This window comes from Copadichromis virginalis, linkage group LG11, assembly GCF_057382275.1.
Source record: "Copadichromis virginalis isolate Kocher_CV1m ecotype Utaka linkage group LG11, C_Virginalis_male_GT1.1, whole genome shotgun sequence".
Classification (NCBI taxonomy): Eukaryota; Metazoa; Chordata; class Actinopteri; order Cichliformes; family Cichlidae; genus Copadichromis; species Copadichromis virginalis.
In genome coordinates this window covers 38,625,166-38,696,153 of record NC_140628.1, presented here as the reverse complement: position 1 = coordinate 38,696,153, position 70,988 = coordinate 38,625,166, and the positions used below count along the sequence as shown (strand labels likewise).

At 42.7% G+C, this 70,988-nt stretch overlaps 4 protein-coding genes and 1 long non-coding RNA gene across 6 annotated transcripts in view; 1 reads left to right on the top strand and 4 right to left on the bottom strand.

Moving 5' to 3' along the window:
- The window catches only part of LOC146699457 (C-type mannose receptor 2-like), a 14,346-nt gene extending 8,447 nt beyond the window's left edge, over positions 1 to 5,899 (bottom strand). Inside the window, exons 1-3 of the mRNA XM_085472614.1 lie at positions 5,769 to 5,899; positions 4,448 to 4,804; positions 3,873 to 4,362 (exon numbers count right to left, since the gene is read on the bottom strand). Of these exons, the coding sequence (XP_085328740.1) occupies positions 3,873 to 4,362; positions 4,448 to 4,804; positions 5,769 to 5,877 (956 nt within the window). The 5' untranslated portion in view covers positions 5,878 to 5,899. The remainder of the gene's footprint in view (positions 1 to 3,872; positions 4,363 to 4,447; positions 4,805 to 5,768) is intronic.
- Positions 5,900 to 28,890: 22,991 nt separating this feature from the next.
- LOC146699456 (C-type mannose receptor 2-like) lies at positions 28,891 to 43,042 on the bottom strand. Its single transcript, XM_085472613.1, has 9 exons — positions 42,912 to 43,042; positions 41,591 to 41,947; positions 40,980 to 41,505; positions 34,894 to 34,918; positions 34,563 to 34,737; positions 33,242 to 33,598; positions 32,797 to 33,156; positions 29,978 to 30,075; positions 28,891 to 29,587 (listed from the first exon to the last, which is right to left on the bottom strand). The coding sequence occupies exons 1-9, from the start codon at positions 43,018 to 43,020 to the stop codon at positions 29,447 to 29,449; spliced, it is 2,148 nt and encodes a 715-aa protein (XP_085328739.1). The 5' UTR covers positions 43,021 to 43,042; the 3' UTR covers positions 28,891 to 29,446.
- LOC146699455 (uncharacterized) lies at positions 42,982 to 46,956 on the bottom strand. Of its 2 annotated transcripts, none has more exons than XM_085472394.1 (3): positions 46,440 to 46,956; positions 45,561 to 45,763; positions 42,982 to 43,267 (listed from the first exon to the last, which is right to left on the bottom strand). In XM_085472394.1, the coding sequence occupies exons 1-3, from the start codon at positions 46,564 to 46,566 to the stop codon at positions 43,241 to 43,243; spliced, it is 357 nt and encodes a 118-aa protein (XP_085328520.1). In that variant the 5' UTR covers positions 46,567 to 46,956; the 3' UTR covers positions 42,982 to 43,240. The 2 variants fall into 2 exon arrangements, with proteins under 2 accessions (XP_085328520.1, XP_085328519.1); XM_085472393.1 differs by having other exon boundaries at positions 42,982 to 43,291; positions 46,440 to 46,940.
- A 4,665-nt stretch (positions 46,957 to 51,621) lies between these two features.
- Positions 51,622 to 52,238, bottom strand: LOC146699454 (uncharacterized). The gene is made up of 2 exons (XR_014922832.1): positions 51,833 to 52,238; positions 51,622 to 51,701 (listed from the first exon to the last, which is right to left on the bottom strand). It is a non-coding gene; the product is annotated as an uncharacterized LOC146699454 (long non-coding RNA).
- Positions 52,239 to 53,002: 764 nt separating this feature from the next.
- scn1ba (sodium channel, voltage-gated, type I, beta a) lies at positions 53,003 to 70,697 on the top strand. The gene is made up of 6 exons (XM_085472391.1): positions 53,003 to 54,357; positions 65,276 to 65,442; positions 67,305 to 67,542; positions 68,509 to 68,650; positions 68,851 to 68,922; positions 70,012 to 70,697. The coding sequence occupies exons 1-5, from the start codon at positions 54,300 to 54,302 to the stop codon at positions 68,915 to 68,917; spliced, it is 672 nt and encodes a 223-aa protein (XP_085328517.1). The 5' UTR covers positions 53,003 to 54,299; the 3' UTR covers positions 68,918 to 68,922; positions 70,012 to 70,697.
- The last annotated feature ends 291 nt before the right edge of the window (positions 70,698 to 70,988 follow it).

Sequence of the window (70,988 nt, the reverse complement as noted above, 5' to 3'; positions counted from 1 at the left end):
TGGGGTGAGAGAAGGAAGACAGGATAAAGACATGCTGTGGAAGAGAGACAGAGGTTAATAACAGATATGATTCAATGCAGAGAGGTCTGTTAACACATAGTGAGTGAGAAAGGTGACTGGAAAGGAAAAACTCAATGCATCATGGGAATCCCCGGCAGCCTACGTCTATTGCAGCATAACTAAGGGAGGATTCAGGGTCACCTGGTCCAGCCCTAACTATATGCTTTAGCAAAAAGGAAAGTTTGAAGCCTAATCTTGAAAGTAGAGATAGTGTCTGTCTCCTGAATCCAAACTGGAAGCTGGTTCCACAGAAGAGGGGCCTGAAAACTGAAGGCTCTCCCTCCCATTCTACTTTTAAATACTCTAGGAACAACAAGTAGGCCTGCAGAGGTACGAGAATTCATGAACACATAACTCCAATTTTAGCCAAATTACATTGGCTCCCTGTTAAATATCGTATAGATTTTAAAATTCTTTTGTTCACTTTTAATATTTTGAATAATTTAGCGCCCAGTTATCTTTCTGATTTACTCCATTCATACAATCCCAACAGGGCACTTAGATCATCCAACCATAGGCTCCTAGCACAACCTAGGACTCGAATGAAGTCGAGAGGCGACCGGGCCTTTGCATCCGTGGCACCCAGACTCTGGAATAACCTCCCCGTTCATATTCGCACTGCCGAGTCTATCCAGTCTTTTAAATTACGTCTTAAAACTTATTTTTTTACTTTGGCTTTTGATTCTGTCTAGTTGGCTGTTTTAGCTTGTTGCGTTGTTACCTATTGTTTGTTGTCCTCTTCTATTGTTTGTTTTAACTGTCTCGTGTTTTTATTGACTGTGAAGCACTATGGTCAACACTGTTGTTTTTAATATGTGCTATATAAATAAATTTTGATTTGATTTGATTTGATTTGCAGAGCGAGAGCGAAGTGCTCTAATAGGGTGATATGGTACTACAAGGTCATTAAGATAAGATGGGGCCTGATTATTTAAGACCTTGTATGTGAGGAGCAGGATTTTGAATTCTGGATTTAACAGGAAGCCAAAACAGGAGAAATCTGCTCTCTTTCTAGTCCCTGTCAGGACTCTTGCTGCAGCATTTTGGATCAGCTGAAGGCTTTTCAGGGAGTTTTTTGGACTTCCTTGAACCATGCCACCCTCTTCCCAGGAGGAAGGGCAACAAACTGGCTATTATATTAAGATTTGTAAATTGAAAGCACAAGAACACGCTGCTGAAACAAGGAAGAAAATTAAAAGGATCTAATGTCTTTATCAATGAACATCTAACCAAACACAATGCTGAAATAGCCACAAAAGCACGACACCTTAAGAAGCTGGGAACATTTCAAAGCACTTGGACGACAAACTGTAAAATATTCATTAAACTAAACGGATCACCAGAGGAAGCCAAAGTTCTGACCATTAAAAACATGGCGGAGGAGGAGTTGGCCGTCCGACTGCGGTCTGGAGTGTGGGGCCTCCCTGCTGCTGCGGAGTCGGGGCGGTCTGCCTCTCCCCACCGCAGGAAAAAGGGTAACACCACCTGGGTCTGGGTGCAGTTCCCCCCTCCAGGGGCAAGGGTACCTAGACCCGGTTCGTAGAGTACGCTTGGGGAGTGTGATCGTGTGTACAGCGTCTCTTTATGTCTGTCTCCACGTTGGTTGAGTGTGGAGTAAGTGCATATGAGAGCATGAGGGTGGGAATGGATGTTTGTGTCTGTGTGTGCCTGTATGTCTGTGTCTATATGTCAGGTTGGGTGTCAGGCGCCACCTCTCTGGGGACATCTCAGGCCCTCCAAGGTTTGGAGGCCTATCTCCCCCTACCACCACTTCCCCTGCCAGTGGCGGACTCCCTCAGACATCGGTGCGTTGGTGGTTCTTTGTGTCCGGGGGTGGGCGTCCGGGTACACACCGGCTCACTCCTTGGCGGCCGCTTATCGGGGCCTGGAGCCTGGGGCTCGCTCGGGCCACTTTGGAGGTGGGGTGCCCCCGGCCTCTCGGCCTGGGGCTCGGTCACTCAGGCGCAGCTGCCCCTCTGTTGGTCTTCCTTGGTCTCTTGTGTTCTGGGGGCCTCTGGATGTCTGGAGTTTTGATCTCCTCCATACCTGCTTCACACCCTGGAGGACGGGGCTGTGGCCCCCCCACACCCTCTAGCAGATCATTACATGAAGGAACCTTTTAAAAAAAACAAGCGCGTCCATGCTCACAGGTGTACACACGGGTGATCACACCCACAAACTACACCCTTTTTGGCTCCTACCTCAAAGCACACTGTGTTCTGTTGATCTTATGTGCTGCACAATAATGTTTAACATTTAGTATTTACTGTCATATTCCCATATATCATTGTGATGTTGTTTATTCTATTACTCTTGTTCTCTTCTGCTTGCTTTCTTTTTTCTTTCTCAACAGGTGAAATTAAAAAAGTATCTACTGTTATCTACTGTTAGCTACTTTATTGTGATGGTGTTGTTTTTATTATGTTGCTCTTTGTTGTTTGTTTTCTCTTCTGGTTTTTTTCTCCATACAGGTGATCCAGGTGTTTTGTTTGCTTTTCTGTTTTTTTCTTCCCCCCTTCTCACCGTCTCTTCTCCCCTCCTCTGTTTTTCTTTCTCTCCCTCTCTTTCTTTCATTCTTTCTCCCTGTCCTATCCCCCAGTCATGTCTGTCCCGTTTGTAGCAACTGAAAATAAAATAAATTCATAATTATAATAAAGGTCAATCAAATGGACCAATATGGCAAGTGTGGATACTGTATTGTTCTTTCTTTGTAATTGTTTATGTTTAAGTTGTTTGTTTCTGGTTTTAGTTTGTTTTTTGTCTGTTTGGGAGCTGACACAGTCTCTATGGAGATGGGTTTTTGGGGGGGTAGCAGGAGGAGAGAAGCTGCAGAGAGGCGTGTAAGACTGCAACTCTGCTTCCTGGTCCCAACTCTGGATAGTCATATTTTGGGGGGTTTAATAAATTTGTCCATATTTCTAGAAATGAGAGCTGCTCCATCCAAAGTGGGATGGATGCCGTCTCTCCTAACAAGACCAGGTTTCCTCCAGAAGGTTTGCCAATTATCTATGAAGCCCACATCGTTTCTGGGACACCACTCAGACAGCCAGCAATTTAAGGAGAACATGCGGCTAAACATGTCACTCCTGGTCTGATTGGGGAGGGGACAAGAGAAAACTACAGAGTCCCACATTGTTTTGGCAAAGTTGCACACCGATTCAATATTGATTTTAGTGACCTCCGATTGGCGTAACCGGGTGTCATTACTGCCGACGTGAATTATGATCTTACTGAATTTACGTTTACCCTTAGCCAGCAGTTTTAAATTTCCTTCAATGTCGCCTGCTCTGGCCCCTGCCGGTGTCTCTAGCTTCACATGTCTGAGAACAGAATCACCAATTACCAGAGTTTGACCCCCGGCGGGTGTGTCGCCGAGTGGGGAAAAACGGTTAGACACATGAACGGGTTGGTGGTGTACCTGGGGCTTCTGTTTAGGACTATGCTTCCTCCTCACCGTGACCCAGCCGCCCTCTTTCCCCAGCTGCTTGGGGTCTGCCGGGGAACAGCTAGCGGGGCCTACGGTATCTTCGGCTGCACCAGCTACAGGGGCCTGGCTAGCTATGGGTGAATGAAGGGTGCGAAGCCGAGTCTCCAATTCAGTAATCCTGGCCTCCAGAGCTGCAAATATGCTACATTTGTTACAGATATCATTACTGCTAAAGGAGTAACTAAACATCTGACACAATGAGCAAGAAAGTGCAGGAGGGACAGGTGAAGTAGCCATGGTGCACGTGAAGATTATACTATGAAAACAGAAGTTATCTAAAGGTTTTTAATTAAATTGCTACGCAGATAAGCTACTCAACTACTACTTCCTGTTCCTGTGTTGAAACAGGAACAGGAAGTGATACTCTACCGCAGACAGAGCAAACACTAAATGACAGCGCCACCCAAAGCATCGGCAGTGCTGTGCCAAGAGTGTCCGGATGAGCCCAGGAGGACCAGACTGTGCAGAAACACAGAGGACAGACTCACCTCTGGAGCAGAGGAAGGGGCGTTGGTCATCACAGTTATGACTGTTGAAGGAGCCTGTTGATCCGACTATTGTGGCACAGTTTACGCTGTCATCAGGCTGCCCGGGCCCCCACGGCAGGTTGGAGGCTGTGCTCGAGTTTGACCACGTCCAGTATTTTCTGTACAGTCCAATCCAGGCTTGATAATAAGATGGCATGATAGAAGCGACCTGGCTGTTGTCCTGCGTGTTGGTGATGGTGCTCAGGTCTGTGTACGTCTGTCTGCAGTAAGACTGAGCATCAGACCAGGTCATTGAGTTCTCCACCAGGATGTGTTTGTTAGTCGCAGCTGAAACAAAAGATCAGACGGATTCAAACCTGCAGCTAAAATGTTCAGTTTGTCAAACCCTGGTACCAAAGTCTGAAACACTCACCGTCATAGCAGACAAAGTAATAAGTAGCTGAGCACGGTCTTGTGGACCATGATCCAGATCCAGTTATTATCACACACTCATCAGTCCCTGGCTGTCCCGGTGACCACATGTTAAACCAGGATGACTGAACTGGACCAGTTTGAGACCATTTCCAGTCTTTGGAGAGTCCAATCCACGCCTCGGTGCTCCCCGCCCTTTTCTGGGCTTCCTGGATGAGAGCTGAGCTGTTAACGATGGCGAGGTCAATGTACTCATCTCTGCAGTATTGCTGAGCATCGTTCCAGGACTTCTGCAGGTCAACCAGGTGGAGCTGTCTGACTAACTGATCAGACTGAAGATGGCAGACCATCACGTAACCTGAGAGGACACGAGTCAGTCAGCGCGGTCACAGACTCACCTCAGCTCGACTATTTTAGTCATCAGGAGAATAAATTCTTTACATGCTACCACAACGCAAACTTTTTGTTGACATCTTTAAAGACGTGAATATATGTTAATATATGTGTCCTTCAAAGGATGTGTAACTCGTGTACTGGTTAAAAGCTGTTTTACGGTGCCTGTGGACACCTACACACTGGTTTCCTGCTCCAGGGCGAAACTCTCACATCAGGTTAAAAAGCTGCTTTAACAGTGCTAAGTTTGTTTTTCACTCTGGCCTTATTGCACATGTATTTGGACGATTTTTCCTCTTCAGTGTGCACAATGAAGGAAAACGACGTGTTAGTGGTCGAGGCTCAAAGCTGAACAACACGTGCACTAGGGCTGGGCCATATTATACCGTTCACGGTAATACCGGTACAATGTTAGGCAACAATAAGAAAATGAAATATCATGATAAATATTTTTGGCCATATCGCCCTGCTCTAACGTGCACACGGACGTGGTAAAAGCAGTCAGGATCTTTTTCAGCGAGCTGACGGGTTTGCAGCGTTTCAGGCTTTCAGTCAGATTTCTACACAGAAAATAAAATCAAGACGTGTTTTTCTCAGCAGTGCACACAAACAGCCACGTTCATGCACTGACTCTTCCCTCCTTTCTTTCTTTACTCTTTTACTTCACTTTATACAAACTCTTACAAACTACCGACCATTAAACTGTCAATCAAACTTCTAACTGGACCCAAAGAAACCTTTAGAAGTTTAGTTGACATGACAAAGGTCTTTGGAGATTGTACGAGTGTTCCTGTGACTGCTTGAAGCTCGTTTACAGACACCTTTAAAATAATCCCTATGGAGCAGTTCACTTTGTGCTTTCTTTGATTTTCTGACATCAAAAGTTTTATTCAAACTGTAAATGAGGCGACTGAGATGAGTTCACAGACCTGAGAGCAGCAGCAGGATCAGTCCACACCTCTTCATGACTGAGAGCTGAAAAACTGTGAAGACGTCCTCATGAATCTCATCTGCAGCTGCTCGTTCATTATTAATCATAACACTTAAAGCAGCATCATGCTCAGAACTTCATGCTCTTAACATTTAATCAAATCAGAATCAGGTTACGTTCATTGTCGAGTGTCTTCATTCGCCTTACAGACAGGTCTGAACACAGCAAACATGAGAACCACATTTTTTGAGGTTTATTGTGTTTGTTGTTTCTTTGACATCACCTGAAAGGCTTTTCTTTGATGAGATACACTGATGAAGCTTCCCCTTATTCAGACGGAGGTTCTTGGTCAGCCTGAGAGCGAGAATGACGGTAACCCTGAGTAAGAAGCACGAGACTTATCAACACTAAAACAAGCAGAAATTATTTAGTTAAATTATTATTTAGAAACAACAAAAACAGGACAGTTAAAAGTTTTAACTCCAGTAAATCGATGTTTCAGCACATCATTTTTTCTCTCCTTATGGTTTTGGATTTGGTCGTCTCTGCGTCAACACGACGTCTCTGTGGTGCATTTCAGAGGAGCTAACAGTGAAACTCAAACCTGTGAGTTCCTCCTCACCCAGGCTGCACGACATGTTTCAGTTACAATGAACTTATTGAAAAATCAAAGGAAGTGAAACACTGACCACAGAGACATTAAACCCACCACCTCAGTGTGTCAGCCAGTGTCTTCATCAGCACTGCTGACCACACGTTTAAAGAAGTCATTCAGTCGGCTCATTAAAACGTAAGGATGGCAGTTTGGGACAAAAACAGTCTGTGAGGGCTCCTGTTCCTGCTGGCAGGTAAGACTGACTGTGGTGATGATGATGATCATTTGATTTGCTTCTCAAACTTTGGTTTGGAATAATTTTGGCCAAAAAGCTTCTGTTTTCCCATCAAACTGTTATTAATGAACAGATTTGATTGAGTTAAATGAGTTTTTTAATCTCTTGAATGTTTCAGATGGATCAAAAATTCTCTCTCAAGAAAATCTGAACAGTAAAGAAGTTTGAATGGTTGTGTCTGATGTTGATCTGATGACATTACCTTTGCATTCTGCATCAAAAAGTCAGAACTTTTCAAAGATCTTGTTGTTTGAACTGAAACTTTGTTTTAGTGCTTCACACCGCAGTCTGTATTTACTGACGATCCCTGGCTGCCCCAGTCTGCATGGCAAATATCCTTCGGCAAGATACTAACCCTAAGTTGCCTCTGATGCAGCCATCGGTGTATGAAAGCACTGACAAGCATAGAAAGCAGTGTTTGTGTGAATGGGTGAATGTGGCATGTTGTATAAAGCGCTATAGAAGAGTCAGTCCCTTTACCGTCCATCACTAAACTGAGTCACTGCGTTCTAATCGCTGTTTGCTCGTCTTTAGGTGCTGTGGGTCAAACTGTGATCTATCCTCTCTGGTCTACTTGTGCTGTCAGAGGATCCACTGCCACGCTCCCCTGCACCTTCACACTGACTTTCAATGAGAGTGAAGTTTCACGAGAGGCCATCAGAGTCCGCTGGTATCAGAGCCGGTGGTATCAACTCTGTCAGCTCACCAAACCATTTGGGTACGACAGTGATTCAAAAAACAACACACAACATAATTTTGCTAAATGCCCAAAGTAGCCAAGGGCATCTGGTGAGCTTTTTGCAGCATCAGCTACTACCAGATTTAAAGTGTGGGCACCACATGGGACCAAAAAAGCTCTTGAGTTTAGCTGAAGCAACCTTGCCTGAACACCTTTATTTTTTCCCTTCATGTTGGCCCCATTGTCATAGGACTGTCCTCTGCAGTCTTCAAAAGGAATGTTAAGCTCCTCTATCCGTTTTAGGATGAGAGTTGATTCCTCTGCAACTATGACAGAGAGCTGTTCCTTATGACTCAGATCAGGTGTGCAATCTAAAATGATGGAGAAATACTTTGATATCTTCCACAATGCATTTTATTATTCTTGAACTGATGGTGTCAATCAGTTCATTTTGGATTGTTTTTCCCAGATAACGTATGTGACTGCCAGCTCCACTTTCTACTCTACTGACATGCTGCTTCATCACTGGATCAAATTTGGCCATAAGCTCCACTTCTTTCAGAAAATTGCCATTGTCTGGTTTATTTAATGTGTCTGTGGACCCCCTGAAAGCCATGTTTCTTTCAGCTAAGGACTGAATTATTGCCACCAAACGATGTAGAACTTCACGCCACCTTTTTCTCTCAGCCTCAGCAAGTGCCATCTCTTGTTTATCTATTGTGAGTCCTTTCGCAAAACGGACCTCCAAGTCCTTCCATGTTGCCATGTGAGCATTATGCTCCTGGCTATCCTCATGGACCTTGAGCAAGTGGCTTGCATTTTTCCAGTCCTTCAGACCTTCCCTACTCAGTTTGTAATCTCTCTTGGAAAACATTTTGCAGCAGAAGCAGTGCAAGCTATCCTCTTTTTTCGAATACATAAGCCAGGTTCTTCTCACCTTTTCCCCATTGATTAAGAGTCTGTTAAAATAATCATGCTGACACCTTCGCCCGTCTTTCTGTTTCGGGAATGTGAAGTCACTATCAATTACAAATGGACCTCTGTGAACTAACTCTGTTCGTACCTTTTCAGTTAAAGCAGAAGGCCAGTCAGCAGGGTCTATTGGTGCAGCAGGAAGACCGCTTGATGCTGCTGCATCATGGCTGGGTTGTGCTGCTGGTGCTGCTGATGCTGCATCACTGGTGGGTTGTGCTGCTGAAGTGGAGGCAGCAGCGGTAGATGTGGTAGATGGCCCAGGGGTGGGATTTAGAAACTTCAACAGTGCATCTGAAGAGAGGAGTATGTGACACCACTGAGTATTAAAGTCTAATAATAAAAACATATGATTCCAGGAATAAAATGAAATGATATAATATAAATGAAAAACCAAAGAGATATATGTATGATGTTAACTGATATGCAAATTAGATTAGATTCAATTTATTGTCATCATTACAGTGAAATGCTGAATAGCAGAATGCAAAGTAACAGTATAATATCATATGAGAATGTTATGTTATGATTATCTTTGACCGAATCACAGCAGTGCTCATATTAAAAAACAGCATTCCCTCTCATGTGATATTGCTTAATTAACATTAATGATGTGCGCTTTAACAACTAGGCTTACAACTATAATATATACAGGGGTGGAAAAGTGACTATTACCTGCAGGGTAAACGTTAGCTAACCAGAAGGCAATAACAATGTAAACAAAAAACACCTGCTTAAAAGATGAATACAAATGAGGAATGGTGGGAAAGGTGGGAGTACTGTAATTACCTAACGTTACATTATTATTTTCCATAACAATTTAGCCCCCTCCACAATATTAACTGACGTTAAAACAGTTAACTAGCTATTTATTGATTAGCAATTAGCGAATCATGTAACATTAGCTTAATGCTAAAAATTTAGGTTACTATCACATTCAAATAATTTCATGTAGGCTAACGTTACCTACCTCTGTCTTTTTCTCGTTTCTCCTCCTCTTCTTCTCTCTTTTTTCTTCCCTGGCCACCTGACAGTTTTGGCCGTTTTGACATCTTGTGTCCAAAAGGAACCATGATACGGGAAGGGAGGGGGCGCATTGTACGGGGAGGGGGGGCGTAATGTTGTAACAAATAATGTTTCTATTAACTAAGCTTTACTTTGCATTTTAATTAACGTGGGATTATTTTTTGTATTTAGAAATAATAGTACCAACTTTTTTTTTTTTTCAACATTTATGGCACTGGCGTGGCGCCCCCTGATGGACGGCGCCCTTAGCATTTGCCTATACGGCCTATGCCACGGGCCGGCCCTGCATTGAGGAGCCCTGTACAACACGTCTTCACATGGCTACCAGACACGCCCCCCGTCATTTTGTTATTATTCAATTCAGAACTGCCCAGACCAGACACAGTGACGTTTCACCAGAATCCCTTTGATCTCTGGTCTTCTTTATGACATCAGCACACGAAAACCTATAAATAGGGGAGAGGTTCTCACTCTTGGCAGTCTTTCAAAGAGAGTGGAAGAATTCACTAGGCAGGAAACTACTGGAAACTTGCGTTTCTGACACAGTTGACGGTATTTTTAAAAAATCTTTTAGTTGGTACAGAGATTTAGCATCAACTTCAATTTGAAATATGAGTCTGTCAAATCCTGTTGTATGCAACATGAGAGCCGAGAACGAAAAACTTAAACAGCAAATCAAAGAGCTGAAAAATGAGAATAAAACTCTCAAACAACAAAACTCTACCATACGTGACCTTAAAGTCGAGAACGCCGACCTTAAGGAGCAAAAAAGAGAGCTCATAAATGAGAACAAGATTCTCCAAAAAAACATTGAAGTTCTCTTCAAACGAAGTGGGTTCTCTAAAAACAAGAGGAAAAGAGACCTGCAACTAGAGAATGAAACAATTCACATCAGAATTCAAGAGCTGGAATATTTGAATACAGTTCTACAAGATTCACAAAGCTCCAATAGCAAAGAAATTCAGCAACACAAAGAGGTGATGCAGGAAATGCAGGATGAAATCAGAGAGCTGCAAAGCAAAAAGGCAGGCTATGTTATAAAAGTGAAAGGCATGGAAAAGGACAACCAGTCTTTAAGAGAGGAAAATGATGTGATGATAAAACGCATGTGTGAGCTGAAAAGGGACTTTGAAAAGGAAAAAGATGACATGCAACAGGAAATACAGGCTGTTAAAACTGAGCTCCATCAGGCAAACACAGCCTTTAAAGAGTTACAAGAGAGTGAAGAAAGAAAAAGGATCATGAATGAGGAAAACAAAACAACGGACAGTGAACAGCTCAGACAGACCCTGGAACGCCAATGCTTTGCACATGAAATTGACATATTGAGGCGGCATAACGAACTTCTTGAACAGGACCTCCAGGAGCTTTCCAAAAGGAGTGGTGATTCTCAAAAAGAACTGAAACCACACGATGAGGGTGCGAAAGGAGAATCACGGATCTCCAAAGCCACTGAGAAAGACTCCCAACATGATGTTAACGTGACCAACAGAGAAAAGGAGTTGTTGTGCCATGAATTTGAGGAAATGAAAAGAGAGCTTGAAGAGGTCAAGAAAAATCTGTATGATTCACAGGAAGAACATAACAATCTGATAAACAACTACGATGTCCAAGTTGACATACTCAAACAACAAAATAAGGCCTTAGAAAATAAGGTTAGTGACCTTACCAAAAAGATGTGGAATGGACGGGAAGCGATGAGACAAATGGAAAAGAACTTTCAAGAACAAAGGAAGCTACTCGAAAATCTCCGAGGAGAATTCGAGGAAATTTAGCACAACTACGACTTTGGCCCTCCCTATTAAAGCTGGTTAACGCAGGTTCAATAGGGCTATAACTTAGACAATGGAAGTTCATTTGATTTAATTGGCCCAAAATGAGTGACTGCACCCAGACACTCAGTAGCAAAAAAATTACAGAGATTCAAGAGAGAAAACTGTTTCTGCATAGACTCCTATAGTACTGCAAGTCGTGTCATCGCTTGGTGTCCTGCATAGAGTGCAGGTTTAAGGTATCTACGTATCTTTCAGAATTAGAAGCTATGCTGCGTCAGGGGTTATAACAGCTGTGCCCCCCCCCAACCGGTCGAGGCAGATGGCCGCCCCTCACTGAGCCTGGTTCTGCCGAAAGTTTCTTCCTGTTAAAAGGGAGTTTTTCTTTCCCACCGTCACCAAGTCTAAGGAGCTTGGAGAAAAGCGCCTGGACTTCTTTAACTTAAAGAAGTCCAGGCGCTTTTCTTTCCAAGCTCCTTAGACTACTATGGCCTTGATGACTGATAACCTTCACAGACACTGTCATCAAGGGTTTGCTCACAGGGGATCATCTGATTGTTGGGGGGTTTTCTCTCTTATATTGTATGGTCTTTACCTTACAATATAAACAGCCGAGAAGCGGCTATTTTTGCCATCCGGTGCTTTAGAAATACATCTTAGCTGAACTGAACTCCATAACATCTGGACCGAAATGCCTACACACAACGGTAGGCATTTCAATCAAGAGCTCTGTCCAAAACGTTCAATGACAAGCATCAGCACCAGGATTGTTTTTTAGCTCACCAACAGTTTTTTATTGTAACTGCAACTTTGTAAGACTGGGTTGGGAGATGTTCTTGTGGTGAGCTTTTATTTACATAATTGGTTTCTTTAATAGTGAAATAAAATAAATTTGTATAACTGGAAACAGCGTTCTCATGTGTGATTATCACATTGTATTCTTTAAACCATGTAACAGAATATATAATATATATAATTTACTCATAGTCATATTAATGTCTAATGTGATTGAGTTTCCTCATCTCTACTTATGTGCTGATGTGTTCACTGAGGCCATTGTATGGTCCATTTTGGCTGCATTTCCATGTTTTAAACATGAAATTTGCTTATTTAAAGGGTGTCTCATGTATCTCTTATGCAGAAATATGTGTTGCCTAGCTGGACAAATGTAGCACAGGTCTACTATTATTGGCCTAATGTATTTTAACAATCATTTCAGCATCCAGATAATCTCTTTCATACTCCCTTAGATGAATTTAGCCTGGTTGTCATGAAATAGGCATTTGAAACAATAACTACCAGTATCTTAGAATGTGTGTGATTGCACTAATCCTACACATTCTTTGCAAGACAACTGGGTGCTTTTATATAAAGAATGATCTGAGAACACTGAGGCTAATGAAGTAACAAGAGAAACATAGTAAGTAGTCTTTCAGTTTGCATGATCAATTTTGATTATTGTTCATTTTCATTTACCATGTCAACATGTTTTAGAGCAACGTTTTCTGATTTTGAGCTCTTTTAGGTGTAAGTCATCGTCAGTGATTACCCTAAGCCCAAAGCAACACCAAACATGGGCAACCAAAATGCATCATTTTGTTAGCATGTAATTGTTCTCCCAATTCTTAGAAATCAGGAAACAACAAAAATAACAATTTTAACTTACAGACATGAAACACTCCCCCACCCTGGAAAAAAGTCCATTTTGCCTTTTACAAAAATATAAGGTTAGTGTAATGTTAGATTTTGCATTACTACCTATGACTGAGACCTCAAAGGTAATTCCTCGACTGCTTCAGTAACAGCCTGGTTGATTTTAACAAGTTAAGTAAATTTGCGGTCAATTTAGACTCAATTCAAAATCTCCTACTTGGGACGAACACTAAATGTAAATAGCTGACTTTCTAAATAAACCTATCCATCTTTGCAAGGTCAATTTTTGCTTTCATTAAATTCCAAATGTTTAGCCATAATTAGCTTAGCTGTCCTACTCTTGTTACTGCTCTTTCCTACTGCTGTTACAATCAAATGAACATCTCTGCAAAGATAAATTAGCTGAGACCTTAGGTTGATGGTAGTTACTAGCAAACACAGAAACTTACATACACTATATAGTACAGTTCTATGATACATCACCAAATAGAACAATTTGTGGCAATGCAGACAAGCAGAGAAACAGTTTAATTCGTTGAATTTGTTCACTTGATCGGAGGTGTGTTTCCTGCAGATATACAACATCGGATCTCAATGATTTTAAATGAGTAAAAACCCTTGTGCGTTTAACCGGATTATTTATACCTTTAACATTCCAGCTTATAAAACGAAGAGCAGATGACTTTGCGAGCTTGCCATTCAGGTACCAAAATGCAGGTGCAGAAAAAATATGTCCCAACCTCTGGAACCCCCCCGCCCCAAAAGAAAGAGGGGGAGAGGAAAAAAAAAAGGGGAAAAAAAAATAAATAAAACGAGCCTCAAAACCCCATGCTGATCTACTATTATCCCTGAGATCGCAACCCTCCAGGCTAGGATAGCACAGTGACTAAACGTACTGTTAACCGGTGATAGATGGACAAGCAGACTAACAATTCTAAGGAACAGTAGAAGTGGTTCTCTACAAGAACCGCTCAGTGTTTGTTTTGACTCTCCCTCTCAGGTCAATCTTTCAGAACAAACTTCAGTTATTACTTCCTTCGTTGTTCTCTTGCACCCATTCCTACTTCCTAATGTTGTAGAGTTTTAACCCTCAAAGTGTCTTGAGCTGACTGTTGCTGTGATCTGATGCTATAAAAATAAAGTGGAAAATAAAATGGACTTTTCACTGATAAATCATGGCCGAACACACTTGTAAAATATACTTTCAAACATTTCAACAATATTTTTTATTTTTTATTGAAAATTAAACTGTTCTTCTTGTTTCTGCTCAGGAAATCTTGTTAGCAGGTCAGCAGCAGAGAGCTGAAGATGTCTGGCAGCTCAGGTGAGTCACAGTATTGCGCAGGTATAAAACACTCAGTGCAGTGCTTCTTCTTTTACATTTGTTTGCTAACTTATTTAACTAAAACTCTGATTTATAAACTCCTTTGTTGGAAATCCAGAGCTGCAGTGTTTCTCCCTGCAGGCTGGAGCTGTGTCTCCCCCTTCTGGCAGTGAGAGTAATTACACAAACACTGTCGGTGCTGAGGATGAGAAAAAGCCTCAGCAACGGTCACAGATGGCTTTCTCTGTCAGACCGTCATGCTTCCTCTGAACACCGAGTCTCTTTTTATCTGAATCATCACAAAGTTTTCTCTGTTTGCATCACTTGTCATGATTTGGAGTTTGAGCCTGTTTATCAGCACCGACCTGTCTGCTGCTGTCTTCTTCTTCTGTTGCAGCCTCCAGACGTCACTGAGGACCAACGAAGAAGAATGAGGCCAACGCCACTATCACCTGTAATATACCTGCTGCTGTCTCTTTTTATCGTAATCATCACAAACTGTTTTTCTTCACGTTTGCTCTGTTCTCCTTGTTCTTTCAAAATAAATGAACACTCCTGCCACCATCAAAATAATAAAACTTAATTTAAAGGTTCTCCCCACAACCTTGTGTGTTCTGTAACTCCTCAGTAAGTCCGGTGAAAATGAGCCCTGTCTGCTCCTTTCTGATTCAAAACTCTCACTGTGCCTCTTTAGTAAATCCCAACTGTAGCTTTTTAACACTAAAAGTTGACTTTGCACCTGCTGCAAAGCGTTAGGAAATCTGGCCATATTCCAACTCGCATGAAGAAGTGAAATTTTCCATCCATCTGCAGTCTAAGCAGCAGGGAGAGCAGGGTGATCAGCCAAGCAAAGAGCCAGATCTCTCCAGCGTGTCCTGGCTCTGCCCTGGAGCCTCCTCCCTGTAGGACATCCCTAGAAGACGTCAGTTAAGCGACCAGGATGCCAGTGATAGAGACAAATGACAGAGCTCCTCCTGTCTCTAAGACAAAGACCAGCGACGCTCCAACCACAGCTCATTTCATCTCACCCCGTGGAGATTTGCTCCGTCACTGTCACAACTACTACAATGACCTCACCTGCAGTGATGGGTGAGTCCTTCTCCTCTTCCCCGGATTCGATTCGATGTTCTCTGTGGAAGGCGTGGCAGTGGGAGTGGCCACTACCTCCTCTCAAATCAAGTTACAGTTTGCTAGAATCATTTCAGGGCCAGCTAAAAGTCTTGCTTCATGTCCTGTCCAAACTCCTACTGAATTTTCCTCTCAGCCGCTGCCTGGGCCACACTGGTCCATGTTGAGGCTGCAGCTCATGCTTCCACCATGTGGAAGAGGCCTCTGCAAGACCCTCCCGGGACATATATGTTTAGAAACGCCAGGTCTGTCGGGTACCAAGCACCTGATTCAAGTCACCACCAAGTGCTGATCAGCTGAGCTTCTCTCTCTTCACCCGTGTGTCCAAGAAACTGCAGATCTGATGGTATGATGACAAAATCAACCACTGACCTGTAACTGAGAGTCCCGTTCAACACCATCACTCACTGAATCACACACGCTCTCTTTCTAAGGAGTGCTGGAACATCACATTTTCTCTCTGCACTCATGTTAAAGTCAACTTTAACACTTAACACCTGTTAATGTCGGTGTAAACCTGCCTCCACTGGTTTACACCGACCTCAGCAGGCATTTCCTGCTTCTAATCTCTGCTCTAAATCAGATTCCATAACAAAGTGGTTGAGTCGCAGTGTTGTGATTAAGTCTGCACTGTGTACCGTTTCAGCTGTCGTCACATGCAAAGTGCCCACTCAGAGAGAAGGTTATAACCTACATGTGGCTGACGCTTCCTGTTGGTGACCCATATTTGTCAGTAAACAGCTAACCACAGGAAGCTGCAGGCTGAATATTGCTCCATTACTTTATTACCTGCTGTCACAGAGCAGATATATTGACTGGACCCTTGATTAGCGATGCCCTGCTAGTATTGGCTTGGACCCTTTTTGCATTCAGAGCTCTCTTAGTCCTGAGATTCAGTAAGATGCTGGAAACGTTCCTCAGAGACGTTAGTCCATAAGGACAGATGGTGTCATGAAATCAATATCCTTAGTATCCTTATTTTCCTATTATATTGTTTTATGTACTGAAGGCTTGTAGAGCAAGGCCACTTTTGACTTTTGCTCAGGTATCAGACACCTGATCAGGTGACTGATCAGACACCAAAGTCTGGGAGCATTTCCCCACAAAAACGCTCTGCCAGTGTTTCAGGCTCACCCAAGGATTCCTCTGACATGTCAGAGATGAGGTCTGTATCAGCGTCATCTTCTGATGCTGAGAAAATTTCCAGTGACCTCGCCGTTCTCCTCATGATGAGAGTCATCAGAAAATCCAAACCTGAAACTCAGCACTTTTTTGCCAGGGCAGCATGTACTACAAAAGAACCTGACGCGATCCTCAAGCGTCTGAGAGATCTGATGCAGCCTGAACTCAGCAGCACAGAGTCCGTCACAAGTCTGATGAAGGACAAGAAAAAGTTCATCAAGAAAATGACCAAATGCCTCATCAAGGAGTTTGGCTCCCCAGACACTGTGTTAAAGGCTGCGATGGCAAAGGATGCGTCTTTTGATGAGGTTCTGACAAAGCATCTAAAAATGCGCCTCGGAGTCATCCCCGGTCCTCCCAAAAAGTCCAAAATTTCCAGGTTTTTTTCAGCGTTGGGAAAAACTCTGCGAAAACCCTTCAGGTGGTTCACTAAAGCCAGAGATGATTGAAATGACCATCCTGGCTTTTCCCCGCCGCCCTGCTTCTTTTAACATCTTGAAGCAGAATTTTAGCACCAAATCCAAATTCTAACAACTGTAGTTCACGCCATCTCGTCTCCTTTTTGATTTCCATCCCCCCCAACCGGTCGCAGCGGATGGCCGTCCCTTCTGAGCCCGGTTCCGTTGGAAGTTTCTTCCTGTTAAAAGGGAGTTTTTCTTCCCCACAGTCGCCTCGTGCTTGCTCAGAGGGGGATCGTTTGATTGTTGGGGTTCTCTGTAGTACTGTAGGGTTTTGACCTTACAGTACAAACAGGGAGGAGACTTTGTGATTTGGTGCTTGATTATGCAAAATATCTAATTTGGCATAAAATAAAAATTTAAAATAATTAAAAATACATTCCAACTTTGTTTGTGTTCTTCTTCTGTTGTCAAATATGTAGAAAGTGTTGCACGTGTGATTTTAGTCATTTAGCATCAACATGTAGCCAACATGTGTCTGTTTGTGATCCTGCTGCATCTGTTTTTGTCTGATTTGTATTGATAATAATAATAATGATAATAATAATAATAATAATAATAATAATAATAATAATAATAATAATAATAATAATAATAATGATAATACTTTTTATTTATAGGCGCCTTTCAGACCCTCAAGGTCACCTCACAGTAGCACGTAAACAATACCATGAAAAACATAAGAAAAATGTATATATAGCAAACATGGTAGATAAAATTTAGACATAAACAGTCATAAAAGTAAATATAAAAACTGAGCAGGTAAAAACGGCCTAAGACAGATCAGGTGTATGCAATTCTAAACAGATGGGTTTTGAGTAGTGATTTAAAAGTATTGAGACAGTGTGTGGAAGTATGCCCTAAGAGTGGGGCTTTCCCACACTGCGTTGGCGTTATTCATTTTCAAGCTGATATCATTTGTACAGTTAGTTTTATGTCTACTGTTTTTCTGCACACAGTATACAGCAGTTCCTGCAAAATAAAATGGATGGAAGGAAATCCATTACAAGCTGTAAATCCGCCTGAATGAAGCTGTAGTTGGTGCATTTGGCCTCTGGGAGGCAGTGTTGCATTCAGCTTCTACTTTGGACCAAACGCTGATGCAGATTTGAGCTCAGGTTAAACTGACTGAGAATGCAAAAATACAGGTGGAGCCGACAGCAGACCCTTTAAGTGCTCGTCTGCTTCAGCTACACCCACCATGCACAAGCAGCTCACATGAACTGGGTGAAGGAGGCTGGACAATCGCATGAAGTGGGTTTTCAGAGGATCTCTGGACTGAGCTGAAGCAGTTTGGACCCTCTGAGTAAAAACACATAAAAGCTGGTTGACACGTTCTGAGTCTCGGCTCGTGTTCAGTCATCTTTTCTCTTTAATTCGCCTGTTAAAGCAGGAGAAATAGTTTTTCTGGTTTGGGATCAGGCAGACTTCTGCATCGGGGTCAGGAAACACAGGACAGACATGAGAGGCTTCTTTATTATTACAAAGATGGTTTCAGACTGCAGTTTGGTTGTTGTTACATTCAATAAAGTGTAAAAGTGTTCATGTTTGACATGAGATGGTCAAACTTGTGTAGACGCAGGGAGTTTCCAATAAGAAAGAAGCTCTAAAATAACAAGACAGGAAGAGTGTTAACACACACACGGCAATACAAAAAGAGAAGTAAGTGGATTATTCTGGACTGAGGTCAGATTGTCTTTGAGGAAGTTTAAAGTTAAAGAAAATGTGGAGATCATCAAACATCGTTTCCAAGCTAATGTCCATGACCCACATCAACTCATGGACTGAACATACACACACACACACAACCACTAGCACTTTATACAGCCTCTGTAGAAATTAGCCACATATCTCACTGATCTAAACTGCGCTACTGTAAACGCCGTGTAGACAATCATACTGTACAATACAATAATTATAATTCTATAAACGGTTTATAGAAGATCAACCATCTTCTATAAACCACATGCAAGTTATAACCAGCTGTTTATAACTTGCATAGTTCATATTGATATCCTGTTCATAGCCTGTATACTCACTACAGCCTGCACATACTTAGAACTTATTCATGACATACCTTCATACCATGAACATTGTAACAGACCCATTTCTGTAGTACATCTATATTGTGGCTAAAGCACTTTCTGGATGGATGCAAACTGCGTTTCATTGCCTTGTACTTGTGACGTGTGCAATGACAATAAAGTTGAATTCTATTCTATTCTCGTGGTGCAATGTGAAGGTTTGGCCAGCAGATGGCGCCATGGTCTTAAACTCCTTAGAGTGTTACTGTGGAGGTGAAGGGCTGGACTTTTAAATGGTCAGTCACACATTTTCAGGAAGAACGATGAAGTCCTGAAGGAAAACTCGATCATTACCACTCAGACCTTTTCTACTGTTAGCATCTCTGAATAACAAAAATGTTATTGTCCAACAAAACGAGCATTTTTCTAAAGATAAAAAAGAGTCAAATCAACCTGTGAACATCAGCCATTAAAAATCAGCTGATCAGTCACTTCCTGGTGGGCAGACTAAACCGACCCAGAGTCACAGCTCCCAACTTTGGAACAGCTTTCCTCAGCCCATCATTTACTTTATCTCATTCTCACGAAAGCCCCTCCCACGGTAAAAGAGAAAATAACAAACAATACAATTATTCAAAACACATGATCATCATGAAAAGGAAAAATAAAGACATGCATCTGTAAACACATCAGCCACGTCCATGTCAGGGCAGCGACTGCTGACAACTCATTTTATAGATGAGCTTTAATCTGTTTCCTGTTGTTTTTGGCTTTTGTTCCTCTAATGTGCATAGTGTGTGTGTGTGTGCGCGCGCGCGCGCGCGCTTCTGTGTTTTTGTGTGCGCGTGCGCGTGCGTGTGCGTGCGCGTGTGCGTGCGTGCGTGTGTGTGCGTGTGTGTGTGTGTGTGTGCAGCAGGGGTGGACGTAACGAATTACAAATACTCACGTTACTGTAATTAAGTAGATTTTTTGGGTACTTGTACTTTTATGAGTAATTTTTCAAGTGTGTAATTTTACTCATACTTGAGTACAACTTACACCATGTAATCTGCTTGGCTACTTATAAAATCAAAAGTCGCTACTGAGTACACCCACAATTTGAATTAATATTCAAACCTTTCATCTGCATTTTTGCAGCCAATAACGCTGTGCAATAGCGACCGCGCCAATTTAAGACGTAAGCAAAGAATAAACTCCGCTGCAGCAGCAGGCACAGGTGTCTAGAGGTGCTAAATGGTGGAGTATAAACTACTTTATGGACGGAAGATTTGGAGACAAAGAAGCCAAAATGAAGACAGAGGACCCTGCTCTTGCTCTTGACGAAGGCGGTCGCACTTTTCTCCTCTCCTCCTCCTCCTCTCCCTTATCTTCCCTGCTTAGCTTCTTATGTCCTTGTCTTGTGTTTTTTTTTTTTTGTTTGTTTGTTTTCCCCACCATCCCCCCACCCCTTTACCCCTGTATGGCTCTCAACTTCATCACATTCGTGTATCCAAACAGCCCATATTTACACCCGTCTATACACAAGAATCAGCACAACATTCAAGAACTCTGATCAGAAGGGCCTAACCAAGGATAAATTCAGGGTAAACCCAGAGGAATTTACGTCATCTCTATATTCTGTCAAGTCCAAAGACGGTAATACTGAAAGAAATGGTCCCCAAATTTTTTTAAAGGTTCCGTATTTCCCTTTTACACTGTGCGATATCTTCTCAGGTGTACAGTAGGATGCTAACTCATTAATCCAATATCTCAGTGTTGGAGAATTTTCAGATTTCCAATGTGTCAGAATACATTTTTTAACTGCAGTACTTGCAAGTAAAATAAAATATTTCTTGTGGTAATCCACGTTTATAGAATCTATGTCACCTAAAATCCATAGTTTTGGGTCCATTTCGACTTGGATCCCAATCACCCTTGAAATTATTTCAGTAGTCCGTCTCCAGAACTCCTCTATTACTGGGCAATTCCACAGCATATGAAGGAGATCACCATCTATCACCTTACATCTCAAACATTTGGGAGAGTAATTAATATCAATTTTATGTAATCTGTAAGGTGTATAATATGTCCTGTGGAATATATTAAATTGCATTTGTCTATGATTTGTGGAAATTAACATGGTCTGTGCCTGTTCCATTAGATGGTACCATTCTACCTCTTCATAAACATAGCCCAGATCTGCCTCCCATTTTCTTTTCAGAGCCGTTTTGTTGTAGTCAGGTAATTTTTCATTAATAATAGTGTATATTGAAGATGCTATTCCTTTTATTGACTTCCATGGTTTGGTGCAAAGATGCGTTTCAAAAGGACTTTCTTTGGGAATCTCAGGGAAAGTTCCTTTGGTTTTTTCTTTGATCCAGTCTCTTATTTGTAGAAATTTAAAAAAATTTTGGTCTGGAAGTTTAAATTTTTCCTTTAGTTGTTGGAAGTCAATAAATGTGTCATTATTGTATAGATCGTGTTTTTACTTACTTTTCCCTGGAACATTCTCTCACAGTCTGTTCTCTAAAACCTAAAAGAGGAATTATGGATTGGATCAACTGGTCACTAAATGCAATCGACACCCCTTTCTCAACGAGAAGTTTGAGCTTGGGTGAGCCTGAGTGCTGAATAGGGATGGGTACCGGTGTCCGGTGCCATGATGGCACCGGTTCTGACATAAACGGTAGTAACCAGACCGAAAAGCAGCGCACATTTCGGTGCTTTATTTCGGTGCTTTTTTTTCCTGAGCTGTGATACACTTCTAGCCAATCATTTTACGTTTCCGAGGATAGTAGGCGGGGCCAGGTACGTACGTTCTGTTAGAGCAGAGCTACAGATTAAAAATGTCCAAGGCGAAGCGGTCAAAAGTCTGCCTGTACTTCACAGCAAAATATGCAAACTCAGCAGCAACAAGTGCTTTAAGCTGATACTGTGATACTGTCAAAGGAGGTAACACCAAGAATCCGATTAAACAGCTGGCGACGCATAGCGTTTTTTTTAAAAGCCGAGAAATGCACCGTATTTGATAGCTTGCTGCGAGACCTCACACCGTGCACGTCGGGTGGGTTGCCTGTTATCGGACCCGGAGCAACATCCCCCAAAAACCCGAAGAATAGAGTCCTGGCCCCTAGCCCTGCCAGTGTAGCAGGAATGATGACGGATGATGATGCAGCAGCAGCCGTTCTTCTCTGCGTGAGGAGCTTCATGTTGTTCGTGTGTAATTTACGTTGAGTAGGCTAACCACGTTATTACATTAATGCATGTAAGGTGAACTAGCAAACATCATCATAGCTACATGCGGCTGTCCTCTTGTTTGATGGCAGATGCTCCCTTCACCCTGGCCAAAAAGGCTAAAATGACCAAAGAAAAAGTGGAAAACAGTTAAACATGAGAGGTTTTTGGACAAAGTTTGTGTTTTTTCCATTGTTTAAGCACTGCTTCCAGCCAAGAGTGATGCCATATATGCCACATAGCTGCAGAAAAGGCTAACATTGTTGTCTTTTTACAAAAAAACCCAGCTGAACATGAGAGGTTTTTGGACAAAGTTTGTGTTCTCCATTCTTTAAGCACCGGTTCGAGCACCGTTTAAGCACCGGCACCGTTTCAAAAGTACAGATTTGGCACCGGTATCGGATAAAACCTCAACGATACCCATCCCTAGTGCTGAAGATATCTACCTATTCGGAACCATGGTAACAGGGTTCTGGCTGATCGGAGCTGGCTTGGCCCTGACTTATCGAAGAATTAAGAAAGCGGAACCGGCTGTTCAAACCCCCACAAGGCTGCCCGCTGGGATTGGAACGATGGGAGAGGTGTGAGTTTCTCAAAATGGGCTCATTGATAAGATCTTGGAGAGGCTACGGCTGCTGAATAAGATCTCTGACTGCAGACTGGATACATCTCAGAAGGGCTAGCCCGAAATATCATCTCTGGGCGCAAATTGGATGACATCTCGGGGAGGCACACTGCCGTGAGTTCTCAGAAATCGTCTCCTTGAGCACAAGAAATGACAACATCACAGAACGCAAGTATGGCGAAGCTTGCGGGAGATTGAAAGACCAGTGTTGGACTGTAGAACTGCTTTGAAATTCATATGAGCTGTTCGCACTAAAGTAAAAATCACTATCACTTATGCGGATACCCCCTTTGGCGCCGGTTGCGGTCTCAAGGCTGGAGCTGAACAATAACACCCTGATAACGACTGTGTTTAGTCTGTTCCTTCCCATTCCATGCTGGCCACCTGGGTTGGCTGGAAGACTGTTTACTTAGCCTAGCAGGGCGAAGGACACTGTCTCAGCTGAACTCTGGACACGCACATATACACTGATATGCACACACTCATCCCCCCTCGCTTTCCAAACGCCTTCGACACTTATTCTCTTCCGATGCTGACGGGGATCAAGGAGACCAGCGCATGCAGGCCCGGATGTACTGTCTAATTCGGCTGTCTTTCACCCTTTACCCACCCCTGTCGCTTGTCATGTGTTTCTTTGGTGTATTAAGAGTTTTTTTCATGTGCAGAGGTGTTTTTTTCTGTTCTCAAACTGATCTCCCTGTTGGAGCTCAGTCTAGGGGGAGTTATTTTTTTCTCCTTATCTTTCCTCATGTGGTGCATTTTCCATTGTTATACCTCTCTGACCTGTCTTCCCCATGTGATGTTTTGTGTAATGTATGTATGGTCGGAGGGTAAGATGGCGTCGCCATTGCGTGCAATAGGTCGGCAGCCTTATGAAATTTCCCCTTGTGGGACTAATAAAGGTATATCAAATTTAAATTTATCAAATCAAAACACTGTCAACCATGAAAACGACGTAGAAAAGACGGAGGACGAGTGCCCCCCATGGCTGTACCTGGAGGAATTTTTCATGTACAGAGGGAGAAAAGGGGACAGCGTCCAGATGCAATGCAAACTTTGTTTGACCTCATTCGTAGGAATGTTTTAGCTTATTATTTGGACAACCACCATCATTACAATAAATTTAATTTGTAGTCATTTAAAACTTGAGGTAAGAGGTTTCACAACTATACGTGTACAATATTGCTTTCTTATTTTTCATGTGTGTTAAGGTTATTAGTTTGGCTAAGATATTGTCACCACCATTGGTTAGCCTGATATTAAAATAAGATGGAGCTAGCTAACGTGCTATGGAACGCCAGGACTGCCATAATGAATTAATTAAATACACCATTAAATAATTAATTAAATGTGTCAATAATTAATTAAAATTGGAATTAATTAATTAAATAAATAGTTATGATATATGTAATTAATTAATTATTGACACATTTAATTAATTATTTATGTATTTCACGTTTTAATTAATTATTGACACATTTAATTAATTAATTATTGACATATTTAATTAATTATTTATGTATTTCACATTGTAATTAATTATTGACACATTTAATTAATTATTGACACATTTAATTAATTATTTAATGATATATTTATTTATTTCATTTTGGCAGTCTTGGCGCCTGGCTCTCATCATGAAATAATTTTATCTGTCAGCCTCACCCATCAAACTCAGGGGGCGGGGTTAACGCTGATCGAGTCAAAACCATTGCTTTGGCCTGGTGGCCATTGTTTCTAGCACACAACAACCGGCATGTGGAAGCTAACAGAACTGAGCTTTGAAAAACCCTGTTTGTGTGTTACCAAATACCGTTTTAATATTTTTTTAGCCGAGAATGTAGTGGTTTAATCTTCATGTGTCTGGTCGGTTTGTCAAGATACAGCCTCTTTGCAAAAGTGTTTCGATGATTTCGGAGATGTCTGCCCAGTCTCACGGCAAAGCGTGGGATAGACCCGCTCGCCTCGCAAGCAATCCCACCGACAAAGCGCAGGCCCCGGTACACAGCTGTAGTAACCCCCGCTGACTTCTTTTACTGAGGTTATATTTATCGGTGTTTTATTTCCTGATGTTCTTATGTGTCCTACGTGTTTCAGTCGCCAATTCTGAATTATAACTAACATTAAAAACATGTTTAAGGAGGAGAGAGAGCAAATAAATCTGTTTAACATCTGATCTTTGGGTTTTTGTTCAGTAATCAGCGTGACCTGTGTATAAACGCATAAAAGAGATAACGTTGGTGTTTCCGTCATGTAGTAACTGCTGGCTTTAACTGTACAAAGGTTGTTCGACACTATGAAACACATACAGACTTCATGATGTTCGGCTAATATTTTTATTGTGAATATTAATCATGCTGACCTCGCTCTGTACACCACGCAGCGAGGTCAGCATATCCACGATATCCTCAGCTCCATGAGTTAACACAAAGTTTCCCAGCTGACTATCTAACTGCCAACTATTCCAGAGACGTGAAAATATACAGCATAAAGAAAAGTGTAAGAGACCCAGCAGCAGATTAGAATAACAGTTATACATTTAATAAATCACCAAATGAATCCAAGAAACGAGCAAACCTGTTCCGACAATTTGAATTTGTATTCCCTCAGCTGCAGACTCGCTGCTGTTTAAATGTTTGAAAAGGAAGATTAGATATAAACAAACGTCAAACATAGACTCAGTCTGCCTTCACATTTGATATGAGGCCAGCACGTATAGTGGCCTCAGCAGGCTATTACTGAAATACACATGCTATATCATAAACTATGATATAAATAGGGAGGTCCTATTAACATGTTTAGTTTTAAAGGACACCTTCCTGCCTTTAGTCTCATTCATGAGCAGTATTAGTTTTCTTCTAACATCCAGAAGTCTGCACGATGTGTTTCATAGTTTGTAACAAGCCTTTGACAGGTAAACATAACATGACCGAAAAAGCAAAAAGAGAGAGAGAGAGAGAGAGAGAGAGAGTGTTGACATAAGAAGAGAAAATGCTCTCAATTATGGAGACAGGCAAATGGTTCATTTATGTTTGATGTGTGTTTATTCCTCCCTAAATATCGTCGGTGAAGTTCGCCATGCACGTCAGATTTTCCTGCGCATTTTTATACCTCTGCCAACAGAGAGAGAAAAAAAATCACATTCTAACAGACAGCTGGTGCTTAGAATACAGTTGAATAACTATTAAAAAACAGATGATATTTAGATGATAGTTCAGTCTAACACATGTGAACCATTAAACGTCTGTGAAACTATGCAGTTATGAAACGTAACTTTAACCTCAGCCAAACCGATTTGCTCAGTTGTAAATAAAACAGCGAAGTAAACGTGACCCGACAGACAGAACCTGAGTGAATGAAGTCCAGCGTTTAACCACTGAGAGCTAAAACTCAGCTGAGGTTTGAAAGCTGTGTGCCGGTGATTGGACATCAGCCGCTGATGAAGCTGTTCGCCTATAAAGTGCTCTGTAAGGAAACAAGCTCCAGCAGCTCTGCGCTCGGGGAAAATACTATATTTACTTATCTTGTGCAGTTAAACTGTGACTATCACCAGGTAACGTAGGCGTGTTTCTTGAATTAGCAGCAGGTGTTAAACAGCTGACAGATGAGGAGGAGGATGCATGCAGGTAAACTGAGGGTCTGTTGAGCTGATCGCTGGTTTCGTGAGAAAAATGTCAGCTCGTTCTTTATGTTACAGAAGCACAGAGACACAAGACCAGGCGGAAAGAGACAATCGTTCGGTGAAAATGAGAATCTGCGAATGCAACATGTGGAACACGGAGAGTGGAATATGTAAACAAACCGGTTAACGTAACCCCCTCGGTGCACTCTGCATGCTAACTGTTAGCAGAGCTAGTGAAATCTCTGAAAACATCTGAGCACTTTTGCAAACATGTTCTATGTTGACAACCTGACCAGACATATGGCGCGACATTCGCGGCTAAAACACTGTTAAAAGTGTAGCTGGTGACAGAAAAACGAGGTATTTTAAAACTACACCACCACCATTGCTGCCTGTGATTTGATCTGCATTCTGGGATAACTGGCTGCCCCAAGTCTACACAAGCAATCGATTATCTAGGATCGACCTGTTTTGACTTACTTTGCACGGCAACCAATCAAATGTTAGAGAAGCTGCATGGGCAGCGTTAACCCCGCCCCCTGAGTTTGATGGGTGAGGCTGACAGATAAAATTATTTCATGACGAGAGCCAGGCGCCAAGACTGCCAAAATGAAATAAATAAATATATCATTAAATAATTAATTAAATGTGTCAATAATTAATTAAATGTGTCAATAATTAATTAAAATGTGAAATACATAAATAATTAATTAAATGTGTCAATAAATAATTAATTAAATGTGTCAATAATTAATTAATTACATGTGTCATAACTATTTATTTAATTAATTAATTCCAATTTTAATTAATTATTGACACATTTAATTAATTATTTAATGGTGTATTTAATTAATTCATTATGGCAGTCCTGGCGTTCCATAACGTGCGTGTGTGTGCACATGCATATGAGCTACAATTTGTAGGAATGTTTTAGCTTATTATTTGGACAACCACCGTCATTACAATAAATTAAATTTGTAGTCATTTAAAACTCACAGGCCTACAATCAGCTGGCCTATATTTAAAAAAAACAAAACAAAAAAAACTGGAACATAGTGCTGAGCTGCATCTCAAATTAATCTTCCAGCTCTCAGCTGACATGTACCAGAGCCAGATTGATGGATCAGTTGATCAGTATCATTGGCCTGATATAGGCCTATCATAGTGACATGGCTCTTGATCAGTAGGGTTATATGTTTCCCAATATGATATAGTTTTTTAAAGAACATAATGTAGATTGTTTTTATTTGTTAGCTGTATGGGCAGCATTTTTGTGTATGTGATCCCTTTTCTTAAATTAGATTTGCTAAATACACATATTTTGCTCTCTAAGTATTATCTACTTGCAATTACAGCCTTAACATACATCAAACAACATCTTGAAACGATAGAGCATGGGAGTGAGGATCAGCAAAGAGAGTCATCTGATGAAGATGAATTCTTCTCCAGACCGATCTCCAGAAGGCTGCAAAGTACAGTTGAGCTTGATGGTTACCTTGCTTGTGCCACAGACACCATGGAGCTGCTGCACTCCTTCTCAGCAATCAAAAACCTCTCTCTTAAACTGAACACAGCTCTGCCTGCTTCTGCTGCGTGTGAACGATTTTTTAGCTGTGCTGGTTTACTCTTCACAGCCAAACGAAGTCGGATAGCCTCTGTTAATTTAGAAAACCAGCTCTTGCTGAAACTGAACAAAAGGTTCAGAAAGTAAAGTGTGACAGAAATGCTAAGACTTTAAGACACTTACCTGCCTGTTGTTCAGTGTATGGGGAAAAGTTTAAATGGTTCGACGCATGTTCAGAAACATTTTTGTCATTCTTTTAACAAACAAAATTCCTTCTTTTATATCTACATTTATTTACAAAACAAGTTACCTTTCTATACCTTGTTCATCTGAGAAATGTGCTTTGAACATTATACTGGTGAATCGAGTTGAATGCCTGCTATTGACGACAGAATAAAACATCAGTCTGTTAACAAGTAATTAATACTCTGAGTAGTTTTTGAGAAGAGTACTTTGCACTTTTACTCAAGTATTTTTAACACCAGTACTTTTACTTGTAATTGAGTACAATTTAACCACTGTAACAGTACTTGTACTTGAGTACAAATTTTGAGTACTCTTTCCACCTCTGGTGTGCAGCAGTGAATGCACCGCTGTGTGGACAGGTACTCTGGTCTTGATGTGGAGTTTTATCAGACTGTGAAACACTTTGTGTTTTAAAACAGAAAATATTTGATCTGAATTTATTTTGAAAATCACCGTCACACAGCCGTCTCGTCGCTTTCACAGATTTTTCTGTGAACAGATGAGCAGCAGAAGTTTTCAGCATTTTACATTCAGATGTTTCACAAACTGTTGGATTGTCTGTCTGGGATTTCATAGCCAGTCATGTGACTGCTGTCCCGCCAATCAGCTTCACTGTATGTGAGACTCTTATTGTTTAGCATTAAACTTCATGTTGTCTCAGCCTTTATGATGTGTGTTACTGGCATCAAATTCAAAATAAGAGCATAAAAATGAAGCAACTGAAAGTTCTGACAGGACAATAAAATATCAATAGACTTTATTGAATAGAGTTTACAATGAAGATGGATGCAGAGCCATGACTGTAGTTTACAGAATCAAACAGCAGCAGAGACATTTCTGAGACAGAAAAATGTATATTTAATATGATAATAGAGAGCATAAATGCGCGATTCACTGACATATATGGCATATCTACTGTTATATTGCTGGGTGCTCATTTGAACTATAAAGTATGAAGTCAAAAAGCTCAGACATCAGGCTGCTCTGAACACTCAGTTTCACCTTTTTCTCCTCTTGAACTTTCATATGTAGAGACAGGATATCATGAACATTTATATCTGAGACACAGAAGGTCCGCCCACCCGCTCACCTGCAAACTTTAGCTTCACCAATCAGAAGAAACAAAGAGGCATAAAACAGCTCATCAGACACTCTGATCTGAGCTTAGGATAAAGAAGGATGATTTCCAACTGTCAGTCATGCAAAGCTACGCTGTTACAGTCCAGCAGTCAGAGTACAGAGATGGAAATAAGTTGAATTACACAGCAGATCATCTGAGGAACATCAGCCAATAACGTTCAGACTAAACCGCCACAGTCTTCCTTCTCACAGTAAGTGGCTGTCTCCTCCTCTCTGTGGAAAACCTTCCCATCAGGCTGCGTCCTCCACCTCAGCTTCACCTCCTCAGTGACTCCTTGCTCCACCAGCTTCTCCCTCACCTGAAACACAGTTTTCACACATTAACAGAAGCTCCTCATTAATCAGCCGTTGTTTCTGTAGTGAGCAGAAAACGTTGTTGGTGCTGTTTCTGGGGGAAATGAACTAAATGAACTGGCTGGGGATGAAACTGAAGTCTGGAATTAGGCCTCATTGCCTGTCATTGGTTCACGTCGTCTCCTCACAGTAATCTGAAATTAAGTGACTTCTTCAAGTTACCAGTTAAAAAGGTTAAATAATACAAATGGATGGGATTGCATTAAACGAGCCCCGTATCTCTGCAGCTGTGTGCTGTCACGTGTCCCTGAACCTGCACAGACTCACTGCTCTCTATCATTTCACAGTAGTTATAGCGGTCTGTTCCTTGTATCGGGGCCCGTGTGACCTCTGACCTGCTGCAGGATGGATTCTTGCACTGTGGGGTCGTTCAGGTCTGCAGATCCCGCCCTCAGCTGAACCTTCACTGACCTCAAGGCTGAAGGTTTGACATCTGCAGAGAAAGAAAAGGGCCATTCAATTCAATTTTATTTATACATCACTAAATCACAACAACAGTCGCCTCAAGGCGCTTTATACTGTGCGGTAGACCCTATAGTAATACATATAGAGAAAAAACCAAGCAATCAAATGACCCCCTATGAATAAGCACTTTGGCGACAGTCAGAAGGAAAAACTTTTTCCCTTTTAACAGGAAGAAACCTCCAGCAGAACTCAGAGCTCAGGGAGGGGCGCAAATGGAAGAACGCAGTCTTACATATTTGTTTAATATGTGCATTGAAGGACATGTCCTGGTCAAAAATGACTCCAAGGTTCCTCACAGTGTTACTGGAGGCCAAGGTAATGCCATCCAGAGTAAGAATCTGCTTAGATACCATATTTCTAAGCTTTTCAGGGCCGAGTACAATAACCTCAGTTTGATCTGAATTAAGAAGCAGAAAGTTAGCGGCCATCCAGGTCTTTATGTCTTTAAGACATTCCTGCAGTGTAACTCATTGGTGTGTGTTATCTGGCTTCATGCACAGATAGAGCTGGGTGTCATCTGCATAGCAGTGTAAATGTATGCTATGTCTTCTAATGATGCTGCCTAAGGGAAGCATGTATAATGTAAAAGTGCTATATAAATAAAATTGATTTGATACTTTACTTAGGCAATCAAATTAAGATAGATTTTATGTTGTTGGTTTTAAAGAACTGGATGGATATTTTAATGTATTTTTTATTTCTATTTTTCAAGAGTTGGAGAAGTGCCCTTTTTTCATAACTTGGCCTACCCTTTTTAGTTTTGTTAATATTGGCAATAGTGAGAAGTACTATGGTTGGATTCAAATGTATTTAACATAGGGCATCTAATTAAGGTAAATGTCATGTTTTTAGTTGGTAGAATCTGATGAGCAATATTTTATTTTATTATTTTTTATTTTGTTTTTCAGTTTTCCTCCTGAGTGATTGCCACCTTAAGGTGGTCAGGGGGTTTGTGTGCCTCAGTGACACTAAGATCTAGACCTGCAGAAGCTGAGCCTTCAGGGGGGACACCCAAGTTGGTCAGGTTTTAGGGTAGAGGTTTGACAAAGTGCAATCCAATTACATGACAAAAACAGTTATTCAGAGCACCCCACATTCGCCTCAGCTGCCACCATGTGCCCCCTTTACATTTCTGTCTGCCCCCTCATATATGCCTGTCTAGAACCAGCCCAGCACACCACCCCCTCGGCCTGTGCTTCGAGATTTCTGGTAGTTAGAATGACTCGGGGGTGTTGATTCATTTAAACTAACATAATCATCCTGCTGCAACCAGGTTTCTGTAAGGCAGAGTAAATCGATTTGTTGATCAATTATTAAGTCATGTACTAACAGAGACTTGGAGGAGAGAGACCTAATCTTTAATAATCCACATTTCACTGTTTTACTCTTTGGTTCAGATGTGGATACTGTATTGTTCTTTCTTTGTGATTGTTTATGTTTAAGTTGTTTGTTTCTGGTTTTAGTTTGTTTTTTGTCTGTTTGGAAGCTGACACAGTCTCTATGGAGATGGGTTTTTGGGGGGGTAGCAGGAGGAGAGAAGCTGCAGAGAGGCGTGTAAGACTGCAACTCTGCTTCCTGGTCCCAACTCTGGATAGTCATATTTTGGGGGGTTTAATAAATTTGTCCATATTTCTAGAAATGAGAGCTGCTCCATCCAAAGTGGGATGGATGCCGTCTCTCCTAACAAGACCAGGTTTCCTCCAGAAGGTTTGCCAATTATCTATGAAGCCCACATCGTTTCTGGGACACCACTCAGACAGCCAGCAATTTAAGGAGAACATGCGGCTAAACATGTCACTCCTGGTCTGATTGGGGAGGGGACCAGAGAAAACTACAGAGTCCCACATTGTTTTGGCAAAGTTGCACACCGATTCAATATTGATTTTAGTGACCTCTGATTGGCGTAACCGGGTGTCATTACTGCCGACGTGAATTATGATCTTACTGAATTTACGTTTACCCTTAGCCAGCAGTTTTTAATTTCCTTCAATGTCGCCTGCTCTGGCCCCTGCCGGTGTCTCTAGCTTCACATGTCTGAGAACAGAATCACCAATTACCAGAGTTTGACCCCCGGCGGGTGTGTCGCCGAGTGGGGAAAAACGGTTAGACACATGAACGGGTTGGTGGTGTACCTGGGGCTTCTGTTTAGGACTATGCTTCCTCCTCACCGTGACCCAGCCGCCCTCTTTCCCCAGCTGCTTGGGGTCTGCCGGGGAACAGCTAGCGGGGCCTACGCTATCTTCGGCTGCACCAGCTACAGGGGCCTGGCTAGCTATGGGTGAATGAAGGGTGCGAAGCCGAGTCTCCAATTCAGTAATCCTGGCCTCCAGAGCTGCAAATATGCTACATTTGTTACAGATATCATTACTGCTAAAGGAGTAACTAAACATCTGACACAATGAGCAAGAAAGTGCAGGAGGGACAGGTGAAGTAGCCATGGTGCACGTGAAGATTATACTATGAAAACAGAAGTTATCTAAAGGTTTTTAATTAAATTGCTACGCAGATAAGCTACTCAACTACTACTTCCTGTTCCTGTGTTGAAACAGGAACAGGAAGTGATACTCTACCGCAGACAGAGCAAACACTAAATGACAGCGCCACCCAAAGCATCGGCAGTGCTGTGCCAAGAGTGTCCGGATGAGCCCAGGAGGACCAGACTGTGCAGAAACACAGAGGACAGACTCACCTCTGGAGCAGAGGAAGGGGCGTTGGTCATCACAGTTATGACTGTTGAAGGAGCCTGTTGATCCGACTATTGTGGCACAGTTTACGCTGTCATCAGGCTGCCCGGGCCCCCACGGCAGGTTGGAGGCTGTGCTCGAGTTTGACCACGTCCAGTATTTTCTGTACAGTCCAATCCAGGCTTGATAATAAGATGGCATGATAGAAGCGACCTGGCTGTTGTCCTGCGTGTTGGTGATGGTGCTCAGGTCTGTGTACGTCTGTCTGCAGTAAGACTGAGCATCAGACCAGGTCATTGAGTTCTCCACCAGGATATAAGACCAGGTCATTGAGTTCTCCACCAGGATGTGTTTGTTAGTCGCAGCTGAAACAAAAGATCAGACGGATTCAAACCTGCAGCTAAAATGTTCAGTTTGTCAAACCCTGGTACCAAAGTCTGAAACACTCACCGTCATAGCAGACAAAGTAATAAGTAGCTGAGCACGGTCTTGTGGACCATGATCCAGATCCAGTTATTATCACACACTCATCAGTCCCTGGCTGTCCCGGTGACCACATGTTAAACCAGGATGACTGAACTGGACCGAGGCGAGACCATTTCCAGCCTTTGGAGAGTCCAATCCACGCCTCGGTGCTCCCCGCCCTTTTCTGGGCTTCCTGGATGAGAGCTGAGCTGTTAACGATGGCGAGGTCAATGTACTCATCTCTGCAGTATTGCTGAGCATCGTTCCAGGACTTCTGCAGGTCAACCAGGTGGAGCTGTCTGACTAACTGATCAGACTGAAGATGGCAGACCATCACGTAACCTGAGAGGACACGAGTCAGTCAGCGCGGTCACAGACTCACCTCAGCTCGACTATTTTAGTCATCAGGAGAATAAATTCTTTACATGCTACCACAACGCAAACTTTTTGTTGACATCTTTAAAGACGTGAATATATGTTAATATATGTGTCCTTCAAAGGATGTGTAACTCGTGTACTGGTTAAAAGGTGTTTTACGGTGCCTGTGGACACCTACACACTGGTTTCCTGCTCCAGGGCGAAACTCTCACATCAGCTTAAAAAGCTGCTTTAACAGTGCTAAGTTTGTTTTTCACTCTGGCCTTATTGCACATGTATTTGGACGATTTTTCCTCTTCAGTGTGCACAATGAAGGAAAACGACGTGTTAGTGGTCGAGGCTCAAAGCTGAACAACACGTGCACTAGGGCTGGGCCATATTATACCGTTCACGGTAATACCGGTACAATGTTAGGCAACAATAAGAAAATGAAATATCATGATAAATATTTTTGGCCATATCGCCCTGCTCTAACGTGCACACGGACGTGGTAAAAGCAGTCAGGATCTTTTTCAGCGAGCTGACGGGTTTGCAGCGTTTCAGGCTTTCAGTCAGATTTCTACACAGAAAATAAAATCAAGACGTGTTTTTCTCAGCAGTGCACACAAACAGCCACGTTCATGCACTGACTCTTCCCTCCTTTCTTTCTTTACTCTTTTACTTCACTTTATACAAACTCTTACAAACTACCGACCATTAAACTGTCAATCAAACTTCTAACTGGACCCAAAGAAACCTTTAGAAGTTTAGTTGACATGACAAAGGTCTTTGGAGATTGTACGAGTGTTCCTGTGACTGCTTGAAGCTCGTTTACAGACACCTTTAAAATAATCCCTATGGAGCAGTTCACTTTGTGCTTTCTTTGATTTTCTGACATCAAAAGTTTTATTCAAACTGTAAATGAGGCGACTGAGATGAGTTCACAGACCTGAGAGCAGCAGCAGGATCAGTCCACACCTCTTCATGACTGAGAGCTGAAAAACTGTGAAGACGTCCTCATGAATCTCATCTGCAGCTGCTCGTTCATTATTAATCATAACACTTAAAGCAGCATCAACAAAGAGGCAGCTGTCTCTGTCATTCACTCCATTTCTATCTATAATCTAATCATTCAAACAAAACTATCAAACATATTCAACATTTGAAACGTTCAACTTTAAAAATGTTGTCTTCCTTCAATTATCATCATTTTGTTTATTAGAATACCAGACAATGAATGTGTGAGATTATCAAATAAACCAAACATATGCAGAACATACCCGACACGATGAGACGTCTGTGCAGCTGTGACACAGTCAGAACTCTTCATCTGATATAAATGTCATCCTCGCTCCTCCTCCCACGTCCATCAGAGACTTTGTAAAAGTGGTTTTTTAGAAAGCAGCCCAGTGTTCATTACAGTGCATTTGTTTAAAGATGCTCAGAGTCGTTTAACTGAAGATGACTTATTCAAAGTTATTACAGATGCAAACAGACTGACGTCTGCCCGACCACTTCAGTCTTATTTGAATAATGTTGTCATTATTAGAATTGGGAGAAAAGAGCGTTCAAGCTCGACTCCTCCAAACAAATCAGTGATGATGACGACACAACCCGACACATTTCACATGTCAGTTCCAATCATAGAGAACAAACAGTTTTTATTTTGTTCTTTGTTTGTTTGGCTTCAGCGTCTTTTTAATGATGTTACAGTTTTAGTGCATCTCCTCTAAAAGTGCAAAACGTGCTTTGAGAGTCTCACACAGCACCACTCCCAAAGATGGAGGCTCAGTCACAGACAAATAAAATGCACTGATTTTAAAGTCACCACTAAATTTCACTGAAAGAAGAAGCCAGACCTGCCCTGGATCATGAAAAAGGTGCAGTTTGAGCACTGTGGGTCCTTTTAGTCATCAGCTACAGGCTAAGCTGCTGGTTTGCTGACGCTGAACAAAGATCTGGTTTCCAGGAATTACTGAGTTCGATCCTTTATTTCTACTGGTCACGCTCAGTCAGGTTAAATGAGCGCAGCTAATGAGCTGCAGAGGTAGCAGAATCAAAATGCTTTATTAATACCAGAGGAAATAATGTGGTCACAGTTCCTCCAATACAATCAATAAATAAAATATAATATGCTACAAAGTTACAAAATATAATAAAGTAGCTCCGATATATAGCTTTATTCTAAATATCCCAGTTTGTTACACAAAATTTAATATAGATAGTTAAATTAAGGCGCCCCTCAACAGATTTGGCATGAAAAGAAGGGAAGTAACATGGGGAGTCCACCTTAACTTTATTCACTGTAGTGTCTCAGTGCTCGTGATGCAGGGGCAGTGTAAACGGAGGATGGATGGAGGGGGGTGGGTGCTCCACCTTGGATATGACGATGATGATTACACTCCTGCTCACTCAGTGGAATTTTTCTGCTGCTGGGCCCAAACTCATCCTTTCCTTTTACTGAGCTCACAGGTGAAACAGGCTCTTCCTCGCTCCACGCTTCTGTGTAAATGCATGTAGCCCCGCCCCTTCCAAGGTCACATGATGTTGCTCACTTCCTGAGTGAAAATACAAGATTTTTTACACTTGGCAAGTAATTTGGAGGCAGAATAAGGAAGCCGTATAAGTATTTAATCTTGTCTGTAGACTGTATACTACAAAGTTCAACACAGCCAGACTTTCTTTGAGTCAGCTGCCTCAACAAAGTCTTAAAGAGATAATAAAGACAGCGGTTATCAACTTTCTCTGTTGAGATGGGCTTTTTAACCCTGTGAGGTCATCATCACTGATGACCCTGAACCTAACTGTCCCAAACCCTGTGTTGTGGTTAGTGTCAGACGCAGAGTCAGTATAATAAAGATAGCCATGGACGACTTTCAGGACATGCTTACTAATCTACAGCCTAATAAATCAAATGAATATTTCCAGAAACTGATCACAGGTGACCCCTCACATCCTGCCCACCAATTCTTTGACCCGCTGCCCTCTGGTCAGCACCCCAGCTCAATCAGGTCCCACACACCTCCCCCCACACCCCACCCTGACCACCCACCCACAAATCAGAGCCATGGTCTGGGTAACCCTCATCACTCAGGACGCTCACACACAGACTCAGTTTGCACTACTTCAAAGCACTTTGCAACCTGTTCTTCCAAATTGTTTATTTCTGCACAGTTGTTGTCGAGCACCCACAATTTCGTTGTACATGTTCAGCGACAATAAAAAGCTATTTTGTTTAATTCTATTTAATGTGAGGAGCAGGATTTTTCAATTCAGTTCAGTTCAATTCAATTCAATTTTATTTATATAGCGCCAAATCACAACAAAAGTCGCCTCAAGGCGCTTCATAGATACAGAGAAAAACCCAACAATCATATGACCCCCTATGAGCAGCACTTTGGTGACAGTGGGAAGGAAAAACTCCCTTTTAACAGGAAGAAACCTCCGGCAGAACCAGGCTCAGGGAGGGGCGGGGCCATCTGCTGTGATTGGTTGGGGTGAGAGAAGGAAGACAGGATAAAGACATGCTGTGGAAGAGAGACAGAGGTTAATAACAGATATGATTCAGTGCAGAGAGGTCTGTTAACACATAGTGAGTGAGAAAGGTGACTGGAAAGGAAAAACTCAATGCATCATGGGAATCCCCGGCAGCCTACGTCTATTGCAGCATAACTAAGGGAGGATTCAGGGTCACCTGGTCCAGCCCTAACTATATGCTTTAGCAAAAAGGAAAGTTTGAAGCCTAATCTTGAAAGTAGAGATAGTGTCTGTCTCCTGAATCCAAACTGGAAGCTGGTTCCACAGAAGAGGGGCCTGAAAACTGAAGGCTCTCCCTCCCATTCTACTTTTAAATACTCTAGGAACAACAAGTAGGCCTGCAGAGGTACGAGAATTCATGAACACATAACTCCAATTTTAGCCAAATTACATTGGCTCCCTGTTAAATATCGTATAGATTTTAAAATTCTTTTGTTCACTTTTAATATTTTGAATAATTTAGCGCCCAGTTATCTTTCTGATTTACTCCATTCATACAATCCCAACAGGGCAGTTAGATCATCCAACCATAGGCTCCTAGCACAACCTAGGACTCGAATAAGTCGAGAGGCGACCGGGCCTTTGCATCCGTGGCACCCAGACTCTGGAATAACCTCCCCGTTCATATTCGCACTGCCGAGTCTATCCAGTCTTTTAAATTACGTCTTAAAACTTATTTTTTTACTTTGGCTTTTGATTCTGTCTAGTTGGCTGTTTTAGCTTGTTGCGTTGTTACCTATTGTTTGTTGTCCTCTTCTATTGTTTGTTTTAACTGTCTCGTGTTTTTATTGACTGTGAAGCACTATGGTCAACACTGTTGTTTTTAATATGTGCTATATAAATAAATTTTGATTTGATTTGATTTGATTTGATTTGCAGAGCGAGAGCGAAGTGCTCTAATAGGGTGATATGGTACTACAAGGTCATTAAGATAAGATGGGGCCTGATTATTTAAGACCTTGTATGTGAGGAGCAGGATTTTGAATTCTGGATTTAACAGGAAGCCAAAACAGGAGAAATCTGCTCTCTTTCTAGTCCCTGTCAGGACTCTTGCTGCAGCATTTTGGATCAGCTGAAGGCTTTTCAGGGAGTTTTTTGGACTTCCTTGAACCATGCCACCCTCTTCCCAGGAGGAAGGGCAACAAACTGGCTATTATATTAAGATTTGTAAATTGAAAGCACAAGAACACGCTGCTGAAACAAGGAAGAAAATTAAAAGGATCTAATGTCTTTATCAATGAACATCTAACCAAACACAATGCTGAAATAGCCACAAAAGCACGACACCTTAAGAAGCTGGGAACATTTCAAAGCACTTGGACGACAAACTGTAAAATATTCATTAAACTAAACGGATCACCAGAGGAAGCCAAAGTTCTGACCATTAAAAACATGGCGGAGGAGGAGTTGGCCGTCCGACTGCGGTCTGGAGTGTGGGGCCTCCCTGCTGCTGCGGAGTCGGGGCGGTCTGCCTCTCCCCACCGCAGGAAAAAGGGTAACACCACCTGGGTCTGGGTGCAGTTCCCCCCTCCAGGGGCAAGGGTACCTAGACCCGGTTCGTAGAGTACGCTTGGGGAGTGTGATCGTGTGTACAGCGTCTCTTTATGTCTGTCTCCACGTTGGTTGAGTGTGGAGTGAGTGCATATGAGAGCATGAGGGTGGGAATGGATGTTTGTATCTGTGTGTGCCTGTATGTCTGTGTCTATATGTCAGGTTGGGTATCAGGCGCCACCTCTCTGGGGACATCTCAGGCCCTCCAAGGTATGGAGGCCTATCTCCCCCTACCACCACTTCCCCTGCCAGTGGCGGACTCCCTCAGACATCGGTGCGTTGGTGGTTCTTTGTGTCCGGGGGTGGGCGTCCGGGTACACACCGGCTCACTCCTTGGCGGCCGCTTATCGGGGCCTGGAGCCTGGGGCTCGCTCGGGCCACTTTGGAGGTGGGGTGCCCCCGGCCTCTCGGCCTGGGGCTCGGTCACTCAGGCGCAGCTGCCCCTCTGTTGGTCTTCCTTGGTCTCTTGTGTTCTGGGGGCCTCTGGATGTCTGGAGTTTTGATCTCCTCCATACCTGCTTCACACCCTGGAGGACGGGGCTGTGGCCCCCCCACACCCTCTAGCAGATCATTACATGAAGGAACCTTTTAAAAAAAACAAGCGCGTCCATGCTCACAGGTGTACACACGGGTGATCACACCCACAAACTACACCCTTTTTGGCTCCTACCTCAAAGCACACTGTGTTCTGTTGATCTTATGTGCTGCACAATAATGTTTAACATTTAGTATTTACTGTCATATTCCCATATATCATTGTGATGTTGTTTATTCTATTACTCTTGTTCTCTTCTGCTTGTTTTCTTTTTTCTTTCTCAACAGGTGAAATTAAAAAAGTATCTACTGTTATCTACTGTTAGCTACTTTATTGTGATGGTGTTGTTTTTATTATGTTGCTCTTTGTTGTTTGTTTTCTCTTCTGGTTTTTTTCTCCATACAGGTGATCCAGGTGTTTTGTTTGCTTTTCTGTTTTTTTCTTCCCCCCTTCTCACCGTCTCTTCTCCCCTCCTCTGTTTTTCTTTCTCTCCCTCTCTTTCTTTCATTCTTTCTCCCTGTCCTATCCCCCAGTCATGTCTGTCCCGTTTGTAGCAACTGAAAATAAAATAAATTCATAATTATAATAAAGGTCAATCAAATGGACCAATATGGCAAGTGTGGATACTGTATTGTTCTTTCTTTGTAATTGTTTATGTTTAAGTTGTTTGTTTCTGGTTTTTAGTTTGTTTTTGTCTGTTTGGGAGCTGACACAGTCTCTATGGAGATGGGTTTTTGGGGGGGTAGCAGGAGGAGAGAAGCTGCAGAGAGGCGTGTAAGACTGCAACTCTGCTTCCTGGTCCCAACTCTGGATAGTCATATTTTGGGGGGTTTAATAAATTTGTCCATATTTCTAGAAATGAGAGCTGCTCCATCCAAAGTGGGATGGATGCCGTCTCTCCTAACAAGACCAGGTTTCCTCCAGAAGGTTTGCCAATTATCTATGAAGCCCACATCGTTTCTGGGACACCACTCAGACAGCCAGCAATTTAAGGAGAACATGCGGCTAAACATGTCACTCCTGGTCTGATTGGGGAGGGGACCAGAGAAAACTACAGAGTCCCACATTGTTTTGGCAAAGTTGCACACCGATTCAATATTGATTTTAGTGACCTCTGATTGGCGTAACCGGGTGTCATTACTGCCGACGTGAATTCTGATCTTACTGAATTTACGTTTACCCTTAGCCAGCAGTTTTAAATTTCCTTCAATGTCGCCTGCTCTGGCCCCTGCCGGTGTCTCTAGCTTCACATGTCTGAGAACAGAATCACCAATTACCAGAGTTTGACCCCCGGCGGGTGTGTCGCCGAGTGGGGAAAAACGGTTAGACACATGAACGGGTTGGTGGTGTACCTGGGGCTTCTGTTTAGGACTATGCTTCCTCCTCACCGTGACCCAGCCGCCCTCTTTCCCCAGCTGCTTGGGGTCTGCCGGGGAACAGCTAGCGGGGCCTACGCTATCTTCGGCTGCACCAGCTACAGGGGCCTGGCTAGCTATGGGTGAATGAAGGGTGCGAAGCCGAGTCTCCAATTCAGTAATCCTGGCCTCCAGAGCTGCAAATATGCTACATTTGTTACAGATATCATTACTGCTAAAGGAGTAACTAAACATCTGACACAATGAGCAAGAAAGTGCAGGAGGGACAGGTGAAGTAGCCATGGTGCACGTGAAGATTATACTATGAAAACAGAAGTTATCTAAAGGTTTTTAATTAAATTGCTACGCAGATAAGCTACTCAACTACTACTTCCTGTTCCTGTGTTGAAACAGGAACAGGAAGTGATACTCTACCGCAGACAGAGCAAACACTAAATGACAGCGCCACCCAAAGCATCGGCAGTGCTGTGCCAAGAGTGTCCGGATGAGCCCAGGAGGACCAGACTGTGCAGAAACACAGAGGACAGACTCACCTCTGGAGCAGAGGAAGGGGCGTTGGTCATCACAGTTATGACTGTTGAAGGAGCCTGTTGATCCGACTATTGTGGCACAGTTTACGCTGTCATCAGGCTGCCCGGGCCCCCACGGCAGGTTGGAGGCTGTGCTCGAGTTTGACCACGTCCAGTATTTTCTGTACAGTCCAATCCAGGCTTGATAATAAGATGGCATGATAGAAGCGACCTGGCTGTTGTCCTGCGTGTTGGTGATGGTGCTCAGGTCTGTGTACGTCTGTCTGCAGTAAGACTGAGCATCAGACCAGGTCATTGAGTTCTCCACCAGGATATAAGACCAGGTCATTGAGTTCTTCACCTGGATGCGTTTGTTAGTCGCAGCTGAAACAAAAGATCAGACGGATTCAAACCTGCAGCTAAAATGTTCAGTTTGTCAAACCCTGGTACCAAAGTCTGAAACACTCACCGTCATAGCAGACAAAGTAATAAGTAGCTGAGCACGGTCTTGTGGACCATGATCCATCACTAGATATTGTAACACACTCATTGGTCCCTGGCTGTCCCGGTGACCACATGTTAAACCAGGATGACTGAACTGGACCGAGGCGAGACCATTTCCAGCCTTTGGAGAGTCCAATCCACGCCTCGGTGCTCCCCGCCCTTTTCTGGGCTTCCTGGATGAGAGCTGAGCTGTTAACGATGGCGAGGTCAATGTACTCATCTCTGCAGTATTGCTGAGCATCGTTCCAGGACTTCTGCAGGTCAACCAGGTGGAGCTGTCTGACTAACTGATCAGACTGAAGATGGCAGACCATCACGTAACCTGAGAGGACACGAGTCAGTCAGCGCGGTCACAGACTCACCTCAGCTCGACTATTTTAGTCATCAGGAGAATAAATTCTTTACATGCTACCACAACGCAAACTTTTTGTTGACATCTTTAAAGACGTGAATATATGTTAATATATGTGTCCTTCAAAGGATGTGTAACTCGTGTACTGGTTAAAAGCTGTTTTACGGTGCCTGTGGACACCTACACACTGGTTTCCTGCTCCAGGGCGAAACTCTCACATCAGCTTAAAAAGCTGCTTTAACAGTGCTAAGTTTGTTTTTCACTCTGGCCTCATTGCACATGTATTTGGACGATTTTTCCTCTTCAGTGTGCACAATGAAGGAAAACGACGTGTTAGTGGTCGAGGCTCAAAGCTGAACAACACGTGCACTAGGGCTGGGCCATATTATAGCGTTCACGGTAATACCGGTACAATGTTAGGCAACAATAAGAAAATGAAATATCATGATAAATATTTTTGGTCATATCGCCCTGCTCTAACGTGCACACGGACGTGGTAAAAGCAGTCAGGATCTTTTTCAGCGAGCTGACGGGTTTGCAGCGTTTCAGGCTTTCAGTCAGATTTCTACACAGAAAATAAAATCAAGACGTGTTTTTCTCAGCAGTGCACACAAACAGCCACGTTCATGCACTGACTCTTCCCTCCTTTCTTTCTTTACTCTTTTACTTCACTTTATACAAACTCTTACAAACTACCGACCATTAGACTGTCAATCAAACTTCTAACTGGACCCAAAGAAACCTTTAGAAGTTTAGTTGACATGACAAAGGTCTTTGGAGATTGTACGAGTGTTCCTGTGACTGCTTGAAGCTCGTTTACAGACACCTTTAAAATAATCCCTATGGAGCAGTTCACTTTGTGCTTTCTTTGATTTTCTGACATCAAAAGTTTTATTCAAACTGTAAATGAGGCGACTGAGATGAGTTCACAGACCTGAGAGCAGCAGCAGGATCAGTCCACACCTCTTCATGACTGAGAGCTGAAAAACTGTGAAGACGTCCTCATGAATCTCATCTGCAGCTGCTCGTTCATTATTAATCATAACACTTAAAGCAGCATCATGCTCAGAACTTCATGCTCTTAACATTTAATCAAATCAGAATCAGGTTACGTTCATTGTCGAGTGTCTTCATTCGCCTTACAGACAGGTCTGAACACAGCAAACATGAGAACCACATTTTTTGAGGTTTATTGTGTTTGTTGTTTCTTTGACATCACCTGAAAGGCTTTTCTTTGATGAGATACACTGATGAAGCTTCCCCTTATTCAGACGGAGGTTCTTGGTCAGCCTGAGAGCGAGAATGACGGTAACCCTGAGTAAGAAGCACGAGACTTATCAACACTAAAACAAGCAGAAATTATTTAGTTAAATTATTATTTAGAAACAACAAAAACAGGACAGTTAAAAGTTTTAACTCCAGTAAATCGATGTTTCAGCACATCATTTTTTCTCTCCTTATGTTTTTGGATTTGGTCGTCTCTGCGTCAACACGACGTCTCTGTGGTGCATTTCAGAGGAGCTAACAGTGAAACTCAAACCTGTGAGTTCCTCCTCACCCAGGCTGCACGACATGTTTCAGTTACAATGAACTTATTGAAAAATCAAAGGAAGTGAAACACTGACCACAGAGACATTAAACCCACCACCTCAGTGTGTCAGCCAGTGTCTTCATCAGCACTGCTGACCACACGTTTAAAGAAGTCATTCAGTCGGCTCATTAAAACGTAAGGATGGCAGTTTGGGACAAAAACAGTCTGTGAGGGCTCCTGTTCCTGCTGGCAGGTAAGACTGACTGTGATGATGATGATCATTTGATTTGCTTCTCAAACTTTGGTTTGGAATAATTTTGGCCAAAAAGCTTCTGTTTTCCCATCAAACTGTTATTAATGAACAGATTTGATTGAGTTAAATGAGTTTTTTAATCTCTTGAATGTTTCAGATGGATCAAAAATTCTCTCTCAAGAAAATCTGAACAGTAAAGAAGTTTGAATGGTTGTGTCTGATGTTGATCTGATGACATTACCTTTGCATTCTGCATCAAAAAGTCAGAACTTTTCAAAGATCTTGTTGTTTGAACTGAAACTTTGTTTTAGTGCTTCACACCGCAGTCTGTATTTACTGACGATCCCTGGCTGCCCCAGTCTGCATGGCAAATATCCTTCGGCAAGATACTAACCCTAAGTTGCCTCTGATGCAGCCATCGGTGTATGAAAGCACTGACAAGCATAGAAAGCAGTGTTTGTGTGAATGGGTGAATGTGGCATGTTGTATAAAGCGCTATAGAAGAGTCAGTCCCTTTACCGTCCATCACTAAACTGAGTCACTGCGTTCTAATCGCTGTTTGCTCGTCTTTAGGTGCTGTGGGTCAAACTGTGATCTATCCTCTCTGGTCTACTTGTGCTGTCAGAGGATCCACTGCCACGCTCCCCTGCACCTTCACACTGACTTTCAATGAGAGTGAAGTTTCACGAGAGGCCATCAGAGTCCGCTGGTATCAGAGCCGGTGGTATCAACTCTGTCAGCTCACCAAACCATTTGGTTACGACAGTGATTCAAAAAACAACACACAACATAATTTTGCTAAATGCCCAAAGTAGCCAAGGGCATCTGGTGAGCTTTTTGCAGCATCAGCTACTACCAGATTTAAAGTGTGGGCACCACATGGGACCAAAAAAGCTCTTGAGTTTAGCTGAAGCAACCTTGCCTGAACACCTTTATTTTTTCCCTTCATGTTGGCCCCATTGTCATAGGACTGTCCTCTGCAGTCTTCAAAAGGAATGTTAAGCTCCTCTATCCGTTTTAGGATGAGAGTTGACAAATGATCTCCTGTTGATTCCTCTGCAACAATGACAGAGAGCTGTTCCTTATGACTCAGATCAGGTGTGCAATCTAAAATGATGGAGAAATACTTTGATATCTTCCACAATGCATTTTATTATTCTTGAACTGATGGTGTCAATCAGTTCATTTTGGATTGTTTTTCCCAGATAACGTATGTGACTGCCAGCTCCACTTTCTACTCTACTGACATGCTGCTTCATCACTGGATCAAATTTGGCCATAAGCTCCACTTCTTTCAGAAAATTGCCATTGTCTGGTTTATTTAATGTGTCTGTGGACCCCCTGAAAGCCATGTTTCTTTCAGCTAAGGACTGAATTATTGCCACCAAACGATGTAGAACTTCACGCCACCTTTTTCTCTCAGCCTCAGCAAGTGCCATCTCTTGTTTATCTATTGTGAGTCCTTTCGCAAAACGGACCTCCAAGTCCTTCCATGTTGCCATGTGAGCATTATGCTCCTGGCTATCCTCATGGACCTTGAGCAAGTGGCTTGCATTTTTCCAGTCCTTCAGACCTTCCCTACTTAGTTTGTAATCTCTCTTGGAAAACATTTTGCAGCAGAAGCAGTGCAAGCTATCCTCTTTTTTCGAATACATAAGCCAGGTTCTTCTCACCTTTTCCCCATTGATTAAGAGTCTGTTAAAATAATCATGCTGACACCTTCGCCCGTCTTTCTGTTTCGGGAATGTGAAGTCACTATCAATTACAAATGGACCTCTGTGAACTAACTCTGTTCGTACCTTTTCAGTTAAAGCAGAAGGCCAGTCAGCAGGGTCTATTGGTGCAGCAGGAAGACCGCTTGATGCTGCTGCATCATGGCTGGGTTGTGCTGCTGGTGCTGCTGATGCTGCATCACTGGTGGGTTGTGCTGCTGAAGTGGAGGCAGCAGCGGTAGATGTGGTAGATGGCCCAGGGGTGGGATTTAGAAACTTCAACAGTGCATCTGAAGAGAGGAGTATGTGACACCACTGAGTATTAAAGTCTAATAATAAAAACATATGATTCCAGGAATAAAATGAAATGATATAATATAAATGAAAAACCAAAGAGATATATGTATGATGTTAACTGATATGCAAATTAGATTAGATTCAATTTATTGTCATCATTACAGTGAAATGCTGAATAGCAGAATGCAAAGTAACAGTATAATATCATATGAGAATGTTATGTTATGATTATCTTTGACCGAATCACAGCAGTGCTCATATTAAAAAACAGCATTCCCTCTCATGTGATATTGCTTAATTAACATTAATGATGTGCGCTTTAACAACTAGGCTTACAACTATAATATATACAGGGGTGGAAAAGTGACTATTACCTGCAGGGTAAACGTTAGCTAACCAGAAGGCAATAACAATGTAAACAAAAAACACCTGCTTAAAAGATGAATACAAATGAGGAATGGTGGGAAAGGTGGGAGTACTGTAATTACCTAACGTTACATTATTATTTTCCATAACAATTTAGCCCCCTCCACAATATTAACTGACGTTAAAACAGTTAACTAGCTATTTATTGATTAGCAATTAGCGAATCATGTAACATTAGCTTAATGCTAAAAATTTAGGTTACTATCACATTCAAATAATTTCATGTAGGCTAACGTTACCTACCTCTGTCTTTTTCTCGTTTCTCCTCCTCTTCTTCTCTCTTTTTTCTTCCCTGGCCACCTGACAGTTTTGGCCGTTTTGACATCTTGTGTCCAAAAGGAACCATGATACGGGAAGGGAGGGGGCGCATTGTACGGGGAGGGGGGGCGTAATGTTGTAACAAATAATGTTTCTATTAACTAAGCTTTACTTTGCATTTTAATTAACGTGGGATTATTTTTTGTATTTAGAAATAATAGTACCAACTTTTTTTTTTTTCAACATTTATGGCACTGGCGTGGCGCCCCCTGATGGACGGCGCCCTTAGCATTTGCCTATACGGCCTATGCCACGGGCCGGCCCTGCATTGAGGAGCCCTGTACAACACGTCTTCACATGGCTACCAGACACGCCCCCCGTCATTTTGTTATTATTCAATTCAGAACTGCCCAGACCAGACACAGTGACGTTTCACCAGAATCCCTTTGATCTCTGGTCTTCTTTATGACATCAGCACACGAAAACCTATAAATAGGGGAGAGGTTCTCACTCTTGGCAGTCTTTCAAAGAGAGTGGAAGAATTCACTAGGCAGGAAAACACTTAAACTACTCGAAACTTGCGTTTCTGACACAGTTGACGGTATTTTTTAAAAAATCTTTTAGTTGGTACAGAGATTTAGCATCAACTTCAATTTGAAATATGAGTCTGTCAAATCCTGTTGTATGCAACATGAGAGCCGAGAACGAAAAACTTAAACAGCAAATCAAAGAGCTGAAAAATGAGAATAAAACTCTCAAACAACAAAACTCTACCATACGTGACCTTAAAGTCGAGAACGCCGACCTTAAGGAGCAAAAAAGAGAGCTCATAAATGAGAACAAGATTCTCCAAAAAAACATTGAAGTTCTCTTCAAACGAAGTGGGTTCTCTAAAAACAAGAGGAAAAGAGACCTGCAACTAGAGAATGAAACAATTCACATCAGAATTCAAGAGCTGGAATATTTGAATACAGTTCTACAGGATTCACAAAGCTCCAATAGCAAAGAAATTCAGCAACACAAAGAGGTGATGCAGGAAATGCAGGATGAAATCAGAGAGCTGCAAAGCAAAAAGGCAGGCTATGTTATAAAAGTGAAAGGCATGGAAAAGGACAACCAGTCTTTAAGAGAGGAAAATGATGTGATGATAAAACGCATGTGTGAGCTGAAAAGGGACTTTGAAAAGGAAAAAGATGACATGCAACAGGAAATACAGGCTGTTAAAACTGAGCTCCATCAGGCAAACACAGCCTTTAAAGAGTTACAAGAGAGTGAAGAAAGAAAAAGGATCATGAATGAGGAAAACAAAACAACGGACAGTGAACAGCTCAGACAGACCCTGGAACGCCAATGCTTTGCACATGAAATTGACATATTGAGGCGGCATAACGAACTTCTTGAACAGGACCTCCAGGAGCTTTCCAAAAGGAGTGGTGATTCTCAAAAAGAACTGAAACCACACGATGAGGGTGCGAAAGGAGAATCACGGATCTTCAAAGCCACTGAGAAAGACTCCGAACATGATTTTGAAGTGACCAACAGAGAAAAGGAGTTGTTGTGCCATGAATTTGAGGAAATGAAAAGAGAGCTTGAAGAGGTCAAGAAAAATCTGTATGATTCACAGGAAGAACATAACAATCTGATAAACAACTACGATGTCCAAGTTGACATACTCAAACAACAAAATAAGGCCTTAGAAAATAAGGTTAGTGACCTTACCAAAAAGATGTGGAATGGACGGGAAGCGATGAGACAAATGGAAAAGAACTTTCAAGAACAAAGGAAGCTACTCGAAAATCTCCGAGGAGAATTCGAGGAAATTTAGCACAACTACGACTTTGGCCCTCCCTATTAAAGCTGGTTAACGCAGGTTCAATAGGGCTATAACTTAGACAATGGAAGTTCATTTGATTTAATTGGCCCAAAATGAGTGACTGCACCCAGACACTCAGTAGCAAAAAAATTACAGAGATTCAAGAGAGAAAACTGTTTCTGCATAGACTCCTATAGTACTGCAAGTCGTGTCATCGCTTGGTGTCCTGCATAGAGTGCAGGTTTAAGGTATCTACGTATCTTTCAGAATTAGAAGCTATGCTGCGTCAGGGGTTATAACAGCTGTGCCCCCCCCCCCAACCGGTCGAGGCAGATGGCCGCCCCTCACTGAGCCTGGTTCTGCCGAAAGTTTCTTCCTGTTAAAAGGGAGTTTTTCTTTCCCACCGTCACCAAGTCTAAGGAGCTTGGAGAAAAGCGCCTGGACTTCTTTAACTTAAAGAAGTCCAGGCGCTTTTCTTTCCAAGCTCCTTAGACTACTACGGCCTTGATGACTGATAACCTTCACAGACACTGTCATCAAGGGTTTGCTCACAGGGGATCATCTGATTGTTGGGGGGTTTTCTCTCTTATATTGTATGGTCTTTACCTTACAATATAAACAGCCGAGAAGCGGCTATTTTTGCGATCCGGTGCTTTAGAAATACATCTTAGCTGAACTGAACTCCATAACATCTGGACCGAAATGCCTACACACAACGGTAGGCATTTCAATCAAGAGCTCTGTCCAAAACGTTCAATGACAAGCATCAGCACCAGGATTGTTTTTTAGCTCACCAACAGTTTTTTATTGTAACTGCAACTTTGTAAGACTGGGTTGGGAGATGTTCTTGTGGTGAGCTTTTATTTACATAATTGGTTTCTTTAATAGTGAAATAAAATAAATTTGTATAACTGGAAACAGCGTTCTCATGTGTGATTATCACATTGTATTCTTTAAACCATGTAACAGAATATATAATATATATAATTTACTCATAGTCATATTAATGTCTAATGTGATTGAGTTTCCTCATCTCTACTTATGTGCTGATGTGTTCACTGAGGCCATTGTATGGTCCATTTTGGCTGCATTTCCATGTTTTAAACATGAAATTTGCTTATTTAAAGGGTGTCTCATGTATCTCTTATGCAGAAATATGTGTTGCCTAGCTGGACAAATGTAGCACAGGTCTACTATTATTGGCCTAATGTATTTTAACAATCATTTCAGCATCCAGATAATCTCTTTCATACTCCCTTAGATGAATTTAGCCTGGTTGTCATGAAATAGGCATTTGAAACAATAACTACCAGTATCTTCGAATGTGTGTGATTGCACTAATCCTACACATTCTTTGCAAGACAACTGGGTGCTTTTATGTAAAGAATGATCTGAGAACACTGAGGCTAATGAAGTAACAAGAGAAACATAGTAAGTAGTCTTTCAGTTTGCATGATCAATTTGGATTATTGTTCATTTTCATTTACCATGTCAACATGTTTTAGAGCAACGTTTTCTGATTTTGAGCTCTTTTAGGTGTAAGTCATCGTCAGTGATCACCCTAAGCCCAAAGCAACACCAAACATGGGCAACCAAAATGCATCATTTTGTTAGCATGTAATTGTTCTCCCAATTCTTAGAAATCAGGAAACAACAAAAATAACAATTTTAACTTACAGACATGAAACACTCCCCCACCCTGGAAAAAAGTCCATTTTGCCTTTTACAAAAATATAAGGTTAGTGTAATGTTAGATTTTGCATTACTACCTATGACTGAGACCTCAAAGGTAATTCCTCGACTGCTTCAGTAACAGCCTGGTTGATTTTAACAAGTTAAGTAAATTTGCGGTCAATTTAGACTCAATTCAAAATCTCCTACTTGGGACGAACACTAAATGTAAATAGCTGACTTTCTAAATAAACCTATCCATCTTTGCAAGGTCAATTTTTGCTTTCATTAAATTCCAAATGTTTAGCCATAATTAGCTTAGCTGTCCTACTCTTGTTACTGCTCTTTCCTACTGCTGTTACAATCAAATGAACATCTCTGCAAAGATAAATTAGCTGAGACCTTAGGTTGATGGTAGTTACTAGCAAACACAGAAACTTACATACACTATATAGTACAGTTCTATGATACATCACCAAATAGAACAATTTGTGGCAATGCAGACAAGCAGAGAAACAGTTTAATTAGTTGAATTTGTTCACTTGATCGGAGGTGTGTTTCCTGCAGATATACAACATCGGATCTCAATGATTTTAAATGAGTAAAAACCCTTGTGCGTTTAACCGGATTATTTATACCTTTAACATTCCAGCTTATAAAACGAAGAGCAGATGACTTTGCGAGCTTGCCATTCAGGTACCAAAATGCAGGTGCAGAAAAAATATGTCCCAACCTCTGGAATAATAAATCTTTCGTGCTTGAATCGATACGGTCCAATATCGTCTTTTCAGAGCTAGCAATAGCTCTCATAATCTCACTCATGTCATGGGGTGGTGCCTCCGGTCTGTCCTCAGCATGGTCCTGTCAGGATCTGACGGCGCCCTGACCGGTCGACCTGCCAGTGTGTGTGTATATCTGTGTGCGTGTGTATGTGTCTCTCCTATCGCCCTGTCTTCCCCTCCGGCTCCGCTGTGATGTGTTAGGAGGTAACCTAGCAACAGGCTACCTCCGACCCGGAAGTGCTGTCGCCCGGAGCTGCCGCACCTGCAGTCAATCCACCAGCTGCTGCCAATCAACTAGTAGCAGGGCTACTTAATGGTGTGGCTGAGCGACAGACAGCGCTGGAGTATTGCACTAAGCCTGGTAGTGTTTTTGAGTCGCTAACGTTATTGAAGTGCTGTCTGATAGTGATGGGCAGATGAAGCTTCATGAAGCACTGAAGCTTTTCATCCACTTGGTTCACCCCAACGCGAAGCTTCATGAAGCTTCATTTGCTCTAGCAGGACACCTACTGGACGTAAAAATAATAGCTGGCATGAATTTGAAGAGTGTGGCATTTTGCACACAGCCTGTAAATGTCAACAACAAAAGGAGTGTGTAAAACATGTATATTGTAGTGATGGCAGTATACTGTGTATATTTATAGTGGCAGTATGGGAAATGATTATTTGGAAATGCTTGAAATGGAAATGATCATTTACTGTGAGGTGAGGTGTGGTTGGGGTGTGGACAGTGGTTGTGCTTTTGTAACGTTGAGGTATGGACAGCTACACACTGAGGCTTTGAGCCTCAGTCCTGCCTGTTCACATTTTATTCTGTAAAAACTAAATTTTCACTGCTTTTATGACCTTTAGTGGGGAGAACATAGCTGGGATTTAATGATTTAACAAATCTTTTAACTCCTTTGTCCTCCACAATGCTAAATGGCTGGGAGTCCTCAATCACCATGCTGACCAGGTCTTCATCTATTTGAGATTGTTCTCCTGAGGAAAGACAATAAAGACAAAGCACAAATATAAATATCACACACGTAACTTATAACAGTTGTATAATATTGTTATATCATTTAGTAACATTACTGCATGCTATATTATCATTGCATTTGATGGCTCACCTGGTCTTGCTCCACAATCGGTGTTCCTCTTATTCTCATGCAAAGCTCTGTAGTGCCTAAGCATGGATGTTGTTGTTATATCCCAGCTCCCTGGCACATAGCAAACACTTCACCTTGTACAAAAGTCAAGACAGCTCAACATAAATTGTATTGCACCATCAGTATCATTAAAATACATCTTCTGTAGAAATTTACATACCTTGTTGGGAGGAATAAGATCAAAATGTTCCCACACAGGGGAGGACATCCTCCTCTTCTTAGCTGGCTCCATTCTCTCCTGACTTTCTCTCCTCACTCTCATAAACCTCCAAACGGTCTCCAAACTCTCTCTAACCGCAACTCTCCATCAAACACCCACATTTTGAATGAAGTCTGAGGGTTTATATCTGTCATAGCTCGCGGCAAAGTTCGAACATGTTACATGTTTCATTTTCATCGTACACTGAAAACATTGAGCTACATCAAAAAGTCGGCTCCATCTGCTGGCAGGCTGAGGTCTTTTCAGGTGTGCAGGACATTACTGAGGAGCGCTGTGGTGGTTTCTGTAGGCTTTTATGTGGCTGTCTGCCATGGAGGAGCAGGAAGTGGCTTATAGTTAATGAGGGTCAGCTCTGTCCTGGACAGAGGAGGTGAGTGAGAGGAGGATGTTATAAGCTAATGTCCATTATGGACAGCACCTCTCACCCCCTGGATGGGACCGTGGAGGTCCTGAGCCGCTCCTGCAGGAGTGACTGCTCAGCTCCTTCATCCCAGCAGCAGTCAGGCTGAGCATTATGCACACAGGAGGTATCATTTTTACTCCCACACTTTATATGAATTTTGTCATATCCATTTTTCCTCAGTACAAACCACTCTTTTGTACACACTATTTATTTCTAATATGTCTCTTATTCACTTTTCTCCATTAAAATGAACGTTTTACACTTTAGTTCTGGGGAAAAATTACGTCAAATCGTGAAGTCAGTATTTTAGGCATAAATCTTTTATTTTGTACCTCCCACCCCGTTAATGGCTCAGTCTAAATCCAGGCGCCACGTGACACCGCTCCGTTACTCAGACCTGACTCTCCTGCCAGCACGTGGGGGTTTCTGGAAGGGAAGAAACCATCGCATAAACCACTGTTGCCATAACAACGGCTCTATACCTCTCCCTCCTCCTCTTCGTTCTCCATCCCTCTGCTGCTGCAATGCATAATACCCTCCTCCTCCTCCTCCATGCACCTCCCCCCCAGCCTTCACCCATCCCAAAGACTGATTAGCGCGGCATCCTTGCGCTGACACGTAATTCCTGGAGCTCTGTGTGTGCGTTTGTGTGTTCTCACTCAGGAATGTGAAGCTCTGCTCGTTCTTAAAGGTCGAAAAGAAGATTTTCTCCCCTTGTGTGATCTTGAAATCTCTCCGATGTGGGAGAGAAACCATCTCTAACCTGTCAGTAGAAGGAGGCGCTTCGAGGAACTCAGGACGGAGCGCAGGATTTCTCCTCCAGAGGAGGATTCTTTTTACAGGTAAACGGGACTACGTTTGTTTCACAGGGAGAACAGACGGCCAGGAGGGCGCTGACGGTTTGGGTTCGACAGATTCGCGCTGTGAGACCGGAGGTGAGTTTAAAGACGGCTGCACTGCTGGAACGCACAGCGGGAATCGCGCACTTTTCCCAGAGACGCGCGGGATCACCGCCCGGTGCGTGCCACCTGTGCAGCTCATGCGCAGACAGCAGCCAAACCACGCATATGTGCGCGCACAGCGGGTGATTTCATAAGAGGGAAAACACAAGACTCTTCCCCGAAAGGTTCTGCAGACAGCAATAACTCTGAGAGACGCAATACTGAGTCTTCCAAAGCCAAAGAGAGGCGCACGCTTCCCACTGCTTCCATTTGGCCCAGCCGAGCTCCGCTCCTCCGTTTTTAAACTCAGGTTGCCCACGAGGACAAAGTCAGCTCGGTGTTTCTTGTGGATTCATGAATGCAACATTTTGACTGGCTCTCGAGCTGCGCAGTCATCACCAGCTCTCACAAACTTCTTCCATTTCCAGCACTGTTTCCATCATCCCCCACCAGCTGAGCTTCAAACACCGGGCTTCCATTGGCTCTTACATTGTGTGGTGCGCGCAGTGTCAATAAGGAGAGGGTGTGCCACGGAACATAAATTGTTGAACAAAGAGGCCGAAACCTGAGACCTGGTCTGATTCTTCCCTCTGGTAACTCTAGATGCTCAAACACTGAGAGGCGCACGAACAAACTGCTGCTGATGTGAGCTTTTTCCTGTTGTTGAGCAAGGAGCAGAGCAAGAGGAGGACCCACCCACACCGCCCACCCCTCAGATAAACAGGAGGCGACTTTTAGTCACAGTTGGGACGTCTTTGGTGTGTTTATGCTCTGAGGGTTTCCAGATCTGTCCTGTCTGTGTATGTGTGTGTGTCTGTGTGTGCACTGTTGAGAGACGCCACCACCCCTCTGTCCTCTGTCAGGATGTCCGCGGTGATGGAGCTGCTGCTGCTGCTGCCTCTGGTCCTCCTGGCACTTGAAGGTGAGTGGTGACCTCGCCTCGATGGTTTCTGTTGAGGTGTTTTCCGTTCTCTGTGTGCGTCCGACTGTTTGTTGTTCCACCGTAGAGCCAAACGCCCAGCTGTTCAAAATTTGAAATGAGATGAGGCCATGTGGCGGCTTTAAAATGCCGAGCGCAAACGCACTCACACATACCGACGCAGCATCTGGTGTGTATCTTAAAAGTCAGGAACAATGTGTGCCTGTGTTCACAGAGTGGAGAGTCCATTAATGACTGCTTTTCATTATTTATTAACATACCCATTGTTTGGTTAATCGTTGTGAAACAGATGTCGTCCAGTTTTATGTCGATAAACAGACCGAAGCTACAAACAGGCTGGAGAAGCTGGAGTCAGCGAGGATAACGTAAACAATTAAATGATCGATTAACTGGCAAAGATGAGTAACAGTGATGAGCTCCTGCAGAGCTGCCTGCTCTCTGAAGTTGAAGATTGTTTTTTTTATTCGTACGGAAACCAGGTTCAAAACTGGACTTGATCCTTTTGTTTGGTTTTAAGGTGCAAGGGTCCCGGGACAAAGATCAAAGTTGTGTTCAAGACATAGCTTTTCTGTCCTTCTTGGAATTTTTAGTTAGAGGAATTGTTTTGGGTGCTTCTTTTAAGGACTCGGAACAAAAAGCAAACCAAACATCAAAAGCTCAGGAAAAGATGAACCAAATCAAACTAGAACTGATGTCTTTCCTTTTGCATGCAGCACATAATGAGACAGAATTCACACAAAGATAAATGTTGATGGCACAAACACGGCAGGCTCGGTACCATTAGTCTGCGTGGGTGGAGTGAGTGTTGTGTCCAAATCATCTTCTAACCAGATAAGTTGTCAATCAAATCTTGTATCACATCGAACAAAGACGTGTGTTTGCTCTGTAACCAACAGTCTGACTGGTTACTGTTGAAACAACAACATCTGTCCATCTTTTGTGCAGTTTTTGCTGTTGAAACATGACGAGGGGGATAACCTCATGGCGTCTGCCATGTTTTCTAGCATCTGCACCTTCTGCCAATTTAGAGTCACCAGGTAACCTAACATGTCAGGTACGAGGTGCACAAAGAACAAAGACCTCAGGAAGGTTCAAACTCAGAACCTTGCTGTCACTCGATGAAGCATCGAGCCAGCGATGGACAAACCAGCATGTTTCTATGTTTTGCAGTTAAACAGTTAATCATTCAAACCTAAGACTAAAATTTACATTCTACCCAATTTTAAATATGAACCTTTGTACCGTTTTTGCCCTCCAAAACAAAAACATGTTTAGCCCTATGATACACGTATGTGTAGATTCTGCCCACAGAGAGAGAAATGGACTATCACCGTCCCCTGTTTTGCTGATGGAGTCCATCATTCATGCTTTTGTACACGCACTCTAAGACAGCTCAGCCTGCCAGCATCACGCTGCGTGCAGGTGTGTGATTTGAGGGGTTTTTGAAGTGGAGCACTCGGGTGAAAACCATCATCCTTTGACTCGAACCAGCTCCCTCTGCTCCTTTTGGATCCTTTCAGATATCACGACTCACTTTCTTACCTTCACAGGAATCCGGTTACCGACATTTATTTAATTAAAGCACGAGAAACACCTTCCACTGATGTGCGAAAACAGCCTGAACCTCGCTATCCATCACATTTTAATTACTGCCAGTCTCATGAAACCTGCAGGCGTTTAAAAATGTTTCTAAATGTAAAGCCATCGATTCATATATATAAACACAACAGTATGCAATTGAAATCAGTATTGACCATAAAAACAAAACATGCCTAACCAAGAGTGTTCTTTGATGAATTTCTTCAGAAACCTCTATTTACTGAGCTCTTATCTCCATCAGCCAGCTGCTCTTTAACTCACACTCAGTCTCTCAGAACACTGCTGCACGTGGACGCGTTAACACGGCTTCATCCGCCCAAAGGTGAACACATGTCAGAGCTGCAGGAAAGCGATCTGGGCAAAGTACTAAGGTTACACAACGTCTGTCAGCGGGCTGGGCGGGTTGGTTGTGGGCCGGTGGGTTAGTTAAAGGTTAAGAGTCAGCTTCTACATCTGGAGCTGGAGACAGGGAAGATAGAAGGCGAAGCACCACACTGGATGGAAACTAACAAAGAGGAACAGAAGAGAGTATGAGATTATGAGCTTTTTGAGAATTTTTAACCACCCCAAACAAAAACACATTTTATTTGATGTTTTTAAATCCACCCAAAAACTGACTTTAGCTCACAGAAAAAAGGTACCCTGTATCTGATGACAAAATAATGATTAAAAAATGGCTTCAGTATTTATGTAATATTTCTTTGTTTTGAAAAGAAACCTGCTTGATATTTCACACGTATTTTGATTTTTATTTACAGATTTTAAGATTTACATCTTTATTTATCTTTATATTTATTTTTATATAATTTTCAGTGTTAGTGCAGACAGTGGTTGGGTTTCATATAATCGTCTTAGAAAAAGGCCGACTGTGAGCAAAGTTGGTGCTGTAATTGTTCCAAACTGAATGGTACTGACCTAATACTGTTACAAGAAAAACGACATAACTCAAAGAAGAGGTGTCCCTCAAGGTGCCGTACTTGGTCCTCTGAATTTTTTTTTGTTGATTTCTTTTTTTTGATAGGATAAAAATTGTGAGAGACTTCTTTGTTTCTTTTGTGCTGTCATGTTTATATTGTTACGATGGTGCTCATATTTAAGTTTCAAATAACAAGGTCAGTGTATGAAACATACATAAACGTGCTGTGACTTGACTTTTTTTACTCCTGGGTCTGTGCGATATCATAGAGCCCTGATATCCTGACATCAGACACAGATGCCCCGCCCACCTGCTGTGGGACAGCCAGTCAGGTGACAGTTGGCTTAAATGGGATGAGCCAAAGGAGCTTGTTTTACGAACATAATAAACTGAATAACGAACTTATTTTGAACTGTGAATCATGCAAAGCTGCCCGTGGAGTGCAGATCTGGGAATGAGGAGAATTGTTTCTGTTTGTCACAACCACGATCTTCTCTGTTGGTAAAAAGTCGAATGTTTGTCACATCGTTCATTTCAGATTGTGGGAAAAAAACAATTGATCTGATAACAAGCTGCGGTTTTTAAAAAGCCACGACAATCATTTGACAGCACTGTGTGAGATTCCAAGCCTGACCCGAACCGTATTAATGCTCTGCGTCCAAAGTTGTAACATGGCAGAGTCCTTTAGTCTGCGAATGGCTTGAATTCCGCGATGTTTCAATAACGGCTCCATCGCCATTACATCAGTTCACTCCATCCTCTGCATCACTAAGGACGATTACGTTACAGAGGAGCTTTGCCAGATAAGCTAATTATGAGTACTCTAGAGCTGCAGTGCACTAAACCTTTAAAAAGCAGCTAACATGATTTATGGCTGGCAGTTTTCCAAGCATCTGTGTCAGGTGAGAAAATCTAAAAATAATCACCGTCTGTCCTCTTCACAAACCATTCTTCCTCTGCGTGTGCACTTTCAGCCCACGATGAAACTACAAAGTTTTTCAGCCCTTTCTTAAGAGGAATTAAATGCGTGGCACTGAAAGCTCAGAGATGCTTGGATCTTTTTTTTGGCCTCACATCCTTTCTAGATCCTTTCTAACCCATGAATCTGGAACGAGAGACTGTGCCACGACCTAATTGCGGGCTTCGTGTGTCCCTCTCGATAGTGTCACAAACACGTGACAGGCAGACGCATGCACACCTGAGCCTCTGTTCATCCAGCTGTGTGGAGGTTTGTAATCCCGGTGAGATGCTGTTGCTGCTTTGAAGGGGAGGCTTTGATGGGCTCTGAAGGACGAGGTGACCTTCCACGCAGCTTGGAGAGTAAAAACAATCACTGGGAACAGATTTGATCCAATAACATCTTCGATAATATTGAAGGGAAAGTATTTTGGTTTAGCTTACAGGAAAAAACTGAAAACCTGTTGTAGACGTAATTACAGCTGAAGTGAAATCAAAGGATTTCTCTCCCTGGAGATGTTTTACAGCAGATATTAAAGCACAAATGTAACTCCCTGGATGTACTGTGTGCAGTGTTGGGGAGTAACAGAATACATGTACCGCCGTTACGTATTTAAAATATAAAATATGAGTAACTGTATTCCGTTAGTTACCGTTTAAAAAGGTTGTATTCAGAATACAGTTACTTTGTTGAAATAAATGGATTACACAGCGGTTTTTCCTGTTTCATATGTTCAGCTATGCCCTCTCTATTTTTGGTAATTCCAAGCCGGTGGAAACCCAAACAAAACACGCATTAAGAGGGTCTAAAGCGGCCCATGTCACCCCTACTTGCGGCCCGTGGGTGAAGAAATATTTTTAAAAATTATTCAAAAAATATTTAATATGAAGGTGTTGTGCCAAAAAGTGATTGTCTGCCGAAAACAGATTTCCAATGTTTCTGTGTATTTTTTATGTGTAATATCTTTACGTATGTTCGTAAATAGACTTCGGTGAACAGGGTTTACAAAGGGGTTATATAGAGAATTAAAACAATATCTGTTTTTCAAGTATCTTTACAACTCTCTGCTATTGTACTTACATTATAACCAATCCGGTCCTTTATCCCCACTTAAAATATTTTTACAGAAATATTGTAATATTTGCTGCCATTTCTGCTGTCCTCTTGGCCAACTTACTCTTACAAAAGACATTTTTAATGTTAATGAGATTTTTTTTAACTGTTTAAATAAAGGTTATATAAAAGTCACTGCCAAAAACTGATTGCGGCTTCTACCTTGTTACACGAATGTTGTTTGTGGCTCAAGATGACTTTATGTCATCCATGAGGGATGCATTTGACATATGTTTCACATATTATAGCCCAACAAGTTACTTATAGCAGTTTAAATACGAGCAATCAGTTTTTGGCAAATACCGGAAATCAGTTTTTGGCAGACAATCACTTTTTGGCACAACAAAGGCAACAGGCAGAGTGTTACAGGCATCGCTCTAAAGAATGTAGCCTGATGGGCAGTGTAGTCCGTGCTGCAGGGAGCATGGACTGCTGTTATGTGTCTGTGAGCGCGGGAGGGAGAAGAAGGAAAAGTACGAGCTGTCGCCGAGCAGAAACGGGAGCTGGAAGCATGTAAATATAATAATAACCACTGCAGCCAAGAAGAGAGCCTGACGAGCCCAGCTGTAAGTAAGCTGTTAAGACTCGACTGTACCCTGTGTTCCTGTTTTCCTCCGAAACAATAACTTCCGTTGGAGCAGCCTTTCAAGTAAAGCTAGTTTTCAGCTATGAGCCCGACACGAACCCGACGTATTATTCAGTAGGGCTGCCACGATTAGTCGACTAGTCACGATTACGTCGACTATCAAAATCGTCGACGACTGATTTAATAGTCGACGCGTCGTTTGAAGCTTTGTAAGATCACAAAAGATGCAGGAATAAGTAGCAGGATTTAAGAGTGTAATAACGGACTGAAACAGAAGATGGCAGCACTGCATGTACAAGGATGCCAGCTGCCGTTAAACGCCGAAGAAGAAGAAGCTGTGTCCCAGAATTCATAGCGCAGCCCAGCTCAGTTTCCAACAATGGCGGTAGCTAGTTAGTTTTAATATTACTCTTATTATTCTTTCTGGGTCACAAAATAAACGTTTAACATATTTTCATGGAGAATGTAGCTGTGTAAACCTCAAATATCGGCTCAGTTTATCAAGACACCGCATATTTTCAAAAGCGCTCCGACGTTTTCGGAGACGTCTGTTACCCACTAGCTCGATAGCTAGCCGGGGGCTAGGCTAACTAGAGCCGTGAGAACACCGGACTCCCGGCAGATCGTTTTCAAACCCACCGCCGTCTTTCGCTACTCAGGTTAAACATGATATATAAGTCACTTAGATAACTTCAAAATGTTGTTGTTTGGCTTTTTTTAGTATTTTATTTGTTCCTGAGTAAATCGGTTTGGCTGAGATTAAAGTTATAGTTTTTACACAGCGGAATAAACATCAAGCAGACAGCTGATCATCAGAAGTGTGAGATGCTGGAGAATTTACTCCGGTGTCCTGTTAGATTTTAGATAGCAAGGAGTTTATTAAACTTCACCGAAACAATCTGCAAATTTCATTAAAATTTAATAAACGATCATCTTGTCTTTATTTTTAGTTAGCACCGTAAACACTTAAAGCTGTAAGCTAATGATAGTTATATAAGAGCAGATGCTGCTGGTGCAATAAGCTGTACGTTTTACGTCCAATGGATGATGATCTGATTAGTCGACTATCAAAATAATGGTTTGTGGCAGCCCTATTATTCAGAGGTCCCTTTACTACGGTTCGGAGCCGCGGACCTGTTTTATATACGCGAGGAATAGTTTTCTATACGAGATCGATGCAAAAAGTGCAGCCTTACCTAATGTCCACCTACTGTTACTCATTTATATTAAGATTTAAACATCTAGTTGGTGTTGGTGTGGAGAGTAACCTTCAGTAATAGTAATAAATCATTCAGCAATAGCGCATTCATGTAGTTGTAAAAAGCATGATAATATATTAAGTAATCCAAAGTATCCAGAATACGTTACTCTCATTGAGTAACGTAACAGAATACGTTACAAAATACAATTTGTGGCATGTAATCTGTAATCTGTAGTGGAATACATTTTAAAAAGTAACCTTTCCAACACTGACTGTGTGTATGGAGGCCTAATACTGCCAATAAATAAATGAAATATTGTCAAATGTGCCAATAATATAATTCATATTACTAACAGTGCTACAACTGAACATCAATAAATACAACATTTATATTTATTTTGTGTCTATTTTTTGTATTATTTTATTTTTGCATTATTTTTAGTTTAACGTTTTCCACTGTGTTCTTTTCAGTGTTTATTTATTTGTTCCTTTTTAACCCTGACCTCTTATTTTCACATTAAGAAAATCCAGTTGGTCGAGTTGAATGAATGAACTCCAGTACAGTTGTTATGAAAGGGAAATTATCTGTAATATTTTGAGCAGTTTCATTTAGATTTTGGAAATGGGGGAAAAGTGATGTGCAGCCAAACTCTGAGACCTCCGGGTCACCCCAAGTCCAGGACAGACTCTGCTCTTGCAGAGGAAAACACATGAAGTAAAGCCCTGCGTCTGTGCCATCAAGTGGCATCTTTGTGGAGTAAAACGAAAGCGAAGCTCTCGGAGCTGTGTGTCTTTTTGTTTCCCTTGTTCCAGTAGAAAGTCCCTCACCGGCTCTGTGTCGGGGGAGATGTCACGGATGCTTGGCATTAAACCCGGGTCATATATGCCCACGGTGTCTGTGGGTGTTGGTAACCCGGCCATGGAAACAGATGTCGTCCTCACTCATCTCTTTTCCTGTCGCTTATCCAATTCTCTTTTCTTCCTCTTGTGCCCAGTTCAGCAAATAATCTCGATCCTTTCTGTATTTTCTTTAGCCTCCTGTGACATGCTAAGCTAGCTCACCTCACTGGGTAGTCTTTTGTAGTCACTTTGTAGTCCTCAGGAGGCAAACGGCAACTGAAATGAGAGATTAACCAGCCTGTTGGGGGGAAAAAAGAAATCTCCTAATCGGCATTTTCTGGAATATCCGTTGCATAATCCTGAACCTCCGTCTGCAGATTACGCAATGGATTTGCACTTTTGATGCTCTGTGTTTGTGCACTGCTGCGGCTGCTGCTCTGAGGAATCGTTGCTCAGGGACTCTGCTGACTGTCTAGTCTGCACTTTGGATGTGAGCTCCTCTTTGTGTCTGCTTGCATGTTCGTCTCGCTGCCTTTTCGCTGCCTCAGCTTTGGACAGTCAGCAACATGCTTGCTCACCTTGCACAGTGTGGCCTCTGACTGCGTCACCAGCCTCCCTCCCTCAGGATCAGAGCCTCATGCTGTCTCTGTGTGTGTGCAGCTGGATTTACATCTGCACTGTAAACCTGAATGCATAAAGTAATTACACAGAATATGTTGCGTAAACTTAATATCAAACAAGGGGGGGAAAGTATTTTGAGTTCCTGTGACATTTTCTCCTGTTATGGAGTTTCTGATTAACATACATTGATGGAATAATTTCATGGCACTCATTTCTGTTTCAACATGAACGTGTGTGTCTGATGTCATCAGGTCAGTGGGTGTGGTGAGGTTTGCAGCAGCAAAGATTACAAACGTTGGTTAAAATATTCTGCATCACATGTTTGTTGAATTAGATTTATGAACGTTAAGCTGTTCATGTTGTGCTAATCTGTGACAACATGAGTGCAGTGGGTTGACCTGCAAATATTAGACTAACTTCTGCAGTTCAATTCAGTTTTATTTATATAGCACCAAATCACAACAACAGTTGCCCCAAGGGGCCCAACAATCATATGAGCCCCTATGAGCAAGCACTTTGGCAACGGTGGGAATGAAAAACTCCCTTTTAAAAGGAAGAAACCTCCAGCAGAACCAGGCTCAGGGAGTGGCTCTGCAGCCAGAGCGCTCTCTTCTATCCTCCTCTGATCTCTGCTGTGGTTAGTTCCTGTTTTAATGTGTCTCTACTGTCTGTATTCCAGGTCTCATGTCAAACCCTTCTATGTGTCTCTGCACGTCCTCTTCCTTTACTGCCTTCCTGTTTCCTTTCTTTGCTTTTCATGGTAGAATCTGTATCAGGTAAAGTCAGCAGTACACAGACCTGAGTCAAAATGTTGTTGCACATTAATGCTCAGCTGGAAACTTGGTGGAACCTCTTTGTAGAGAGAAATGGCTATCGTTTGATTTGCAGATGCTCCCCTGTGGGATTTCACAGGGGCATTAACTGATGACTGACTCTCATCGACCTCTATTGGTGGCGAGGATTAGCCGCGGCGCTGACAGCTGGTGCAGCTTACAGCAGCGTGCAATTAACGCAAACAATCAGATCGCATTTGTAACAGAGACGAGAGCCAATTACAGCAGATATGAATCTGAAAGGGGAAAAAATCAAATAAAGCAGCAGCCTTGTGTTTTCTTCTGTCCTCTGAGCGGTGTGTGCAGACGGTGTTTGCCTCAGGCCTGTTTGGTGTTCAGCAGGCTCGCCTCCCAGAAAACCCCCAAACCCCGAGCTTACCCGAGCTCCCGCGCTTTAGAGCAAAGTCATGATTCAACTGTTTCAGATGTTTATAATAACATATGAGAAGAAGGTGCCGAGACTCGAGCAAGTGACAGCGAATGGTGGTAAACGAGTTCACCCAAACACACCCATGGGGAAAAGACTGTATATTTAAAGTGTTATAAACTGTTTATTAAAAGTAGACACGGGCACCATTGTGGAGATACGTAAGGACGACACGAGAGCTCGCCACGTTTTACTCCAACTTTAATCTCGGCTTCAACCAACCGAACTCACAAGGCGGCAAACACCTCCTACAACCCAAAAACATTACCCCTTCCCTTCTCGCTGGGTGTGAGTGGAGCCCCCTACTGGTCTGCCACACTATAATTTTTTTGGGGGGGGGATGCCAAAAGCGTGCATACTTGTTTGGATAAGAGGGTGGAGCTCTGAATTATGAGCATTCATAAATTATGAGTTTACAACACAAACTCTAATAAAATCGGCTCACAGCTACCAGGCGTTGAACTAAAATCCAGTTCAACAAATCTTCTGACATCGTGACGAGTGAACCAGGCGTCCGGACTGACAGCTGCCGCTCTCTCTGAGCTCGCTCATCAGGACGCGCTTTCTGCCCAAAATGAAATACAGCTTGTTTGAATGTGGCTTTCCCCCAGGCACTCGTGTAATCACTCATCCCTGCTCTCCAAGTCCTCTGCAATCATTGCCCTCTGGCTCGGGTGTTCTCGGGTGCATCTGGGGGGTTTGTGGTCTGCTTCAGTCTCTTCTTCTAATGCGACAGCTGTCGGCTCAGTAGTGTTTGGGTTTATATTTGTGAAGCCTTAAATTGTGTTTTTAACTCTCTCTTCTCCTCCTTCCTCCCCTTTTTTCCTCTCTGCAGTGCATCATACAGCATTGACCCCTCTCCTCTCCTGCTTCCCCGTCTCCCGTGCTTTTCCTGTAGAAATGGCTGTTAACGACTGATACCTGTGCTACCCTTCTCTTTCTTCCCTCTTTCATGTCTCCCCTTCCACGTCCCTCCGTGTGGTGGCTTTTCGATTGCGTGTTTCTTTTAAACGTCCCAGGAAGTAAAGGAACAGAGCGGCGTTTTTGCGTGCTCACGGACGACGTGCGGCTGCTGTTTAATGATTTTTCTGATCAGCGTTGTGTGCTGTGTGTTTCTGTCCTCTCCCTCATTCCCCTCCCCACCATCTTACGATTCAAATCAAACGCTTCCCAGAGGTGAGAGTTGAGAATAGCACAAGATCATTGGTTGAGAGCGATGCTGAAGCCGCAGTGGAAACTGCAAGGTGCAGTGTGAGACAGAAACATTTGGAGTTGCAGGTGTGTAACTCCTGGCCGATGAGAAGTATGTGTCATGATGATGATGGCATATATAGACTCACGCTTCTATATATGAATTTAGCTCAGTTAGCAGTGGCCAGAATGCAAGACAATGGTATCGCTCACTGCAACCTCTTTATTTCCCCCCAGCTTCAGTTAAAAACACCAGAAGTGAAAATGATGCCAAACAGAGAACCCAAACTTACCAAATCTAATCCATCTATGAGCTGAAACAATGAGGGGAAATAAAAAATTGCAAGAAAAAAAGATGTGCCCGATACAAAAAACTTGCATGTAATGCGCATTGGGACCAAGCACGTAAAAGTCACGTAGCTAGCATTGTTTTCTCGAGTACAGTTTAGACAGTTTGCCTGCAAGTACTGAGAGAAAACACCAAATTCAGCCTTTCCCTCGAGTCACGGGCACATGACAGAGAGGAAGACGGCCACTCACCGCACTTGCCTCTGACCCCGTGACCCGCAAACAGGCCGAGAGACAGAAACTAACTGCGTCTCCCTCACTCTGCAGCTCCGCTGTGCCACGGGGCCTGCGTGGAAGTGGACTCGGACACAGAGGCTGTTATCAGCGACGGCTTCAAGCTGGGCTGCATCTACTGTAAGATGAGAGGCGAGGTGGATGCCACGGCCACCGTCAAATGGTCCTTCAAAGGCTCAGGCGACAGCGACTTCTCAGACGTAAGACTTTACCACAGAATATACAAGGAAGCTGACGTCATTCACGGTTTCTGAAGCCTCAGCTTTTGGTTGGTGTTTGGTTAACAAGCTGCATCCATGAACTGCGGAGGTGAAATGTGTGGCATGTACATACTGCCTATTCAGTGCTTTCACTTCTTGGATGGTGTGTTAGCACATTTAGGCCCACAGCAGTCATATTATTTATCAGATGGTTGGATGAGCTGTAGATGCTCTTCAAGCAGGGACCAAATCCTGTCAGTTATGCTTGCATATCCCTAAAATAGCAGTGGTGAAATTTATTTAGCCAGAAATATAGTAAAATGTTCTGAAGCTAGAGGTTGGATGTCTCAACACACGTCATCACAGCAGCCTCTTCTCTTCTGGGAAAAGGATGCCAATGCATTTATCATGAGGCAGAGCAGAGAGATGCATTTTCCATGACAGAAGATATTTTTCAGTCTGTGCTGAAAACCTACTTACTTAAGGAGACACAACCAGGCACAGCAAAAGGCCATTACGCCTCATGCATGCAGCGGGAAAGATCCCATTAGCCTTGAGCTGCCTTTTAGTTTCAGCATCCATTAATTCACCAGCAAGTGCAGATATGAGATGTAGGCTGCAGCTCAGTCAATATCGGGAAGAGATGTGGAGACCAGATGTCTGTTTCTTTAAACATGCATGAGTCACTGATCAATGGCTCTGAGCAGCATTCACAGAGAGTTGGGGGATGGCTGCGCTCGCAGCATTGGAAGATGGTGTGAATGCAGGAGGACGATTTATTCATCAAACAGCCTAAGAGCCACCTCGTCAGGCCAGGACTCTGCAGACTATTTACACCTACAGGCCAGTGGACGCTCTTTCAATGATGAGGATGTAACATCCTGGACAGGGAGGAACGCTGGTTTGAGGGCGGAGCCAAGGAGGCCATTTACGTGAAAGGGGAAAGACCATCTCTGAATCGAGGAGGGGGCCTAAGGGTCCATCTGTCACCATCTTGCAATGCTGTGATTGCAGCCATTCCCCAACTCTCTGTGAATGGGACTCATGGTTATTGATCAGTGGTCATGACAATTTGCATATTAAAGGAACTGACCTCCCAGCCCATTGTTCATTCAGTGGTGCTGGTTTCAGTCATTGTGCAAATGTCCTGTTTATAAGATTGGAAACCTGCAGTTAGACTGAAGAAGTCACCTGGATGAAACGTTTCTCCCACTTATGACGTCCAGATGAACAGAATCCACTTTCTGGGACTTCCTTACCTGGATGATTGAACATGCATCAACACATATGAAAGATTGGACTGAGATCATCTGCAGAGGTTTATTTGAAGAGTTTCAGTCAGGTTTCAGAGCTCATCACAGCACAGAAACAGCTTCAGTGAAGGTTACAAATGATCTTCTTATGGCCTCTGACAGTGGACTCATCTCTGTGCTTGTCCTCCTCAGTGAGCGTTCGAGCGTTATGGAGTTCCACAGGGTTCAGTGCTAGGACCAATTCTCTTTACATTATACATGCTTCTCTTAGGCAGCATCATTAGAAGACATAGCATACATTTACACTGCTATGCAGATGACACCCAGGTTGCACCTGTGTAGTTTATGGATGCAGTTTTCTAATCAGGCTTGTGTTGGGCGATGGCCAGAGCAGCACTCTACACTCTCCTTTCAAATATAGCTCCGAAAACCAAAACCTTTAAAATGCAGAGAGTCTTCTGTGTAATGAAATGATTAGAGTGATTTCATGTGAAGCCTGTAAATAAATATGATTTCACAACAAAGAATATCAATCCAATCCAAGAACAGGTAGAGAAACACACAAGAAGTGTAAAATGATGTCTTTCCCTCCTCCGCCTCCTCTTCCAGCTGTACATTTATGAGGATGCACGCGGCGAGATCATTGACCCACGTTTCTACGAGCGTCTGGCCTGGAACGGCAGCAAGCATACCACGGACCTGCAGGATGGCTCCATCTACATCCTCAACGTGACCTACAATGACACTGGAACCTACAAATGCAAATTTAGCCGGACCCTCAAATACAGCAACTACGACTACGAAAAGACCATAGAGAAGAACATCACCATTAATGTGGTTGCACGGCGTAAGCACTGAACTCAAAACTGACTCATACTTCCTGTTCTGGTTTACTAATTTTTACATGAGTTCTGAGATGGGCCTCATTTCTCACACTAACCAGAGTTACTGAACTGGACATGCTGGCGGTGTTAAATGCCATTATCCGGCAGATACGATCACTTGGCGTGTAGTAAACCTGACACAGCACACAGACATCTGTCTGTGTGCTGTATCGGGTGTCAGTACAACACTCTGTTGGTGCATCTTTTTAAGCAAGCTAGTATTTAACAGACTATTCCTCACTTTCCTCCTCTGGGAGAGAGCAGCACACCCTTCCAAAACAGCAGCCCCGGATGTTGAAAAATGGCGAGCAACACCCCGTCTCAGTGATGTCACCACTCAGTTCACCGCCAAAGGACACTTTGTGTGTAAATGAGCCACGTCAGCGGCTTTGAACGTGATGCTGGTTTAAAATACGTTGCAGCATCACATCACAAAGTGATTCATATTGTAGGTAAAGACCTGCAACCATACAGAGAAAACGGTTATTGCATCATGTAATCTAATTTTAAAAAAATGATATTGATGATGTAGAAGATGATGATGCACTTGGCTTTACAGGTTAAGCGCTTCCTTTATAAATTCCCTTCCTAACAAAGATGAGACATGAGCTCTCCGGGGTCCTGATTCGGCCTGGGGGTCTCCTCTCAGTAATGAGGTCAGTCTATGCTTAAGTAAAAGAAAGATTACGAGTTAAACACTCATTTTCAGACACTTTTTTTCTTCTCTTGGATCTTTATGATGTCATAGAGGGTCAGGTGGAGTTAAAACAGCTTGTTTCAGAGGGAGGATGAACTAAGATCGAATCAAGACAATTGAAGATTTTTGAACCATGTGAAGTTCAGGAAATGATGATTTTAAATCCAGGAGTCGTATCTTTGTAAAACTCGTATTGCATAAACACCCAAATTAACCCTGTGCGTGTCTCTAGTTACCCGGGGAATGGCGTCCATCCTGTCTGAGGTGATGATGTACGTCTCCATCATCGGGCTGCAGCTCTGGCTCTTGGTCGAGATGATTTACTGCTACAGGAAGATCTCGGCTGCAGGAGAGGAAGCTCTGAGAGAGAGCGCGTGAGTACCGCCTAAAGCACACGAGCAGTAGCAGGACTTTGTTTCCAAAATCCCGCCGGGCTGTCTTCACCTTCCGACCTCGTTTTTCCATCCTACTGTTTCAATCTGCTGTTTTCAACATGACATTTTCCTTTTCCTCTCACTGAGCTGACATCTTCTGATTCTTGTTTCTCTCCTTTTTCCTTCTCGCTTTCTTCCAGGGAGGAGTATTTAGCTATAGCATCGGAAAGTAAAGATAATTGTGCAGGTGCACAAGTGGCAGAATAGCACGGGTAGGTCTCGATCACCGTGAAATTCCATATTTAGTTTCTTTTGTTTGCTTTTTCATTTTAAGAAGATGCAAAAAGGGCGGGTTAGGAGGTCATGCAGTAGTCAGATTACATCCAAGAATCACGCAGACACATAAGAACACATGTGTAAGTAATTTTCATGTCAACATATAAGTCATGCATTTGCAGCAAAGCTCACTGTGGGTCAGGTCTTGCTTTACTTTTCTCATCATTTTACTGAATTCTGATTTTACTTTTACATAAATTAATAATGAAACTGAAATATTCCAGTAATTATGTGTTTTGAATCAGTCTGGTGACCCCAGGCTTTACAAGCGCCTCTCGTTAGATGGCTGCACTCAGGCGGGAGATCTTCAAAATAACATAATAACATCTCGAGGAACATTTAGAGAGCACTACATGACATTAATACTTCAGATTTTATGCTGTAAGAACACCTGATCCTGTGCTCACAGCACAGCTCTGTCCAGAAAACCAGCACTGGCAGGTCCACCACTGCTGTGGGCCTGCGGTGTGCTCAGAGATGGAAGCAGGTTCACACTGAGCACGTGCAACAGACACGAAAGAGTCTGCAGACGCCACGGTGACTCTTCTGCTGTCGACACCTGTCACGACTGGGTGGGTCAGCGATGGTCAGGGAGGACCGCGCAGACCTCCACCTGTTAGCCGACAGCACCCTGAATGCTGTTAGGTACCACCATGAAGTGGGTGGTGCGTTACTCCTGCGGGACAGTCTTCACTGGCCAGCTTCATGTGGTCATGCAAGCAGTTGTAGATTATTGATGATTGGCGTTGTCACCGGCCAACCCTCAGATTTGCCAGACCTGAATCCTGCAGAGGAGCTGTGGAGTTTACATATCAGACCCGCAGACCTCATCAGGAGCAGTCAGGACTGCTGCACACCTCTGAGCCACATCACACTGATGAATGATGTGGGCTTTTTATGGCCCCTGAACCTCATGTTTGAAACCCGTGCTTTAAATGTAGTTTATCAGATGTAAACTGAGCTCGCTGCCTCACATCGCTCGCTGTCAGTGACTTACAGTTTTCTTTGTTTTTTTAAATCTTCAGTTTGGGGAAACGTTCAAGGCGGCTTCTTTGAGGAGTTGCTCGTCCTCTTGTGTGCCCTCTCCTCCTCTCACCATCCTCTCCACAAGCTGGAAACATGGAACCACAGCGAGGAGAAAGATCTTCATGGAAAGTTTTTTTTTTTTTCTAAAGTGACTTTCTGCAGCAGGATGAAGGACGGACTTTCAGAGGGAACGCACGGATGCATCAGGTCTTTGTTAAGCTGGACAGAGGGAGGGAGTCATGCTGTATATAGGTGTATACGTCTGCACAGAACACATGTAGGGTCTATTATACGCTATGTATTCACTAACTGCATGATTACAAGCTTATCAAGAAATACTTCATCACTCTCCATGTGTTGGTGCCGGTGAGCATTAAAATCACTGGTTTCCTCTGCAGGTTCACTAAACTGTGGAGCCAAATAAAAACTGTTTATCATCCTTATATAACCATGATAATCAGTTTATACCACAAAATAATGTAAAATACAAATATAAGTGCTGGTCTATCTTACTCACTGTTCATCAGCCAGATAAAGTGTCCAAACACCTTTTACCCTGCAGCACGTGGAGTTAATAGAGAGGATTTGTGACGGTTCTGAAAGTTTCCGAGCTCATGAAACACGACAGCTTCACCTTTACACGCAGCAGGAAGGTGCAAACGTTACCTTACAGACAAAGATGCACTCACAGGTTACAGTGGACATATTCTGCTTTTCCTTTTTCTCAGTCATATATACATTCCTACGATGGCGTTCAAACCCTGAACTTTCAGCCCCAGATGAAGCCATCATCCTCCTCCTCAGAGGCCAAATCCTGTTTTTGTGTCAGGCTGTAAAAATGTTTATTTCTGCTGTAACGTTTACTGTAGAGTCTACGGGGACCGACTCACTGCTGGAACTGCAGCTTCTGCAGCTGTTTGCCCTGTGCTGTGGTGGTGCTAGTTACTGCTGCAGACTTTTTGTTTTGGTGGAAGGT

Bases quoted from the DNA above. Each gene is read 5' to 3' on its own strand.
- LOC146699455 (XM_085472393.1), bottom strand. From the start codon at position 46,566: ATGCGCCCCCTCCCTTCCCGTATCATGGTTCCTTTTGGACACAAGATG. The intron at 45,764-46,439 runs GTAGGTAACGTT...TCCTCTCTTCAG, and splicing joins GAAACGAGAAAAAGACAGAG to ATGCACTGTTGAAGTTTCTA. The intron at 43,292-45,560 runs GTACGAACAGAG...CTTCTTACTCAG, and splicing joins CTTCTGCTTTAACTGAAAAG to GGTTACCGTCATTCTCGCTC.
- scn1ba (XM_085472391.1), top strand. From the start codon at position 54,300: ATGTCCGCGGTGATGGAGCTGCTGCTGCTGCTGCCTCTGGTCCTCCTG. The intron at 54,358-65,275 runs GTGAGTGGTGAC...CTCACTCTGCAG, and splicing joins GGTCCTCCTGGCACTTGAAG to CTCCGCTGTGCCACGGGGCC. The intron at 65,443-67,304 runs GTAAGACTTTAC...CTCCTCTTCCAG, and splicing joins GCGACAGCGACTTCTCAGAC to CTGTACATTTATGAGGATGC.
- LOC146699456 (XM_085472613.1), bottom strand. From the start codon at position 43,020: ATGATTAATAATGAACGAGCAGCTGCAGATGAGATTCATGAGGACGTC. The intron at 41,948-42,911 runs GTCTGTGAACTC...GTGTCCTCTCAG, and splicing joins GATCCTGCTGCTGCTCTCAG to GTTACGTGATGGTCTGCCAT. The intron at 33,599-34,562 runs GTCTGTGAACTC...GTGTCCTCTCAG, and splicing joins GATCCTGCTGCTGCTCTCAG to GTTACGTGATGGTCTGCCAT.